This window comes from Amblyomma maculatum, chromosome 1, assembly GCF_055883805.1.
Source record: "Amblyomma maculatum isolate TAMU_Amacu chromosome 1, ASM5588380v1, whole genome shotgun sequence".
NCBI lineage: Eukaryota > Metazoa > Arthropoda > Arachnida > Ixodida > Ixodidae > Amblyomma > Amblyomma maculatum.
In genome coordinates, this window is record NC_139344.1 from 81,875,150 (window position 1) to 81,947,238 (window position 72,089).

At 46.3% G+C, this 72,089-nt stretch overlaps 1 protein-coding gene across 1 annotated transcript; it reads right to left on the reverse strand.

Moving 5' to 3' along the window:
* Window positions 1–11,057: 11,057 nt before the first annotated feature.
* On the reverse strand, window positions 11,058–40,787 carry LOC146202965 (high-affinity choline transporter 1-like). Its single transcript, XM_084602377.1, has 7 exons — window positions 40,562–40,787; window positions 32,936–33,043; window positions 28,307–28,479; window positions 22,345–22,494; window positions 20,639–20,768; window positions 16,905–17,122; window positions 11,058–12,011 (listed from the first exon to the last, which is right to left on the reverse strand). The coding sequence occupies exons 1-7, from the start codon at window positions 40,785–40,787 to the stop codon at window positions 11,058–11,060; spliced, it is 1,959 nt and encodes a 652-aa protein (XP_084458503.1).
* Between the last annotated feature and the right edge of the window lie 31,302 nt (window positions 40,788–72,089).

A 72,089-nucleotide genomic window follows, 5' to 3' on the forward strand; every position in this document is an offset into this window, starting at 1 on the left:
TATGAAGTTATCTGAGTGGGGAGCGTATCATACTTCGTTATCTGTATTTGCTTTTTGTACGGTGGCCTAATCTATTGAACCAGGGTACCTGCTCAGATCTCAGTTAAAAACCTACTATCTGATAATACCATCATATATTAGCTCCAGTGGTGCAATTAGGCCACTATGCTCAAAAATGACCTTGCGAGGTTTTCCTCCATAGCATTCACTAATGTAGACATTGATTCTACTTGACGTCACTGTCATAGTATATATGGTAGTAATCGCTTTTTTTTGTAATAGGCGCATGATTGAACTGCACATTTCAGACAACTCTCTTCACCGACTGTTATTTACGCGCAGTCTGTTACTACTCTGACACTGCCAAACTGCTTGAGTGCTTTAGCATGTTCTCCCTAATTTACTTTGCGGAAGGAAGCTTTATAATCTGTGCTAGTATAGTCCAGAGCACTACAGCTGTTTCAGTAATGTCTCTACAGGTTGTTGCCGAGCGACCGTAAAGGGGCTCGGAAATTCAGCGGAAATATTGTTCTCGTTCATAAAAGTGAAACCAACTCTGTCTCTGATCCGCAGCACCAGTCTGCTAGACAGTGGCTGAACCTTCTCAAGACGTGCCGCTAATTCGTTTAGAATTCTGACTGATGACAACCCTGTAAATATATTTACGCTCCTGGTAGTAACTGTGTCTGAAAATATTTGCGAAAAGCTCCCAGACTGCCCCAGCATAGACTTGTTTACTGTTTGCCGCTCACATGAGGCCATTACCCAAGTGTCACATACATGTAAGAGGCCAAATACAGAGGCTTTTTGCGAAAGCAAAGAAGACGACCCCGGCGAAAAGGATTACGTGGACCAACGAAGGATTAAGAAGTGTCGGTGACATGGCAAGCGCTGATTGGTGAACGGAAAACGATGAACACGACGATAAAGCTGACGTGTATGAACGCGGAGGTTATAAAAAGGCGCGATGCGAAGAGGCAAGGGGGTGGAAGCCAGAGAAGCGGAGGCTCCGGGAGGTGAGGGACGCTTTGGCTGGGAGTGAGCAACGCCGGCTGCTGTACCGGTGTCCGCATGTTCTACGGCACTGCTCCGTAGACTCCCTGCTGTTCTCAAACCGGTTCCGAGGATTGCGCGACTACTCAGCCACCTGCTACGTCCAGGAGGCACCTCCAAATCTCGTACCACCGTCCACCTGCATCGCCCAGGAGGTTCACCTCAACGCCGCCACGAACGCCAACGTTGATTTAGCCCACGCTTCAACGGGAGGTCGTCCGTTGCGGCCAACAAGACCATGCTAATTGCAAGCCGAATGCCACCTCGACGCCGACGCCATTGCCTGGACCCATGAAACGCGTCGCCTGCTTCAAACTGTGAGCTCGAATGCTGTCTCTTAGTGTGAAAGTGGAATGCTGTTTCTTAGTGTGAAGCATCGTGTTTATCAGTAGTCTTCGTAGGTTGTGTTAGTTTTTGTTAATTTTTTTTGTTTGAGTGTTAGCGTCTGTGTATGTGTGTATTAATTGTGCGTCCGTATGGGTACGGCTGGCGTCTAGTTCATGCTTTCGGCCTGAGCGTTCTTCGGAGATCCGTGACACAAAGGAATGCTGGAAATTGCCCTTTCTTTTGTGAAAACTTCGTTTATTTTATCTTATCAGCCTATTGAAGCAGGCAGCTGCGCTCCTGTAAAAGCAAAAAGCGCGATACGCCTATTCGAGCTCGTTGACAGTGTATTTTCCTACGCCAGCGCAAAATTCATGGTTGATAGACAGGCATGTAAGGCTTGTGTATGTAGCGAAGAACCTCTGTCAGCATGCATGGTGTAGCATATCCTTTACAAAGACCTGAAAATGCAGAAAGCTTGCCACATTGTATTGCGTCTCTCATAGCCTGAGTCGCTTTGGGACGTTAAACCCCAAAGACCAAACCTGCCACATTGTATTAGGCAATGACGCTATACAGTTATCCGACGGGTACTTCCACTTAAAGCATGCTGTACTTTTATTACAATGGAAGGGAGCACCAAGCCATGGAGGAAAGAATCGCATATTTTCAATTTCTCCATCACAGTATATGCTCAGAAACGTCCGACCTGCTAAACTCAGACACAATAATTTTAACACTGAAAACGTTGATCAGTTTACCAGTGAGGGATCGAGTGATGGTGCATGATGAGGGGTGAGCTTATCTATTTATTTATTTACCCTCAGGGCCGGAGGCATTAGAGAGGGGAGTGGTCAAAATTATATAAGTATTAACAAGAAATGCATTTATAAGTAATAAACAAAACAAATATCTCCTAATCATACAATGTTAGCTAAATATTATTTAATCATACAGTGCATCACGACTTTAAAAATATAAGGTTCTAGTCATACAATGTTATCGGAAGAGTTTCTAAAAAGTGCATTATCCTTAATAGATACGATTTCAGCAGGAAGGTGGTTCCATTCACAAGTTGTACGCGGAATATGACTGAAAAAAACGTTTTAGAGTTACAACGACCAAGGCCGACTTTGTGAATGTGATCAATGCGATCGGCGCGATAGAGTGGTTCAAGAATCAATTGAGTTTGCAATATGGTATGGTAGAATAGTTTATGAAATATTGCTAAGCGAGAAAGTTTACGGCGAGGCACTAAAGAGGATAATTCAAGGCTACTTTTCATTGCTGATATGCTAGCTGTTCGGTTATAATTGGAAAGGATGGAGCGAGTGGAATTGTTTTAAACAAGTTCAAGAGAATGGCCTATAGGGTGACATAAGCAGGATCCCGTACTGATGAAACGTAATCAAGTTTTGGGCGTATAAGAGACTTAAAAGGCAGCAATTTGAGAAAAGATGGAGCTCTGGAATTAAAAGTTACGAAGGAGGTAGTCAAGCATGCGATTAGCGTTATTGATGATATAATTAATGTGGCTAGTCCAAGATAAATTATGTATAATATAAACCCCGAGGAACATGTAAGAAGAAACGAATTCCGAAGCAATGTTATTCAGGTAGTAAGTCGTGAGGCCGGAATCTGTACGGGAAACGTGCATGACTTTGCATTTGGTAGTATTAAGTTCAATGAGCCAAGTATTACACCGGTTTACTATAGCAGCTAAGTCATTCTGTAGGATTGCAACGTCGTTAGCGTTTCTTATTTCGCGGAAAATAACGCAGTTTTCAGCGAAAAGATGAATAATAGAAGTGTCAGTGGAGGGAAGGTCATTAATGTAGATGAGGAAAAAAAGGGGCCCAAGAACAGATCCTTGCACACCTAGCTGTGGGAGTAACCGGAAAAGCTGCTGTTTTCAAGCTGAAGTTTTATTTAGTGAAGCTTATGTTAATCTCATTCTTATAGACCGATGCTATGTTTAAAAACAAAAGGGGCGCTAGCGACACTGCAGCACACGGGGGGCGAAAAGTAGGCTTAGCGCCCATAGGAATACATGGAAGCGAAAGTTCTCAAAGCAGTCTTCTCATTTCAAGATGCACCTATGACGACGTCTTTTGGTACACAGCAACCATGAACCTCCTAAAAGTGATTGCGAAAGCATGAAATGCAGTTTCTAAGAATACGCATTTTTACACACTACAAAGCGCATGTGGGTGCGAGTTGGGAGGGCAAAACTTATCTAAAACAACTTATCCCAACATTTTTCGCGTTTCGCAGAGCACCAGCAGAGGTGGCCGGTGATAACGTTGGCGAGAGCTTTGAAGAAATGTGTGACAAAGTACGGCACGTCGTTCCGGAGGCAATATAAACGCGCTAAAGTCGTATACCCACCGCTGACAGGCTCGCTATCCGCTGGGTGTTCCTCCGAATTCCCTTGATGTGCTGCCATATGCTCTGAATTTGCTCACTAATAACGGACGTTCATGGTGTGCAGCCTAGGCAAAACTAGATTCAAAAAGCACTTTTCAAAGTTCATGACAAGGGAACGAAAGAGAACGGCCCACTGCACGGCGGCGCAGGCGACCCTTTCGAGCGCGGACGACGCGGGCGCCCGCGAACGCTACTTGTGTGAGAAGACGGCGAAGTTCGGTCGTTTGCTGCTGAGAGAGGTTAGTTTATTGTGCTTGTGAGGATTTCCTTCAGCTTAAAAAGTTTTTATTCTTGCAGCGGCAGTATTCGCGAGGGAATGTAGCCTGCCCGGCAGCCCATCGGACAACACAAGAAGCTGTTGCGGTCGCGAGAAGCACCTAACAGATAGCTATAGTTGTTCATGGGTACGTCGATCTTTCCAATGCACACTTATGGAGGCACTTTAATACCTGATTCGTTTTAAAATGATGTTGCATAGGTTGTCACAATTGTTCTTGAAGTCATTCGCTGACTTTTTTACCATCTGCCGTATCTATTGGTGCTATCTGAAAGTGGAAAATTATTGTGTGTGTATGTTGCCTCTCTTGTCCTTGTCTTTGTTTACGCTTAAAAAACTCTACATCAAGATTGTTTTGTAAGTTTGTTGCTAGCCTTTTTGATTTCAATGTGGGGACGTTTTTTGACAACACATCATGCTTTTAGTCGTCTTCTTTGACATGGAGTAACTGGAAAGCAACAACAACATGAATTCTGTTTCGTACCGTCCACATACTTTTGAATAAAACGTTGCGCACAAACCTTACTAGGAACACAAAAACCTTGCTAGGAACATTGTGGCAATAGAGTGGCGCTGGCAGTTCACAGCATAAAATAAAAGAATACAGAAGAAGAGAAGAACAAGAGACGCCGGTCCCGGCAACTGCGCAACTTTAAGCAGGCGACTGAAATATTTAAAAGGATCTGGGGAGAAATAGTAGGACGAAGCATACATATAGAGGTAACAGGCCGGTTTGGTTTGTAGGGTTTAACATCCCAAAGCGACTCAGGCTATGATAGAGGCCGAGAGAAGCAATAGCTAGAAAAGATAGGGATGAGCAAGGTACTTTATACGCATAGCACACGGACGCACATATTGGGAAAGTCACTGAAGCCGCAGCGGATGCCAAAAACATACTCAATCGCAGAAACCTTACGCCCGTGTGCAGTTCGATGTCGAGGCAGGTTAAGATCTTCGGGTGGTGCAACTAATCCAGCGCCCTCTACTCGTCATTCGTCGCAGCCCACGTGTAGCATCGGGCAGTTAAGCCTGAATTACACCCATGTCACAACAATTTGAGACCGCATAGTAGGAGTCAGGATTCATTTCTAGTGTCTGGGGATCTTTAAAGCGCGCTGATATTACAATTCGCGAGCAAACGTGAGCACGTATCTCGTAGCGCTCAAACGGCATTGGGTAAAATCATAGCGCAGCAGTACCCGCAAGGTTCGCATGGCTATGCGGCTGCGCTAGAGTGCGAGCAATATCCGTGGAACTTTATCCTTGCTTTCAAAATCGCACTGCCTAGCATTTACACAGGACCGCTGGAACGTTCTACAAAAGTATCCAGCTGTAAAAGTTTCCGCATTTTGTTTGCATTAAATGTGGCCTGGATGTTCAGAAGCCGCATGCCGATATGGCTCGTGATGTTGTATGAGACCTAACTTAGAATATCAAGCAATACAAACAATACAATTTTCAGTGAACTGAATTTCACACGCTTTCTCTATAGGACGAATTTCGGGCATCGGCGATCGCGTATTAGCCGCGGGGCGTTGCTGGCACTGAACGGTAGCACTTTTTTTTTTTTCAGTGACGAAAGTGCTCTTCATGCTTGGAAACTTGTTTACTTTCCCGAAAAAAAAAAAAAAAGGTGCTCAACAAAATGCTTTGAACACTCAGCAACTGTAGGCATCACTTCTTTGCCAGCGCGGAGATTCGAAATCCGTGCGTATTTGCGGCGCCAGTTTTTGTGGCCCGGACATTTTATGAAAGCAAATTGAATTACTGTTCTATTTTTTGACACACATTTTGGGACCCAGCCAACTTTTCTACATTTCACAGCTTTTTTGAAGACGGCTCCGTAGCTGACCCATTATCATTGAATCAAATGCACAAAGAGCAGGTGCGGCTACGCTGCGTCTGCTGCGCGGACCTTCCTAGGCTGTTTCCTGCTTTCGTCGCCAGATGCCGCGTAAGAGGCTGGATTAGAATAGCGCTTTCAGTTACACGTGTTGAAAAGAAATGCCTACGGGCGACTCGTTTGCGCCGTGAAGCCGTGTCGAGTAGTGCCGCTGCTGCGCCAGGACACCCCGCCAACGGCGTGCATCGGCTCCGTTAACCCCTTATTCGATACATGATGAGCAGCGCGGAAAATTCGTGGTGACTTGTCGGGCTTGATTTTTTAGTGTATAAACTTCACCGTGAAAGTTGGCGAGCTAGATGCCGAGCATCAGGACGACGACGTATGGCGCCCCTGCACTTTCCAGAATTTAGAGCTGGCTTCAGTGTAAACAAAAGAGCGAGCTATAAAGGCTTCTACAGGAAATGAAAGTTTATATCTGGACCCAGTTACCCACGCCCTGGAGCCTTTTGAGAGTTTGGCACTCTCAAAATGTTAAGGGCACGAAGGAAAAGGGAAAGCAAACGCGTACAGTGGGGCTAAGTTTAGAGACAACTGCACTTTGCTTTCAAAGTGCGACTACTGCCAAAGCCACTTTGCCCGCTCACAGAGACGTTAACCGCATTTAGTTCTCCCCGACGGCTGCCGGCAACGTAGTTACCTCTTGTCACGTACGGCACTATTTCGCAAAGTGTTTCGTTGGTGCGAGCCGTCGCAACCGGTAGGCTAAGAAACTCTCTCGCCGGCAGCAGTCTCTGCCATTTAAGGGTGCGTGGTGCGATTTCTGACGCTGAAATATAGCCAGTGGGCATGCCTTACCGAGAAGAGAAAAATCATTGGGAAGTCCGCAGCGGTCATGTGTTAAATCGTGGCGACTCCGGGAAATCAATGCTTGAACAGTTGCAGGCGGGTGGTCAAAGGACGACGGTTTCCTCACAGTGTTTTGTGAGGAATCAAATTTTCGTTGCCGTTCTTTTTTTTTTTTTATCGCGCGAAGGTAAGTTCTTACCTGAAGGGCTATTTCTTAAAGCGTTATTTTTGCTCCTAATTGAGATCAAAATAACATTTGCTATCTTTTTTTATTATGGTCCAAACATTGAGCTTCGAGTATAAGGTGCAATCCCATTCGCTGCATCTCCCTTGTTTAGGTAAGGCACAAAAAGCAAATACAAATTTACGCAAAGCCAGATGATATATCACCTGAACAGACTATTCGAGTAAGAAATAAGTAGATGGACTACATGAAAGATGTCCCAACTTGAGGTGCGGGGGCAAGAAAATTAGTGAAGACAATGCAGTGCGATCCGGTTTTCGAGCGAAAACTCTGCTCTCCGGACTGCAACTCCCGAGTTCGCCGGGGGTCGGCGAATGACCTAGAACTCTTCACGAGGCCCCGCTATAGCCCTACCTTGTGTTCTTCTTCTAAAGCCTCGGAGTGGGGATAATATTTTCTTCGCGAGGCTTCACCTCTTGCTCTCGTTAAGCCTCTGAGTGGGGATAGGGATATTTAAGAGAGGAAGCTGCACTCTCCGGGCTGCGAACTAGACTTAGTCGATATGACGGTGATTTAACAAGACCACGTGTAGTGCTTTCACATTAAAGAAGAAAAATAAACATCTGAGTGAACCAGATTCCAATAGGTCGAGTTCGAAACCAGATACTCGGGTTCAGTAGGCGAGCGCTTTAGCTACTGTGCCACCGCGGCAGGTGTTTCCACTTCTTATAACTAGGTCTAAGTATTGTTTAAACTCTGCCATTTGTTCACTATTTATCTGTTCTCGGGATGAAATGAGTAATAGCTTTCACGATTGAAGACGAAAATGAGTGCCTCCCCCCCCCCCCCCCCCCCCCCCCCCACCCTGCCTTTATTCTCCTAAGGTCACGGCAAAATAACTATTTGTTACAATTAGTGCACGTTAAAAAAACTGTCCGACTGTGCTGCTGACATTCGTTTATAGTGGGCACGAGTTGATGAAGCAAGCATGAAAATTCTCAAGAATGCCAACATTGCGTTTGGAGAAAGAACACTTCTTTATAGCTGTGCAGCCCACGATTCATTCATAAATACGGGCTTATCTTTAAGCCTTTTAGTAGCCTTTTTAACTGAAACGCCCCACCAAGAAATCCAAGAACCAATGCGCTTATTTTCTTTCATGCGCGTGGAGCAAAGGGCTCACTGAAGACGTTGCGAGTCCTTAATCGGTTCCGTGGGGCGTGATTGTTATCGGTTTTGCACGAGAAAGTAGTTGGCATAGTATGGTGTGATATGGTAACGTCTTATTGCGGTATATGATACGGTACGGTACGTATGGTACGTATATGGGACTAACCAGTCACTCCTCAATGTGACGTGGGCTATGAGGGGCGCCTGAGGTGGGAGCTCAGAAATTATTTCCACTATACGAAGGTGTGATGGGCGGCAGTGGGCAAACCGCGAAACAATGGCAGTGTGGCGGCGACGGGACGCACGATACGCGTGGTGCGTCTGCAGCACGCACGAGGAGTGACCGCAAGGGTGAAGGAGCAGCGGCGTGATATATAGCACAAATGGTCGAAAACTGATGTGCCTGAAATCCGAGGTATTGAAGAAATGCAGCGAGTCGGGTGCTTGGCATTCCAGCGCAGCGGGGACAGCCAGCGGCTAGTGCGTAGGAGCGGCCAATATGGGCCAATATTTCGAATAACTTGGGCTATATGATCAGAGCTTCTCCTGGAATATGTTCCGATGATGCCGGCCAGCGTCCGCCCCGGCCGTAACATCGGCATCTCGTCAGGGACGTTGACTGGTGAAAACTTCTGTCTGTTTAGCGTGTGTGTGCCACCTGTATTTTGCCTTGCTCTTTTGTGTTGCAATGTTTTGTCCCCTTCTCAGATTTGAACGCGGCTTCGTCGTTTTTTTTTTTTTTTTTTATAACCACCTAAGTGGAAAAAGCTATGAGCTCCAATAACCTCCTACATATTTTCTCATACCAAAATCGTAAACACGTATACAATCTTATGTATTTCTTATACGTTGCAGAACTGGTGAAAGCTTCTGTCTGTTTAGCGTGTGTGTGCCACCTGTATTTTGCCTTGCTCTTTTGTGTTGCAATGTTTTGTCCCCGTCTCAGATTTGAACTCGGCTTCGTCGTTTTTTTTTTATAACCACCCAAGTGGAAAAAGCTATGAGCTCCAATAACCTCATACATATTTTCTCATACCAAAATCGTAAACACGTATACAATCTTGTGTATTTCGTATACGTTGCAGATATGTGTATGGGATGACATGAGATTTGCACGAGTTGCATATGAGAAAACATGTGTTAGTTTATTAACATCTCACAGCTTTCTCGTAGCTTCTAAGCTTTTATGGTAGGGCGGTATTGTTCTTCCGGAACCTGCAAGTGATAACTGTTGCCCGCCGGTTCAACATCCTGACAGCAGTGTTCTTTAACGTCCTTTTGTACATGTTACGGCTATTAAGTAAACTAATTAGAATCAGAGTTACTTTATCTAAATTGTAACTTATTACAGCGGTCTAAACAGCCCCAGAAAAGTAATTGAACCAGTGCAGAAAAGCAGTCGATGACCACTGCCTTACTTTCCTGATAATTTTTACTGCCGTAATCCAAATTTACTTGGGCTACAATAAAATAGTGTGACTTGCTTGATGTCTTTTAGACGTTGTTTGTTCCCAATAGTTGTTTTTCAAAGTTTCCATCCAACGTTTTCTCACGTTTTTAAGTGAAGCTGCACTTAACATCCACTTGTTGCAAGTGCTGGAGGGAGAAGAGCAGCATTATATCGTATGAGCACCTTGCGTACCAGCTCGTAGCTGCTTTGATGCTAGTATCTAAGCCCGCTATGAAGTGTCACGCTCCGTTGTTAGCGTTCCGATAAGGCGCATCGGGTATAGAGCTAAGGATAAAATAATGCGTTGTAATTTCTTCGGAGCATTTCATGTGGCCTGTGGTGTGGAACGGCTCAATTCTTCGCCCAATAGCTGCTGGAGCTTTAGGCTTTGTCCTTCACTGGTCACCCGCTTAACCTTCAAATCGAGCAGGTGTGGCGGATACCAGCAGAAGTTGTGTTACTAAGGAGGGCCAAGCCTGTAACATCGATAAAAAAGAAAAAAAAAAAACGCCGTTTCCCAGTGCTTGAAACAAGCAGACAACTGCATATGAGGAATCACCTGAGCACTGAGAGGCAAACTGCCGCGTCTTCAAACGGGAAGACGGTTCTTCACAGAGAGGACGAGCGAAATTTATCTGGACCGGCACACGGCATGTGTACAGAAGACGGTGGTGACATGGTCGTGGACCGAACATGATTGCGAGCGATATCGCTCCTCAGCGAGTCCGTTGTCGCTCTGTCACGAAGGAAACGTTCTCTCTGAAACGAGTATTTGCCGCCAAGCTGAAGTTCTAAATGTTTACCGTTGGCCACAACAAGTTATTTAAAAAAAAAAAAAAGCTGATGACCAGTTTTGAATTCTCGCAAAAGTAATTGAATTCCATGGCACGTCAAAGTGCGAAAACGTATTCGATAAACACCAAAGTTAGTAGAAAATGTAATCAAATACAATTGTAATCAATTACTCGCAACCCAAAGCGTTACATAGGTAACGCGTTGCAAGTAATTGATTACTTGTAATTGCAACTATAACGTGAATTGACATCGTAGGTGGTTGCTTTGTGTTCGGCCTCCATCGTAGCTCTGCCACCGTAACCGCAATGGAACTCGCGTCATGCGGCTGAATAGTCAAGTGGCCTAAACACTGCACCACCACGGAGGCGACAAGCAACGTAAAAATAAATGTTCGATAACGCTACGCCGATCCCCTTGAGTTCCCACACTTAAAGAACCCAAGGTGGTCAAAATTTCCGGAGTCCTCCACTATGGTGTCTCTCATAGCCTGAATCGCTTTGGGAAGTTAAACCCCAAAACCAAACCAGAAAAGAAAACGTATGATAATATATTTATAGTCGGCAACTAATCCCTTAACACGTGAGATGACAGTACAATACAGCCTCCAAACCCAGAGCCGTTGTAATTACGAAAACGTTTAAGAGCCTGATAAGTAGAAAAAAAAAAAAAGACGTTCCTGCAACGATTAGGGATGACTATCAGATTGCACGCAAGCGGTTGCCCACTTGGCGTTGCTAGAAGATTTCGCTTTCCTCCTGCGCTTTTTCTTCTTGCTGTGGACTTTCGGTTCCTCCGGCTCCTCCTTCGCCTCTTTAGAAGCAACTAGAGGCACGCATGTCGGGATGAGTGATCCGATCGAGGCTACTGGCACGGATCGCGGGCTCCAGTCTGCTTGCGGCACAACCGAAACGGCCGACGGTACTTCAGAGTTCGCCGTTAGCACAACATGGGACTTGCCGGAGTCTCCAGCCTTCAACGTCGCCTGGCCGACCGCCTGACGGGGGCTAGTGGCGATCCAGTCGGTGCACAGCGAGGTCAAGAGATGCTCGGATGGACCACCGCCAGCGCGATCTTCGGAGCTAAACACCGCGGAGGTGCCGGTAACAGAAGCTTCTGAGGCTGCATGCAGCGGTTGGGAGGACGTCTGTTTGAATGACAGTGCTTTCTTGTCGTCGAGAGACGCACTGGGTAGCTCATCGTCTAGCTGAAAACAGCCGAAAACGTCGTAACACAGCGGCACGCGGCGGGCCGTAAAGAGCCACGTGGAGAGGTGTGACACGGCCAGCAGGATGAGTAGGCTAGCGAGCATGACGAACGTCCGTACCGGAAACAGCTGCCGCCCGGTCTGCTCTTCGTAATAGGGATATTGGATGAGCGGCGGCAAGCTAAGCGCTTTCTCACCAGCGCCTATGCGCAACGTGATAGCCAACAAATAGGCGGCCGCGGAACCGTACGTGTTCGAGAAGTCGCGGAAGTATGCCACGCACACGAGCTGCGGGAAGAGTACCACGTAGACCATGTCAGAGGAGAGGTACCAGAGCCCTTGGACGGCCCCGACGGCCTGCGAAATGTATGTGGCCATAATGCCCACAACCACTACGGCCAGCCGGACCACAAGGTTCATCTCCTCGAGCGATGCCTGCGAGTGATACCACAGGCGAAGTCAAGGCAGAGTTTTCGAACCTCTACTGTGCATTCGTGCGGCACTACGAGTGCCTAAGACGTGCCAATACAGATTGAAACATTGCTTCGTTAAGACTGAAAACAGGGCCTGTTTCTAATATTAGAATAATTAGTTATTAGAGTCATTGCCATCCACACGATCGCAGCCAGCCATACGGCTACAAAGAAGAGTTGTACAGCTTTCACAGAAACTTCAGTGTTGACCTCATCAATTTTTCGCGAAAATTAAACAAAAAGATGAAAGCAAAGCTTTCTCTAGTTTGTCTTGTTAATAATTTTCAAAAACGCAATCAATTGGCTTCTTATGCCAATGTCCCTTGTTTTTTGTGAGCGCAGCACAAAGTTGAAGAGAAAAAGTTTTTATATGGACCAGGAGATTGGGCCGCTACTGCCAATATGTTCATAAAGTAGCTTGTAATATTATCCAATTGCTTGAAAACTATTTAGAAACACATATCCCTCTTGCATTCTATGGCAGATTGAACTGTTGACTCCGAACACAGGAAAAACTCAAAATCAAATTTTTGCCACGCATCGTAAGCTTAGAACGTTCTCATCAACATGTGCGTAACAGTATCATATACCATCGTACAGTTGCCTTAGAATTAAAAGGCGTCCCAGAATCCTGGACAGGCGGTTGCATGCCTAAATTCCATGCAGTCCTTACATTCGAGCGCGGGGAAGCGGGAGATCTCAGATACCTTGCTAGTACTGGTGGGTCTGCGAAATTCCTGAGATCCTCAGAATTAAGTATTGTGTGGGGGCAAACATCCCTGCTGCCGCTGCCCCGCTAGCAATCTAACGCTGTCAGGTCAGCTATGCGTTTCTGCTAAGGCATCCGAGGATGAGGACGATTCATGATAAATGAGAGCGCAAAAGATGGACACGCAAAGGAGACAACACGACACAATTAGGACGTTACCCGTAAATTACAAAACGAGCGCATATGGGTGCCGGTACCTCAAAACAAATTTAATTTTATTGAAGTAGGCTTGTTTCTACCCGATCGTGACTAATATGCAAGGCGTCCAAGCTATATTTAGTCAAGGGTTAAAAAATACATTTGAGGTAGGCCAGATAAAGCACTTGTATACAGCTGCCAGCCATCTGGCGCACAACAGGCAATTTTTTTTTATTTATCAATTACCTTTAGTGATTAAGACAAATTTTGTAATTTACTAACCATTGCTTTTAGATGATAAATGTGATTTGCAAAGTTGGAGAGCACTTCTGAAACCCACATTACATTTTTTTCCGATAAAGAAAGTCTCAGGTGTATCTATTTTACAAGCTCGAAAGAAAGCCCGCGCAATAAAAATATCACGTGACTAACGCAATCGCGCGCCACTATTTTGGTGCGCACAACCCGGCTTGAACGAACGAAATCAGTTGTGGCCGTGGCCTGCGGTGGCAGGCTGATTAGACTACGATGGTTTGTTTCTTCGTCCGTTTCAGGCAGTCGGCGCACGATACGTAACGGTGCAAGTTGCAGCGAGCTCACCGCGCTCGCTACAACAACAGTGTATTCTAGAACAGTATACTGTAACTATCGCCAAGATATCAGCCTACCGCTGGAACTGGGCTGTCGAGTCTCGGCCCCAGCTAATTACATACACTGAAACCACGATAAAGAGCACCACAATCGTGGCGCGCGAATGCGTTAGTAACGTGATATTTTTATTCCGCGGGCTTTCTTTCGAGCATGAAAAATTTATCGGAAATAAATGGAATCGGGGTTTCAGAAGGTGCTCTCCAACTTTGAAATCACATTTATTGTCTAAAGGCAATATTTAGCAAATTAGAAAAATAATCTTAATTGGAAATTATTTAATTTTTAAAAAATTATTTGCGGTGCACCAGATGGATGGAAGTTGTATACAAGTGGTTTTTCTGGCTTACATCAAATGTGCTATTTCTAAACCCACCGTTGGTTAAAATTAGCTTCGACATCATGTATTCTCAGACATATTCCCTGCAGCCTATGGATATAAGCGGTTGAGAAGCCGCTTGTATCCATACGCCGCTTACGCCTCCTTATCAACGGAATCATTAAGGATGTTTTAAAATTATATGGATTCCTTCCTTGAGATGAGGAAGAGTTGAGGGCTCTTTTCTTGAGGTTGGGAAACCGTACAAGCTAAGATGCACTTTAAAATTTGGCCCTACGTCGCCTGCGTCCTTGAAGAGCGTTAGCTTCGCTTCTTCCTGCAGGCAATTTCACTTGTTGCTGAGTATTAATGCGATAGCGTTAAATGCCCCGTTCTGCAGAAACTCTGGCGTTGTCGGCGTTGTGAGCTAAAAATCACGGACATGGTTCTAGCAAGTAACAGTTTCAGGTGACATGGCTGCGTATTGATTGGTCGGCGGGTTGTGTGACGTCACGAGACTGCGTGAAGTGACAGGAACCTCCACCTCCTTGCTTTTACTTTCAGATAAATGGGTGCGATGAAAACAGAACCCTCAAGGAACAGCGAGCAATGAGTAAGACACGCTACCCGTTGGCCATGCGCAGGCTGGTGAGTATATTTCACAAAACTGGACAGCTTACGACTGAATGTTAATGAATATATATGCGAAATTATAAAGGACTAAATTACATTATTATTATATATGAGGCGATTTGCAAAGTGGATATATGTGCGAATGAGCATCTGGAAGATAAGCCGCAGACAGTCGCGTAATTAAATATATCGCGTCATATATCTGTGAACGCGGAGCTTAAGTGCCCCCCCCCCCCTCCGTTTTCATTGGATCCAGAACAATGGTAACTGTATGGTAATCATCTGGACCACATTACGCCATGAAGTTCCAGTCTGCCTAACTAAATCCAATATTTGTAGAGTTGGAAAAAAGCGGTAAGATATCTCCCAACTCTGGATTCATGTGCCCTTTATGCGGCAAACGCTGACAGGGAATTTCACGGCGTTCTGCAGTAGTAAGAGTCCGACTTCTTACTGCTAATTTATTTTATTTATTTATTAAATATACCCCTAAAGGCCCTCATTCGAGGGTATTACATAGGGGGGGGGGGGGGGTCCGTGTAGAAAAAAAAACATGTAACAGAAACATTATTAAAAAGCAAATGAACAATAAACAGTCAAAATGTAACATGGGAAAATAATTAAGTACCAGAGGATAAAGAAACCGGCTATAGAAAGCAATAGAATACAAAGTATAGGTTTAAGAAAACAATAAGGCATAACACAAATAAACGTAATGTACATATTGTACATATGTACATATGTACATTGAATTTACATATTGCCAAAAAAAGTACATTTCAAATGTCAACGTCGCTGCGGATGAGATCGTGAAATGTGGAGGCGTTGGATTCAATGGCTATGTGTGCGCATAGATCGTTCCACTCTATGATAGTGCGTGGTATGAAGGACTTCGCAAATGCAGATGAACGACACGCGATGCGCTTAACTTTGTGCGCATGGTCGAGCCGTGGAAAGAAGGCTGATGGTGATAGGAAAACATCGTGGTGGAGCGATGTATGGTGATACAGTTTATGGGAAAGTGCTAGCCGTGAAAGTTCGCGGCGGAAAGACAAGTCTTCTAATTCGGCGCGATTTTTTAGGGCAGTGACACTGGTAGTATGTGAGTAGTTAGAATAAATAAAACGCGCAGCACGGTTCTGCAAGGACTCAATGTTAGCTATGAGATAGGCTTGTTCAGGATCCCAGATGGCTGATGCATATTCAATCTTCGGACGAATGAGTGCGAGGAAGGCTAGTTTCTTCAGGTGGGGGGGGGGGGGGGGGGGGGCGGGAGCCTGTCTGAGGTTGTGTTTTAGAAGGTCGAGTGAGCGGTTGGCGGATGCTGAAGTTATAATAATGTGGTTGTGCCATGTTAAGTCAGATTGCAGATGGACTCCAAGGTACTTGTAGGTAGTAGCAAGTTCGACAGAGTTGTTATTTAGAAAATAAGTTGTGGGAAAGCGAGCGCTGCGAGTGGAAGACAAAAGCTTAGTTTTGGAAGTATTAAGTGGCATAAGCCAAGCTGTGCACCATGCGGTTACTGCATCATGGTCAGTTTGCAAACATTGTTGGTCAGTGATAGAAGAAATATTTCGTATATTACGCAGGTCATCGGCAAAGAGCCTAATTTGAGAAGAGACAGAGTTGCGTAGATCATTATTATATATTAAAGGAGTGGAAGTGGTAAATGGAAGTGATTTTCATCACATTCCATTCCACCACATTTATTTTCGTTGTTAGATACATGGTTATCAGTATCACAGAAGGAGGTCCCGAAGTAAAAACTCTCCGGGGGACCTCCTATGACAAAATGAATAAAATTCGCGGGTAACATACTGGGCAGTTATAAGAAAAGAATATACAGGCGTGCAGAGAACAACTTATAATACTAACAATAACATATCGTACAATGCAAACTACAAACACTATAGAAATTTCTAAATAATGAAGAACTGGCAACCAAAGTGCACTAATTGCTGAAATCTGAGAATGCAATTTACTGAAAAAATAATGAAATAATGTAAACACAGAAACTTATGATCCTGAGAAACATTTTTAGTCGGAGGAACAAAACAAGGTAGAAAATAGGTAAGTCCTTAAAGAATGATGGAATGAATGAAGAGTATGCTGTGATTTGATTTCGGATTTTGATCAGAATGGACCAATTGGACTGACTGGTATGCTTTGACTGATTGGACAGACTGGTTTGCATGCTCAGATGACGTGTAGCTGCAGCGCCACATGGTATCAAGCTTCCTGGTATTCTCTTGACATTATCTTCTTAGAGGTGATACTATTACAGACGTACCGAAGCGTGCCTGTAGTCAAAAGCCGTGTTGAAGCGAACGACTCGATGCAACACTGACCTGGTTGCGCAGCAGCACCTTGTATACATTCTGCGAGAACATGGAGGCCGCGCTGAGAATGGAAGAGTCGGCGGACGCCATTACTGCGGCTGACACTCCTGTAAGGCCCACGGACGACACGATTGCCGGGCTCAGGTAGAGCAGCGACAGCGGGAGCACGCGCGCCGCGTCCTCTCCTCGCAATGGAGTGGGGCCCTGGAAGCCCGCCTGCGTGAAGTCTGCGCCGGATGCGATCGAATAGGATAGGTTGAGGCGCTACAGCGCTACTATTCGCTTGTTCACATTTTTTTATATCCTCCTTCAGTCATATAAGTGACGAGAATAATTCACCCATACTAGTGAATGATTCACCGAGGTTCTACTGTATACATTGAACGCACCTTCACGTTCGAGTTCCGTGTGTTATGCCAGCGCAAATCAGTATTTGTGTAATCTCCACAGAGCCCATATACGCGCCTTCTGCACATGCACGTCTGGAAGTAAGTTAGCCCACCGGTGCGACTGCTCATACGATGACGCGATACAATACGCCCAGAGAATTCTAGCTTGCTGCGAACTCCGGCAGCTTTGGAACTTTGGTCTCTTGACAAAGTTCCGTGCACTTGTGAAGTGATTTGTGCATACCGTGATTACATCTTTGACATTTCGATTTCAAAACACCCACCTTTATAGAGACACATACCCGCTTCTGTGGCTCAGTGGTTTGGCGTTCGAATACTGGTCTTATAAGGTCGCGGCTGCTACAGTGAGAGCCTCATTTCAATGCAGGTGAAATACAAAGCACACGCTTGTGCTGTGTGATGTCAACGCAATTTAAAAAACCTCAGGTGGTCTAAATCAAGCCACAGCCCTCCACTACAGTGCCCCTCACAGTCCCCGTATCTCGATTTGGGGTGTTAAAACTCCGCTATCCTATCCTTTATTGCGGTATCCTATAGAACTTCCTGTGCTTGCAAACAAGAGTAGTTTCTAAAATCGTAGGCTCACTAAGTTCAGGATCCAGCAAGTGGCCTGTGACATCAGTGGTAGGTGTTCAGGCTGAATGGGACAATTCGATTTTTGGGCATTTCATAATCAATTGAATAGGATTTGATTGAATATTTGTTCTTAACAACTGCCTCTTTACGACTTCCTTCAGCACCCTCATGCCCTCCTATAGTAACAAGATAAAAGACAAGCCACCTTGTGGAAGCGTTGCCTCGGCTGGTGAACTCAGGCTCCCCACACCCAGTGCTTTTTCATACTGCGTGGCCGTCTTCTTTCTTTCGTTCTACCCAAGACAGAAGAAAGCTAAACAGTTTAAATATCTACGCCTGCTATTTTAAAGCGATGTCCCTTGCAATGTAAGCCTTCGCAATATGTTCTTTCAGTCAAGTTTCACGAAAAATTCACAACTTAAGTTCTCTTTCGAACTTCGCCTATGCTCTTCAGTGAATAGGTAACACAAGCTTAGATATAATCTTCAGCTCCTGCTTTTGAAATAAAACCTCGATGTCCATTCATGACAGTAACCGATGTCCATTATTGACAGTAAAAGATCCGGCTGATATGAGCTCGGGTAGCGCATTAGAGTGTATGCACGCACACAGTGAACTTGATGTCATTTGAATCGAGCATTTCGAAATACCACGTCATTTTTAGCATGGAGCGGATTCTCACGCTGCAGCGGTTCTCCAAAAATTATTTTCGCGATAAGGTTCCCGGCGACTTCAGAAACAGGTTCGCCGGTTTTAGCATCGCGAGCACGGCACTTAGTTCACAGCATGTGGAGCGCGTGTGCAAGCTACAAACGTAGCGAGGCCACAAAAGTCTGTATTGCTCGAAGTGGCTGCTATTTTTCAGAGAGGAAGAGAACGGACGAAGCATATATCGTGTATCGCTAAAATGTGACGCTCTCATAAGCGGATCATCAAGATGCTTCAGAGAATAGAGACCTTCGCGCAGAGAGATTATATTCAGGGCTTCGATACATCGGAACTAACTTAGAATGAAGCCAGTGTTGTTCTTTGTAACGTGACCTGCTGTTAACATTGAAGGCTGTTTACTCAGCTAAGATTCGCGATACGTGTGAGCTTCGAACTAAGTGCAAGTGCCGATATTTATAGTGCGTAACCTAGGCCGAGTCCATCGGGTTATGAGACTCGCCAGCTAAGAGAATTAAAGCGAAATCCGACCGCGAAACCTGGTCGCGAAATCCGAGTGCTTTGTGGCTGTTCTGTCCCCTAAAACTATATATACTTCGAACGCAGATGATTGTAAGTGATGTCCTCGAAATATGTATAGCCATGTACAGTTTATTATTATTTTTTTAATTAGAAGCAAGCGAACAAAGGACGCAAGCACGGCTTCGCCCGGAGCGGTTGGAGATAACAAAAGCACAGAAACTGGCAGTACCACTTTGTTAGAGGCAAAAATGTAGCTCAGACTGGGCATCCTTCAACCTGAATGGAAACGGTCCCGCAAAGGATGAGGTTTCCCCTCTGCCATTTCCAATATTTATAACCGCTCATACTCGAAAAAATATTGCAATGCAAAAGTGGCAGCTTACTTAACGATATAAAGGCTGGCTCAGTGCTCAGGAGGGCATCGGAAAGGCAATTTCCCTTCGCAGAGCAGCCGCTCATATGTCTTCTGAAGGAATCAAGCTAGACGTCGGGGAAAGTACTTCATTTTTTTTTTTTTTTGCCGTTTGCATAAGTAGAAAGAAAAAAATATATAATCGAACGCGGGGTTTCGGTATAAAGCTGAATTATCCAGAGATTACATTGTTCGTTTTGCAAAGCATGCAAGAAATTTCATGATGGGATACAATACTGAATGTTTTGTGCACTCTGTGGGGCATAAGGTGCGTTACTGTTGAGTCGCTAAGGGCTACATTTCATTTCAGTCAAGCGAACTTCGCGCAAAGCTAGGAAAGCTTTCCCTTTGTTCTTGAACATTACTTTGATCATTGGAGCCGATGCGCAGGACGTACTTATTAACATATTTTAACGCATCCGAGGCACACAACGACAAGCGTCCTTGACGTTGAGAATGTGCAGCTTACATCGCGAAAGACACATTACCCATTGGTAAAGCATATTCACATTAGAAAAAAAAAAAGTATTTTAACGTAAAGTATGTGCTGTAGCAAGCAAAACATGGATTCGTTTGTCCGTGCACACCATCCAGTAAGGCCAAGCTTCTGCCAGTCATGCATGACGGCCGTGCATGAATGAAATACTGAACAAATGAATGAAAATTGAAATAAATAAAGAAGGAAATAAATAAATAAATAAATAAATAAATAAATAAAGAAGGAAAGAAAGAAATAAATAAATAAATAAATAAATAAAGAAAGAAAGAAAGAAAGAAAGAAAGAAAGAAAGAAAGAAAGAAAGAAAGAAAGAAAGAAAGAAAGAAAGAAAGAAAGAAAGAAAGAAAGAAAGAAAGAAAGAAAGAAAGAAAGAAAGAAAGAAAGAAAGAAAGAAAGAAAGAAAGAAAAGAAAGAAAGAAAAGAAAGAGGAAGGGCTTCTAATGCCACCTCCTACCGATCAGACACACGCTTTTGCTTTGACCAAGTGGGAGCTACTAATAACGCGATACTATACATGTGGATAGTTTGAAATTATTGTCATTGCATTTAAACTCAGTTCAGGACGAATTACTGCAGCAGCGGAAAATAAAATGTGCAGTATCGCAAACGCTCAAGCCAAGTTGAGATTGGGCCCGACGGAGGGCCGGCTGACACCTACTGGCCGCTTTAGCGGCGACTCCGATAATGACGGCCGGTGCGGCAACAAAGAGGCAGCCAAAGGAGCTGGCCAGTGACACGACCAGGGACACCTCTGACGTACGGGAGGCCAGTATCCGCTGAAAGTAGACCTGCGAACGGTTTTCGGACGAGCCCGGAAGTAGGAATGGAAATTAGTGGGAGAGAAACCTAATTTTCTCATTTGAGCTCTCCGAGAGTATATATTAAGACAGGTATTCTCACCATGGCTACTATATACACAGTCAAAGCAAAAATAGCATAAGGGGAGAGTCGTGAAGAAGGGGGCGTTGTAACAAAAACTAGTCTCAGCTCGTGACTCGTTCGTGCACTTAAAACTGCGATCAGAAATGTCTATGCAGTTTCAGCATGACACATATACTGCGATCAGACTTCAACGTTTCACGAACACCGAAAGACAGAAGCGATACACGAGGCTACCATTTTCAGCAGATATCAACTATACCAGGAAACCGCGTCCACGACATTAAGAATGTGATCTTAGATCGCGAAAGACACATGACTTCTCAGTCTTTGATTTCTCCGGCGGTAATTCACCGCTTCTTGAGTCGGCAAGCCTCCTACACTTTCAGTCTGCACTGTATCACGCTGCTCCATTGATGTAGTGGGTACTGAGGCAGCGACATTTTGCCACGATAGTGTTGAAGGCCTCGTTCCCGCTTGTGAGTGAAAGATCACGGGCATGCCTCTGGCAGGTGGTAGTTGGTAGGTGACATGACCGAGCACTGACTGGCTTCCTTCCGTCCTGATGTGCCAGTGGTGGCTAGTAAACTCAATCAGTAAGTGACAAAAATTGGCGATACTCTTAAGGTTCACCTTCAAGTGCAAGATGCGAAAGCGTTAATGACTTCCATTTGCCGGATTTTCTTGCACATCTTTGCTCGCGCGCAAGCACTTAGATGCTGGCTTAATCAGCAATCTCCCTATATGTACAGGGGTAGTCAAAAGTTCTGAGATCACAAGTGCTGCTTCTCGGCGGTATATTCTGGCACTTGATTTCCTATTAAACCTAAAAATTATCTCAGAGGTTAGAATAATGCCTCTTGTACCCTTCCTAGATATTTTGACATTTTGGGGTGTCGTAGGTGCCGGACTACGCTGCTCAGAAGTAGACCCTATGGCCTGGGAACTTTTCACTACCCCTATACCTACATTATCTCACAGATACTAATTAGCATAGAGTCGTCAGCTGCCACATTATATGAAGAGCACCGGATACAGATATTTAACTAAGCCGCACGATCGCGCCTGCATAGCCAAGGAGTAGCCAGTCGGGATCCAAGAGTCCCATGATCGATTCCCACCTCGCCATCCCATCCCGAGTCGGCAGCTGCAAATAACTGGATGTAATGTAATCTTACGACGTTACGAAACGCGCCGGCCAATCAGCGCCCGGTCATCTGCCAACTATCACTTTTCATATAGGCATGCTGGGAATTAATCGCTGGCAACGCGAACGAGGACAACGACGATAACAACGGATTTCCTGCAATAGGGGGCCCTTAACGACGTCGAGTTCAAAAACAATTAATTTTAGCAATTTTAGCAGACAGCAGGCATGTTCAAAGCGATTCCTTGAATCACTTGCGGTCCGAAGCCCCGTGCGCGTGCCGAATACGAAAGCTTAAGAAAGGCTGCCTTAGCACGTGAAAGCCACTCGACACCCACCTGCCAGCAGATGCCGCCAAGAGCGATCATGAGCACCCTGTCCATGTAAAAGGCGTAGTACTCTGCTTCGACGCCACCGAGCCAGTTATTGGCCGGATACGAGACCTTGCCCACGTTGCGGTCGAGAACGACGAATGGCACGGCGGCCCACTGGAAATGGAATCGAGAGAGCGAGAGATGTGCCGAGGTTGCCCTCGAGAGGAACGCGCCTCTATAGCTGCTAGAAGCTTTCTTTCGACTCTATTCGAAGTATATTTAATGAAGACTAATGACAGCGGTAAAGACGGGCAAATTTTGCCTAAATTCAGCACGCTCATAGGAAGAGCCTGCGGTGCTCAGGAACTCCCGTTAACCGATTCATGCAAGAGCATCATCTTCGATGTACCGTCGGGGATAAAGGTCTGTGGACCACGCAAACTACAACCAAGGCGCATAACTTTTGTATTGGCTAGTATAGTCTAGGACCATACTTGGCAATTTTAAAGTAACTTATGCTTTAATTTTTTCATACATGCTAGGGAACTAAGGTGATAATTCGCTTACATTGTGGTTCCAGTCCAAAATCGCCAAACGTGTGGTGCAACGCAACTATATGGTGTAATTTGTAATGGACCAATTAATGTCTCTGCTCCCTGCAAATATGCTCACACTAGGTTACCTTAGTGCAACGAAAACATATAACAGCCACTGATTCTTCGCCCAAAGAGTAGAAAATTTGCAAACTAAGATACGGGCCCCCGGATCTTTGCAACAGGAAGTCCTGCTAGATCGCAGCGCAGAGCGTCGCCTCGCCTGCTGAAGGAGTACTGTTTTGTTGTTTCTGCACAGTCACTCAACGATGAATACCCACCACAATTCGGGGGGCGTATGGCGGCTACTCAGCATGAAATGATTTTTCAATGATAGACACTTTCCCTGAAAGACTAAGCTATACACATCCCTTTTTCTTGTTTCTGCTAGTCGAGTAATAGTTAGGGTTCGTAGGCTCGCATAATGTGACTAATGTGCCGTGTTCCTGTTAATGGCGAAACCTTTTATACCAAAGTGCGTGGGCTGTGTTAACACGCTTTATCAGACGCCTAAGAGTGAGTTGTGGTTGAGCGCTGAAGAACTTACCAGACCAATAACCGTCGCCAATAGTTGCAAAACATCGGTGTAGGCGACTCCACAGAGTCCACCAGTGAACGTATAAAACATTATCAGAAACGCTGGAGCCAAGATTGCTTTGTTGTGCGATATGCCCAGGCTGACATGTAGCGTTGCACCTGCGCACCAATACGCGGTTATCTCATAACTCCGTGACTATGCTCTATATATCAATGAGGCATTCTGTGCACAGTTTGTTGATGGCTTTTAGGGTTATCCGACATCTCCAATTTTCCGGATTCTATTACAGATAATAGTGCAGCAGCAGCTGATCGATCGAGGGATCATTCGGTAAATAAATAAGCCAAGCAGTCAGGCTTACCGTGTGCCATGTGAATGAATGACGCCGGTGAGAACTTATTTAGGCGTGGTGTCGCCTGTGCGAATTACGAAACTAAATCAGTAGGACACTTTAACTTTTCCTTAAGAGTAGACACGCAAGCGCATTTAATAAAGCACCGTATTTTCATTCCAAAACTCGTTTTAAAAATTTTGTGTAAACTGTATAAAGTTTTTAAGTTATTATTGCTGCAACATTAGTATGTACACATCCCAGCTATAGGTTAGTAAGTCATATACGACACAACGCGTTCACAAGGTGCACTTCTAACGCACTTGTTAGCAACAATACTTCTTGGCCTATATGCATTGCTTAGCCGTCTGCCTTGCAGAGGGTCTGGGTTCGAACCCCAAAGGCGGCAAGTTTACTCAATTAGGTTGGGTCTTTCTTCAAAAACTTTCCCGAGTTTCTAAGTTCTGGTTTACGGCAACGACTTTTCGGCTGAACGAGACCTATCGCTATCGCGCAAATAGCTGGACGGAATTCAGAATACGTATGCTACGAAGGTAACTGCTACCGCGTAGTGTCTACACGTGAATTCGCTAGCCGCTGAGAGGCCCTAAGGGGCTGCGTTTCCTATAATTTACTTTGGCTGAATAAATGCTCCCCATTCCGATAGAGGGAAACACTATAACCCCAGATATAGCACAGTTGTCACACGCGTTAAAGCAAGAAGTCCTAGCCTAGGAACAAGACATTGGAGAGATTTAGCTTACCCTCTACCGCGCGTGGGCGGGGAGCACAAGCTGATTGGTCTCGACGCGGCAGGTCTATGTACGGATATCCAGTATGTGGCGCCATCTATCGGCATCGAGGGAATATGCGTATGTGCAGTGGAACGCGTGGTGGCGGATCACGGCAGCGGATCGCGGATCACGGTAAGCTAAATCTCTATATTGAGTGCAAGACCAGCTTGCACGAGTAGCTGAGGCTTTATATAAAGTTACGAGTGCGGAAAAGTAGGTATCCCTGCAACACGAGAGCTGCTGCAAGCTGTCTTCGACAACCGTTAATTATTTCAGTCTGAGCAGGCAAGACAAAGACAAAACAGTAAGCCCAATTCTGACCTAAATGACCATAATCCACTCGTCAGTTCCACTTTCAAAAGCCTTAATGTACACGCCAGGATTTTCTTACACGCGAACTGCATGCATCGAACAGATGAATAGGGCCGGAAAATAATAGCTGGCACAACGAGGATCAAGGAAAAGCGCATGGCGTGTGCTACTTGCTGCGTCTCATGCTTGTTTTCAAATGGTTCTTGAAGTATCTTTTTTGAAGCATGACATGATTTTAGGTATTGAAGATAAGGGGAACATGGAAGCGAACCGAAAAGAGAACACGAAGACGAACCTAAACAAAGTCGGGTGCCTCGAAGCAGCGCCCTCCCTCCTTCTCACGCCCTCGAGGCAGTCTATTACCCCTGTTACACGGACACTTTTGATCCTCATTGGACTCGACAAATTTGAAACCCATGCGTCGCCACCATCGACGCCACCTAACGCAAACGAAGGAAACTTCTCAATGGTCATCAAAAACGCCCGTGTAGCACCGGATGCTTCAATCCTTCTTGAAAACCTCAATGCAGATTGGGTTCAATGAGGATGGAAATTGTTCGTGTGACAGAGGTATAAAACTTATTTTCTGGTCGCTCCCTGGTGTCTACGTGCCTAAGGTCGTAATGAACCGCACTCACAGTAATGACTTATAGTCATATGCAACGCAGCTGGACTGAGTACTTTACTAAGTAACACACTGTAAGCTGTACAGTGCAGTCTGTGTAAACACCACGCCTAGTAATGCCTCATGATCATTATACAACATAGCACGACACAGCACTTTACGAAATAACGTAATGTAAAATGTAGGGTCTGTACAAACGTTGCGTACATTCATAACCTACACTCATAGCCACGACCCAATCATTATGCAGCGTAGCATGACTCGGTAGTTGCAAAGTTGCCTAATTTAAAGTAACGTAATGATTTCGCATGCATAAGTAGTTTAAGTGTGTTTTTTTTTTTAGGTTTGAAAAGGGCCATTCACAGCACACTAATAAAATTTGTTTGAACTACTTCTTACTATCTACGTACAGCCTTTATCAAAAGTTTACGGCCCACGCGGTTTGGTGGTTTGTGGAGTTTAACTTCCCAAAGCAACTCAGGCTATGAGAGACGCCGTAGTGGAGGACTCCGGGAATTTCGACCACCTGGGGTTCTTGAACGTGCACTGACATCGCACAGCACACGGGAGCCTTGCTTTTCGCCTCCATCGAAAAGCGGCCGCCGAGGCTAGGATTCGATCCCGCGTCCTTGGGAACAGTAGTCGAGTGCCGTAACCACTGCGCCACACCGGCGGGGTAGCCCACGCGGTTTACTTCCGAGTGAAACTGTGTGGCTCGTAATGCATTCACAGGTTTTCATACTTGCTGAAGGCAATAATATTTCTCGTCCTACCTTCTTCAATGGCTAGGACTTCCCGATTATTATAGAATTCATATTATGCAGCTTAAAAGAAACCCTCTTGGCTGTAAACTTTTGTTAAAGGCTGTACAAATACAAGCTTTAGGATGATAAATCTACCGAAGCCACTGACTAGGACCTAAAAACTTATTCTCGGTGTTTGTGACGATAAACAAACCTCTATTGCACAACTCACAGTTTTTTAGAAGACATTTAACCGCCTTAATCACCACTGTTTATTAAGAAATTTAAAATTTGTAAAAATTCATAGAACTCAACGGCCTCTCGGGAGGTCATAATTACAGCATCACCTTCATTGCGCAGCGACTAGATACGAGGCCTCGTTTTTCTTATTTGCTGTTACGACCGTAGTGGCGGCAGCATATCAATAGCATTGCTTCTTTTGTACACAATAACATCATGAACATCGATAAAATGCCGGAGTACACTATATATGCAGATGATACTAGCATGCTTTTCAAAGGTGACAGTCTTCAATAATTCGTGTAGTTATACCAGGTTACAGTACTGAAGGCTTGAAATGAGGCACATTTGCTCATAAGAAATAAGAAAAGACGAAAGCAGTCATATTAACCCCAGGCAAAAGGTACTGAAATACTTGCACCCCCATGAAGGATTCCTCTCTTTTTTTTTTTCTGTTTCTCTTATGGCGGGAGTATGGTATATGGGATCTAACCTTTTAAAGCAACAGTAGCTATGAGGGGCGCCATAGTGGAGGGCTCCGGATTAATTCCAACTAACTGGGGTGATTCAATGAGCGCTAAGGTCACACAGTACACCTGTGTTTTGCAAGGCACCTGCGTGTGTGCAATGTGCGCTGTTTTTCGTCTGTGCTTGTGTAGTATTGATTGCGGCGGTTGATAATGCTTATTTGGTTTGGTTTGAGGGATTTAATGTTTCAAGACGACTAAGGCTAGGTGAGACGCCCTAGTGGAGGGCTGCAGATAATTTCGACCACCTGGGGATCTTTAAAGTTCACACACTTCGCATATCACACGGGCGCCTTGCTTTTCGCCTCCGTCGAAAAACGCCCGCCGCTGCCTAGGTCGAAACCGCGTGTTTTGGTTTACAGTTACCTTGGCTGGACGGTAAGCATGTTGGTTGGAACTGTTTCGTAAAGAGTAATCAGCAGTGCCTATGGAGTAAGTGCTAAACGTTCTTGTGGTTTTCTGCTTCCTACACGGATCTTAGGCGGGTTGCGAATTTTTACACGTGTCAAACATTTCGTTGCAAGCCTTGTATGCGGGCGGCAGAGGCTGTTTAAAGTGGAGATCATTTCCACTTTTTGCGTGGGCCTACACATATCGTTTCGGACAAAAGTAAAACAGGCGAAAATATTAATCATTTAGTTAATGATGGCTGTTTAACTTTCGTCGTCAGACACTCCGTACGCGAGGCGCATCACGGAGGCTTGAAAAAAAAAAATATTGTGCGATGTTTTTTATAAATCTCTTTGTAGATAATCAAGACCCTTATCAAGAAAAAGCAGCGGCGAAGAACTGCAGCTTTAACGATTAGACAACAAACGAAAGGTGTATCTTATAATCATTTTTCATTGGGTGTTAGAAACTGTTAAGTAGAATAAATGTTACCTAATTCACAAGCTCAGCCATGATCTAGTCACTGGCATGGGCTCCAGAATGAAGGTGAACGAAGCGTGCTGACACCCAACGGTAAACAGCCATGCCGATTTATCACTAGGCTTATATATGGCGGGCATAATGAACACTGAACATATACTTTCACTTCATGGTAGGGAAGAGAATGTAGATTAGGTGTGGATGGATACCACTAAAGCCTTGAGAAACACTTCTTTTTTCAATCTTTCAGAGAGAATAGTCCTCTTACGACACGTGGCACAGCAGGCCCCATGCTCCCTCAAACGGCGCTCCTTTGATTCTTCACTCTAAGTTTGGCAATTTATTTTTTAATAGAATTACCCGAGAGTAAAAAAAAAAGGAAATAAAACTTGATAGAAAGGAACGTCTCCCACTACTCCCGCGCACTCACCGAGTGCTGAGAATATGGCCGACATCCAGAAGAGCTCCCCCATGAAGGCCGGTATGAAAAGCAAGGCCCCCATGCCAGGCCCGAAGTGCTCCTGGAAGGGGTCCAGCATCGTTTGGTACTCCGCCTCCCTCATCTTGACGGCAAAGAAGGAGCCGGCTGCGACGCAGCGGCGCCCGGGTAAGTGCGACGAGCGACCGCAGCGGTATACGACCGTCTGAACTGCAACGCGAATCTGCAGAACCTTCCCGCGGAGCTAGCTAGCACTTCGCGGCAGTAGTCTCCTGCTATTTGGGACACGTAGCTTAAATCAAAGCCGGGATATGGGGAGTATTCCCGAGTGGAAACGGTGCGTTGCTTTATCGGTGTCGCGCCATATTGGTGTCCAAGCTCATGGCTCTCGGCGGCAGGCTACGTACGCGGCGCGGTTCGCTGTGCTTTGACTGTGTGGTGTACTGCGCAGTCTTTCTGGTGTCTTTTAAAATTCACGGCCTTCCTTTGGCTTCGGCTGTTACAGCTGACGACAACATTATAACAGCCGAGAGCCTGCTGGGGTATCAATATGGCTCAGCATCGACAAAGCAACCCACCCCTTCCGCTTCTCAATTCCTCCATAATACGGCGATTCTATTCCTCCACTTTGCAATCTTGTTTCTTCACATATATGCCGTCAATAGCAAAAGGTACGCGACGTCTACATTAACCAGTGCGCTTTCTCATTCAGTGTAGCTAACAAGAGTAGATCTAAAGAAAAACGAATGATTATATTGAATGACAGCAGAGTTTTCAAAGGCTTCCGCACAATGCATAGATTTTCTTCGCAGCGTCAGCGCTTTATAAACGAAAAAGAAAAGTTCAAAAAGAAAACATGCTGATCTCGTGGCTAAGCTGTCTGAGAAGGCAACCTTCTAGGCAGTGCAGAAAGGGGCTGCTCCGAAACGGAGGCATACGCGCGGTACTACATCGAACAACAAGTGCAGACAAAGGTGGTAGCATAGTGATTCTTCCTGCTGAAAATTACAAAAAAGAGGCATATAGACAGCTTAACAACTCTTGCCACCATGAGAAGTTAAATACCGATCCGACAGAACAGTTCAGTGAAGTCATCCTGAATAAAATAAGAGATATATTTGCCGGAGAACTAATTACAGATATGGACTATAAATTTCTTCAGCCGTCAAACAAACAAGCAGGTCGATTTTAACTACTGTTCAAGATCCACAAGGTTTCCGCAGAAGCCTTGTTTACCACAGACATACCAGGAAGACCAATTATTTCTAGCAATAATAGGCCCACAGAAAACCTCTCAATGTTCCTAAATCACCACCTAGCAGACCTCCCGACCCAGCTTCGTTCGTTTGTGCAGTACACACCTTACTTTCTCCAAATTATTGAGCGTAATAATAACACCACCAATCTTGCAGATGATTGTATACTTGTCACACTTGACGTCGCGGCACTCTACACTAATATTCCTATCAATGAAGGTATCGACGCCGTCTCCCAAGTATTAATCAACAACCACCATCCGCATGCCTCTGAAGTTTATCTCTCGCTCCTTAAACTAGTCCTGACTAAATTATTTCGAGTTCGATTCATCCTATTATTTGCAGATATTTGGAACCAGCATGGGTACTCAATTCGTGGCGACTATTGCGAATATATTCATGGGAGTTCTAGAATCCAATATACTAAATTCATTTCCGGAAAAGCCACTTATATACCTTCACTATATTGACGATATTTTCATGATATGGCAGCACGGATCAGAATCCCTTCAGTCGTTCATCTCGCATCTTAATAATCATCACACTAGCATTAAATTCACTTGTCAGTCGTCGCAATTAAAAGTCGACTTTCTCGACACCACGGTGTCAGGGGAAAATGGAAAACTTAAAACTTCATTGTACAGAAAGCCAACGGATAAGCAACAATACCTAGATTTTACGAGTCATCATCCGAGACATTGAAAGCAAGGAATATTTGTAGGACAGGCGACGCGGCTTAGAAGAATATGTAGCGATGATAGTGACAACCTAAACGAACTACATTCATTGAAAGCAACACTAATCCAGAGGAACTATCCCGGTAACTCCCTTAATATGGCCCTCGAAAAAGCACGCACTTTAAACCACAACGATGTGCTCACGAAACGACCAAAGGCCAACACCGAACGCCAGCCTTCTTTTGTAACTAAATATTCCAATGCCCTTCCAAACAATATTCTGCGGAAATACCATTCCATGCTAACGTGTAATGAACGCCCGAAGAAAATAATTCCGGAGGCACCAAGGGTAACATACAAACGTAAAGCGAACCTCAGAGATATTCTAGTACATTCCAAAATCAACAACAAGCATCCAACACAACCACACCCTTGTGCTCGACCTAGATGTGAGACATGCAGTCATATACAAAAAGACACCACGGTTAAAAATAATACAAGCGATTTCACTTTTCACATAAAATCAGGCTTTATAACTGCACATCTTCAAACGTTATCTGCCTTCTAGAATGCTCCTTCTGTCATAAACAGTACATATCGGAGAGACAAGGCAACCAATGAACATACGGCTTAATGGACATCGAGCAGACGCAGGCAAAAACCTCCCGAAAGCAGTTTCCCAGCATTTCAATCAGAAAGACCATAAGTTCGAAAAAATTAAGTTATATATTCTCCAGTCAGGCTTTAAATCTGCAAGGGACAGAAAATATAGAGAGGCAAATCTAATCCATAAATTTAGAACATTGGAACCAGCAGGAATAAATATATCTAAGGGAACGTTAGAATCCCTTAGGTATATTCCTTCTGCATCATAACTATTCAGGAAAACAATCTCATATAACGTTAATTGTGCAGTTTATTCACAAAGCATGTACATTCTATTCCCTTCCGCAATAGCATAACCTTACATGTTCTTCTAAACACATTTCCTCCTTATCACTTGTTGCTTGAATTTGTCCTCAAACATTTTTTTTTTCATGTCAGTTGCAGTTCCCTGTGTGGTTATTATCCTGTGACTTTTTACCCCCCCCCCCCCCCCCTTTGCAGAAAGTTTTAATATGCCTTATCAGGGCCCTTTGCAAGGAGTGCCCTTTTGTAAGGTGTTTCTGCACCAAAACCGCCTAAGTGGTGACTAGTCATCTACCCGGTACTGTGGTTTTTTCCTCGTACTGCCGCTTTTACTTTTTATGCAGGCCACAGGATCTCTGGTTCCAGGTTGAGGTACATACTTAAGATTATTATATTTTTTTTGTCAGTTGTGGTTCACTGTGCGGTTATTATCCTGTGACTTTGTACTCCCCCCCCCCCCCCCCCCCCCCCCACCTTTTAGGAATTGTCCCCCTTAGATATATACCTTATCAGGGCCCTTTGCAAAGCCTGTCCCTTTGTAAGGTGTATCTGCACCAAACTCCCTTAAGTGGTGACTAATCATCTATCCTGTATTGTAGTTTTTCATGGTACTGCAGCTTTTACTTCTTTTGCAGGCCACAGGATCCCTGGTGCGAGGCCGAGAAATACATACTGAATTTTTGTTGTTGTTCATTCAATAACCTACTTTCTTTTCACCCATCCTCCCCTCCCCATCCCTTCACACCTACTTTCTTCTCATCCACTTTCCCTTCCCCAGCTTTTCTTCTTCGGAAGCAAAAGCGTATTTAAACCCCTGCCGGTGATGATCGCTATGCCCAGACGAAGACAAGTTCACTTGTCGAAACGTTGGCTCATCTGTGAACTGAGGCGTACCCCATTTATCCTTGTTCAGTGCTCCAATTCCTAACAAGAATAAGTGTTAAACAAAATAAAAATAACAGGAGGGATTTTTTACAGTGAAAACCTCACTATTTGCCTCAGCTCAAATGAAAGTGCTTATTAATTTGCACTCCCAATTATTTGTTGACCAGCGCTTTGGAACAGTCTGCGCACTTTCAATTGCTTAAATACGAATAATTATGTATATCACTTTTTTATAACCATAATTCTTAAGTCATATGTGCAACACAGAAGGAATTGAAGCAACTCTGAACAGCATTTCTGTAACTACAGCGTACTCGCCTCAGCTCGTAAGACTAGCCAACGTTTCGACAAGTGAACTTGTCTTCGTCTGGGTACGAAGTTGTTTGAAGAAACGGCTTGAGCCCAATTACTTTCTTCGGGTTACACAACCAGAGGCTTATGAACATTGCCTCCTCCAGGAGCCGTTAAATAGAACAAACAAACTCACAGATAGACAAAGCTATTTAAAAGGCCGTCGCGAATTTCGAAGAGCTCGTTGGTGACGTAAAGTGGGCGAAGGATACTCTTCCTCAATGATACCGCACTTGAGTCGCTAGAGCAGTCTCACAGAATCCGCAAAGATAGATCGAAAGTGAGCGGCGCCATCTCAGACGAATGTTTCGAAAGCTGCCAGGAGTTTCACGGCTGCGTCAGCCCCTGTGGCGGCTGATCGTTTCTTTGTGTTATTTCTTTAAACGAAATTCTCATCCATCACACGCAGTCCAGAATCAATGCGCTGATAAAGAAGGGGCAAGTATATTGCCTCCCAACTGGCTCGCTGGAGCAATATTGACTGAAAGGTAAAGGTAAAAAAACAAGAAAACAATATTTACGTACCGACGAAAAGGCTGCAGGCGTATCCGAAAGGGGCGTGGCACCACACGAGGCCGTATCTGTATATTGATTCGGCCGTGGCGTGAACGTAACCACCCCCTATCCAAGTGGCTGCGGAGGGAAAAAGTGAAGTTAAAGTTTTTGACGACGCAAGAGTAAGAACTTTGCCCAGCAGTTGCCTGACGACAGACTCAGCTTTGCGGGCACCCTTCTCTTTTTTATATCGACCAAGGAGCTGGTGCTGTCACAATCACTGTTCGGGTAGCCCGGTGCGCTAAAAACCACTCTTTTATCGATAACAGACAAAATGGGAAGGAAAAGAGGAGGAGAAATGAGTAAAAGTCAGCGCCGTTAGTACTGTTCTTTAAATAGCGGAAATCCCGGCTCACTGCAAACTGCCGCCAAGGCCGCCGCGAAGCCACAATCTCTAGTGTGTGACTTCGGCGAATTAGGCTCGGCGAGAGCTCTATAGGTCATAGTGCTCTTCCCTCACTCATCGAGTCATCGCACAACAGAGGGGGTAGTGCACCATCGGTATTAGAAGGCACTTAGAGTGGCCGCAAGAGGGTGAAAAGAAGATTGAGTTTTCTATAGTAGTACGAAACAAATATAAGGAAGATACACAAGATCAAAAAAGAAAAAGAAGAAACTAAACAAAGAAAACAAGAAAATGAACCGCTAAAAAAAGACGGAACCTGTATCAACAATGCAGTAAAAATTATTTGGCTATTAAAACTCAAGTAATACTCTTGTTTGGGCAAGTTGGTTCATCTTTGAAAGGTTACGTATACTTGCGCGAAGAAGACGGGACACAAAAAAGGCACATATACGGCATGTACGACATGTAAAACACGAATATATAACCCAGTGTACTCCACTTTCTGAACGAACAAGTCATCAATCAATCAATCTTTATTTCAGTTTCTACATGCAAACTGGGGATGGTGAGAAAAAAGCAGTGAATTATGCACCGCTTGACGGGCCTCACCACCCCTACAAGTCAGCAGTAGGCACAAGGCAAAAACAACCACTGGTAAAAAAAAAATGAATACAAGTGCATCTACAGAACAAGGTTGACAGAACATATCTGACAACTGCAGCAATAATAGACGCAGAAGACCGTGAGGCCAGAACACAGAGTGGCACAGTACGTTCAAACACAATTGACATCACTGTAGCATAGATTGCTGAATAAAGCTTTTACGAATGGAAGAAAAAGACATAATATTCACTTGGTCACTCAAAGGGGTATTTAGGAACTTTGGCACAATAAATCTCAACATACAAAACCCACAATTAGTTCTGCACTTTGGTAATGCAAACCTACTCTGCAGTCTGATGTCGTATGATGAGTGGCGACATGTAATAGGAACAATTTCAGAAAAAAATGAATCACCCTTTTTTATCGTTGATTTATAGAGACATGCAAATCTGTAGTCAAATAATTTGTTGAAAGGTACAATATTATAATGTAGGTAAATGTGTCTAGTAGGCGAATCATACGTCCCGTTGACAATTGCGCGAAGCATTTTCCTTTGTAATGTTTGCAGTTTAATGACATTAGATACCGTTGTATGGCCCCAGACACGGAGGCAATAGCTAAGGTGCGAATAAAAAAATGCATAATATAAAGTAATTTTAGTTTTGATAGGTAGAATATGCCTGTTACGTGAAGTACTTCCGACAATTCTAGAAAGCGTTAACACAATATTATTAACATGGGCATCCCATGTCATCGTACTGCTAAACGTTACACCTAATCATTTGAATGTGTCCACGTACTCGATTTCACTGCCATTGAGGTATAACGAGGGGCGGTAAAGTACTTGTTTTCCTTTAGGAAGGAAGAGTACTGCTTTAGTTATTTCTTCGTTTATTTTTAATGAGTTGGCTGATGACCATGTGGCAAGCGATAAGAGCGTGCGGTTCGCGGTGTCTGCTAAGCTTTGTACGTCATTGGAAGAAAAAAATAGGCTGGCGTTATCTGCATATATAATGTATTTTGCATGGTTACTGATATTAGGGATGTCATTTATATATATATTGAACAGGAGTGGCCCTAAAATGCTGCTTTGAGGGACGCCATTCGAAATTCCTAGAATGCATACAATGCTAAAGTGAAAGTGATGTGGATATATAACTAGTGTAATTCGTAAGCCTTACAATCTAATATATCTAAAGCAGCATAGATTTGCAACAGCTGTTTGAACCACTTTTGCTTATATTGTGTTTCAGCGAAGAGTGGCAAAATATTCGCATTGCACATTAGGAATTGAAATTTCACCTAAGTTACATGAAAAATGTGAGCAGCAAAGATGAAGGCCAAGAAGACGCGTGTAAAAGCTAGCTTAATATTAACTACAACCTACAAATGAGTTCACAAAGCAATGGTTTCAAGATACACGTTGCGGTCGAGAATTCAGAGATCGCACTGTTTACGGCACATCTATGTATTGCGTATTCTCAAAGAATGTCGCGTCTGCGTCGAGGCACACGTCTTTGAAGTTGACGAGAAGGTGCTTTGGCATAACCACTTCACTCGTTGAATTGCTTCGTACAAAGCCACGGTTGACTGGAGGAAGAGTGCAGGTACGAATACATCTGAGGACCAACATCGGCCACACAACCTTGTTCACGACACATTTGAGCAGTTTCAACTTCCTAGCCTTACTGGCTAGGATACGTATGAACGTCACGTTTTTCGGCTTTTCAGCATGCGGGGCTGCCTGCGCCGTCGACCTTCTAGCTGCTCCGCTTTCTCACAAGTTTCTCGCAAGGACTGGCTTTGATCGAAGGGTTTTGTTGCACGCTTCCGACGCATTCTTGTGCAATACCAAACTGCACCTCATCCGCCCAACGAATCTGCGCATTTGCTTGTGCCACTGGTGAGCCAACTATTTATTGGTTATAGACGGCAGCTTGACACTGTATGAACCTACGGATATTATATTGACTTATCGGCGAGAGTGTTCTTAGCTTTTCAGACTCAAGCTCTTGATTATTTACTGTGCGTTTTAGTTTTGCGGGATGACTATATTCTCGCCGGAGTTGAGTGCTTGGCACGTAGGCCGGCACCTTTTAATGTGAGCAGTATGGCAGTACAAGCCTCTCGAAATGCATATTTGAAGACATTGGTCCAGAAATAGGACATCCTATCTATTTTCGTGGTGAAGTTGTTGCTCTGCCCCTGGCGCAAAGTTTACAAAATGGTTACAGTGGCGAAATATGGTGTTGCAGTTGCTTAGCCACACAGGAGTTGTTGGGAGTAGCATGGATTACAACAGATTTTGGCGGAAGAAACTTGTTACATCCCGTATTATTATTTCGTGGTCTTGTTACAGCGCAGAGGTCCGCACCACACCATCGCATTGTTACAATGTGGCGGAAAGGAGGCCAGCGAAATATTCAATTGGTTGCCCCTTCGCCGAGTACCAAGTCGCGGCTACAAGAGTGCGACAAAGCGCATCTGAGCGCTGAAAGAACGCTGCGATAAGCCTGTTTACATGGCGGCGCAACGAACCATTCCCAATTCTGGTGGTAACCTGCTTCGCAGCTGGATGTTAAAGCGAAGATTTGCCCCTTCGCCAGAGGTAGGAAGCTATGGCCATTGAATTTTGGCTTTAACTATATAACAGCGCCCCACGTGACTGGAGCGGAAGCGATGTTTGAAAATTAAAACACCGCTGGCTGCGGCGGTGGGCGCATTGACGTACCAGGAAACGAACCTTCTCTCTTTTCACCGGAAATGGTTGGAGTCTTACTCGAGGATAGTTTTTTTTTTTTTTCTTCTGGCCTGATACCTTAGTCATTTTGGTTTCCGATGCTCTGGCTGGTTTCCTTCTCGAAACCAGCTAGAGTATCGAGGACTTGCGCTGACGTCTGGATGATTATAGTGTATTATGCAGGACTTTTCCTACCCCTTCCTTTTGGGCTACAGAGACTTCTGGCCTCTCAGAAGCTTCGCTAGCTCACGGTTTAGAAAATCGCCAAAAAAGACGCTCGGTCCACCGGAAATGTTTTTTAAGCGCAGCCTCGGGGCTCCGAACTCTCCGCTCACTTCGCTCCGATGTCTTGCAGGTTTACAAATATTTTTGGAAGGCGCAGTAGCGCCTCGATCTACCCCCTGCTGGCACAGCGACTGCGCTACGACACCCTAGCGAAGCGAGCCGTATGGACGACGTCGACGCGAGGATAAACAGGTCTTCGCTGAGACTCTGAAGCAGCTATGTAAGCCTCGATCACTTTATACAGACGAGCTGATAGAGGCATGGCGCTGTACATGCCGAGCACAGTTTGAACAAGCCAGGCCTCGAAAACAGATTATTCCCTCTACCTTGTAAATATGAGAAATGAACTTACTCCTGTTACCAAGGGCCAAGTTTTGTAGCTCTTTATTGTGTTTAAGACTCATTTGGTACACTGCCTTGGGCGCTAGCTGTTCCGGGTGACGTAGTACTGGGGGATGTAGTCACAACACTTGTGGCGAAAATCACTTCCACAATGTCAAAACACTTCAACGATGCCACTTACTAGCATAAACGCGCCACACAGCAATGTCGCACTCTCTAAGCGGCGCTGACTCTACGAAATATTGAACACGACAACGCGTTTGAGAAGCCTGGCGAGCGAGTGTCTATGGCGTAGCTTGCATTGTGACCTTGAAGCTTCCCTCAAGGGAAAAAATAACTATGAGGTTGTTGCTGAATGAAGTGAAGAAGCATGGTTGCTGTCACACGGCCGCATTGGTTGTTGCCGCAGAAGGGTAGCTCCATGCCCAAGCCAGCCATGCCTCATTTTTGGTCATTTGGTTCATTCTCCCGCTTCCAGTTGCTTTCAGCACAATATACGGCACGATGAAGCGAAATGCGAAAACAATTAACAAAATTTGGCTCTACAGCTTTTCAGCGGCGCTGAATGGCTCATAACGACTACAAATATCAGATAATCAAATAAGGGCAACTTGCCCGATTAGTTCCGTCGCGCAACCTCCTACAGCTTTTCCTGGGTACTCTACGGGACCTTGTAGACACCCTACTTAATTAGTGTCGTCAAAACACGGGTTCTTACTGGCGATGAGGGAGGTAATCCGAGAAATATATATATAACGAGACCGGTTGGCCAGAAATTCAACCGCCATCCTCTCGACTCGAGCGTTGACAGATTACCTCCAAGAACAGCAAGGCAGGTTCATACGTCACAACGCGGATATTTATTTATTTTTATTTATTTGTTGATACCTCAAAGGCCCCATTTCAGGGGTATTACATGAGGGAGTGGTTGACGGGTTGACGAGTACATGAAGCATTCCATGGTTGATCTGAAGGTTAATGGGTCGGAATGAAGTACAACGGTGTTTGGCAAGTCATTCCAGTCCCGTGGGGTGCGAACAAAAAGGATGACAGATGCGCAGATGTCCGGGCAGGCGGAGAGTAAACGGTCTTTTCTTGGTGCGTGCGGCTAGATGTATTGTGGGCGGTGCTGATGATAGACTTGAGCAGGGGGTGACAGTAAAACTTGTGAAAATGGCCAAGTCTAGTAAGTTTCCTATATGTGGGAACACTCCGCTTTCTATCTATGGTGCAGACGGGTTCCTTGAGAATGTTTCTTCTGTGGTTGTGTGAAGTCATGTGTCCCGCGTGGCCGCCTGAAGGTCCAGATCATTCGATATTCGTCATTGAGTGGTCGCTCTTATGAGAAATGAAGATCTTACAGTTTTCGTTTCACCGCTAAAGCTATCACAGGTTTCTAAAGAGGACGAAGAGTCTCGGGAGATGTTCTTATACCCCAACTCTAGCGGCCTCTCGTTATATTTACCAACCTCTCCTCCATAAATAGCAGCCCACCGGTTTTTTAAGCGTCCTGCAGCATGCATGGTTTGTTTCACATCATGATAGCAAAGCACAGAGGGCGTTTAAACATCCCAAGTTATGGACTGTGAGGGATGCCGTGGCGGAGGGTCTGGGTTACTTTCAACCACCACGCGTTCTTTAACATACACTAATACTGCACAGTACATGGGCACCTTGAGTTTCACCTACATCAAAATGCGTGCTCTGCCGCCGGTATATAGCACTCACGTCCTTGATCTTAACAGTTGAACACCTTGGCCCTACCACCGCGGCGATGAGGATAGGGCGGGGAGGGAGGGGGGGGGGGATTCTGTATCGCATTGTCCGCGTCCAAAATCTTCCGGAGGTAAGAAAGGTCACCTCCTCACCTGTTCGGAGCTTCGCCCCTTCAGAGGTGCTGAGAGCCGTACTATGGGGCTTTGAAGCAAATATCTGTGGCTGTATATTTTTGCAAAGGCAGTATGCAGATGCAGAAGAAAGGTAGTTGCTCGATGAACTATATGCCAGGTGTCCAAGCTAAATTTAGCTTAGGGTTTAAAACAGACGGTGTGTACTAGCCGAGTGAAATCAACTGAGGCCTGTTGAGAGTCGCACAGAGACGTCTGAAGTAATTTTTGTTCTCCAAACTTATTTAATAATAAATACGTATTAGCTAACTTCTTAGATATTGGATCACGGACTAGACATAGCACAGAAGTTCTAGTTAATTTTGAAAAATGCTACTATGTTACCCTCTACGTTAAATGGAACTTTTACCGGCTATAATCCACGTGAAAGCGGTGTCACTTCGGCGGTCCGAAATATGTCTCAGTGCGCTCTCTCTCCCTCTTTCTCTACGATAAAGCTTTCTGTATGCACTGGGAAAGAGAAGTGAGCCAGGAGCTGTTCACGTGATAGCACACTTTGAGCGCAAATAAATAGGGCTACGTAAATCATATCTGATAGAAGCACCGGTTCTTTAGACGTCTTGTAACTTCTAAATTGACACTTTGTTCCTCGAGCCAATAAACAACTATTTAAATAATTATTGCCTAGTAATTAACCTACTTTGACGCACAGAAAACTGCTGCAAACTAGGCAAGGTGACCCTCCACAGCCTTCAGATGGTTTGATTGGGGCTTAGTTCGCTTAACAAAGTTTGGTTACATTAAGCTCGCATGCCTTTTCATGGTCCGGATCTGCGGTTACTACCTGTCCTAAGTAGACATATTCTCCTACTACTTCCAGTATTTCGCTACCTAATGTAAACTGCTGTTCCTTCCCGAGGCTGTTGAACATTAGCTTAGTCTTCTGCGTATTGATTTTCAAGCCTACCTTTCTACTTTTCCTGTCTAGGTCTTCAATCATTATTTGCAATTCATCCCTCGAGATGCTTAGCAAGGCAATGTCATCAGCAAATCGCAGATTACTGAGGTATTCTCCATCTACCCTTATCCCTAACTGCTCCCATTCCAAGTCTCTGAATACTTCCTCTAAGTAAGCTGTGAATAGTACTGGGGAGATTGTGTTTCTGGTTTCTTTCGTCTTATCGGTTAGAAAGTTTAGGCTCAAATAGGAAGCGGTTGAGCCTCAAAGTTCGGATAATACTGGATTAAAAGGTTATGTAAAGTTGGCCCAGCATATAGCGCATAAAGTTTAGCATCAAACCTAAGGGAACTGATGCAGGTCGTTTGAGCACAGATGTAGAGTTGAAATGACTGTTGCAGCGGATGCGTGCAGCAAATGAATTGCAGCGTCGCACAAGGCCATGATGACGTGCATGATGCGAGCCTTCACTCACCGGTCATGGTGGCGGTCCCGAGTAGCGGCCCGAGGCGGCGTTTCAAAAGCAGGAACTGGTACAGGTTGCCAGAGCCGTCGTCGTCCGGCTCCTGGATGCGGGTCTTAGCCCATATGGCCACGGCCAAAGTAGCAGCGTAGAAGGCCACGAGAACCACAATTGCCGGTGTGTTCCGTGGCCCGTCCGTTGTGGCGGTCGCTGCTGGACCCGCGTCAGGTACATCCATCGCCACACTTCTTCTCCTTTGGTGCATATGGCCCATACCGACAGTGGTGGATTGGCCAGAGTTCATTGCAGGTGTAAGAATAGAATTCATGATGCCGATTTAGACTGTAGGATATATAACTTATTAATTATTATTTGTGTTCCCAAAATAGCTTGGCAAATTTTGAGGCGATAGAATAGAATCTTCCTCATCTTTCAGGTCGCTAGCTCATGACGACTGGCGCTCAATAGATAGATGTGTTTATTGAAAGGAAAAGGCAGAGAGGTTGGCCTGATAATCTTCACTGGGGAAGGGGAAGGAAAGAAGAAAGAAGGTCATGATGGATGACGATGTGGGAGAATCCATATGAAATACATATACAGACACAGTAGCTTGGTTTACAAGCGCGAATCAAGTCCGCTGGCGCACAAAAAACGGCAAAGAGCACGCACTGCCTGGACACCCTTCCACTTGTCCTGCCAAGCGCCCAGCAGCAGTTCTTCCGACAGAGGCATCTTGTCTAAACGCTCCAAGGAAGCGGCTAGCACACTCCTTTCGCGCGCATACGCTGGGCACATCAATACTATATGGTCCACAGTCTCTGGGATGCCACAAGTTGAACATTCCGGCGAGTCAATCTGTCCAATTAAATGTAAGTACTTGTGCTTGAAAGCCACGTTTAAACGAAGTCTATGTAGTAAGCATGCCTGATGACGCGGAATATCACGCGAAACATAAAATTTTAATGTTTGATCACGCCTTCTTAGAATGTGTCGGGCGTCTGGCTGGGCCCAGTAAGCTGCTGTAGCATTATTCATACGACTCGTAAGAAGGCACGTCGTCTCACCTCTTGAAAAAGATACAGCTGTTTGGAGGCTATTGATGAGTGCGCTTTTCGCTTCAACATCGGCCTGTTCATTCCCATGGAGCCCGAAGTGGGCAGGGATCCATTGAAACATTATCCTGTGGCCTTGCAGCTGGGCAGATGTGAGGAGCTCCATAATGTTTAGTGCCAGGGACTGATAGGCAGTGTGGCGTAAGAAGTTTTCCAAAATTTGTAATTGCCGTTTTTGAGTCCGTGAATATACAGCATTTTTGAGGTGGTTCCCCACATATGTAGCGAATAGCTTCCCGAATGGCTACAAGTTCAGCAGCGGTTGATGTAGAGGTATGTCCCAAAAGGAAATGCAGAGTCGTTTTCTGAGTTGGTATGACCACAGCTGCAGCGGATGCCTGTGCTGACACAGATCCATCGGTGTATACGTGAATATAATGAGGATATTCTGACCAGATGTGCGCCAGAGTAAGTTGTTTGAGTCCACTAATTGGTACCACTGATTTCTTTAGTATTCCGGGAACACGAAGGTGCACCAAAGGTTTATCCATCGTCCAAGGTGGTTGGGCGGGGCGATATGGGAGGGCATATCCTGTCGGTACCTGCGACTGATGGCAGCGGAGTGCACTTGTAAAACTGCAGTCCAGCCTTTCATCCAGAATCTTGCTGAGTGGGTGAAAACTGTGTCTTGTAAGTGCTTGTAAATATACACGAAGTGGTTCGTGTGACAAGTATATGGATATTGGGCGAGCATGTGCCTCTTCAATTGTACCTTTGTTAGAGGTGCATCTAGGCAGTCCAAGGCATATTTTCAGTGCCTGTGATTGCACGCTCTCTAAAGTCCGCAAGCATGAAATGCTCATACTAGAAAATACAGGAAGACTGTACCGGATGTAGCCAACAAACAGGGTCTCGTAAAGCCGTATTAAGGAGCGCTCAGTTGGACCCCATTTGATGCCAGCTATGTAACGAAGTACATGGCAAAAATTAATTAGCCTTTTCTTCACCATAGTAACATTAGTAATTATTGACCATGAGTAATTATTGACCACCAAGATAGTCGGTGGTCAATAATTACTCCCAAGAATCTGTGCCTGGAGACGTATGGTATTACAACTCCATGAAGGGTAATCGGGTAGCAGCTGACACATCTCCCCGTAAACGCAATCACTGCACACTTTTCTGCCGCTAAGTATAAACCTTGACGCCGTAAGTACATCGATGTCGATGACACAGCTCGTTGCAATCTCGCACGTAGTTGTGGGCGCGTCGAACCAGAGGCCCAGATGCAGATGTCGTCAGCATATGCACTTATGTGGATGTTAGCTGGCAGTTCACTCACCAGGCCAATTAGCATAACGTTAAATAAAGTTGAGCTGAGGACTCCTCCCTGTGGAACTCTATGACCGACCTGAAAGCGGGTAGTATCTACTTCAGGCGTAGTCATGTAAGCAGAGCGGCCACTGAGATAGCTTACAATCCACAAGTACAGCCGGCCACCAACTCCCACGTCATCAAGTGCATCAAGAATAGCATCATGTAGGATGTTGTCGTAAGCTCCCTTTATATCTAAAAAGACAGCAGCTACTAGTCGACGGTGATGCTTTTCGTGTTCTACTGTCGCCACAAGGTCGATGACGCTATCAATGGAAGAGCGTCCGCGGCGAAATCCAGTCATCATATTCGGATAAAGATCATTACTCTCTAGATACCACTCCAGTCTTGTCAGCACCATTAGCTCCATAACTTTTCCAACACAGCTTGCTAGGGCACCTGGCCGGTATGAGGTAAGTTCGAGAGGAGGCTTTTCAGGCTTCAAAAGAGCAACCAGGCGGCTAATCTTCCAGTGTTCAGGAACAGTACTAGAAGCCCATATATCATTGAAGTAATTAAGTAGTGCAGTTCTGCCATCCTTACCTAGGTTTGATAAGGTTGTATAAGTAATCCCGTCAGGACCAGGTGCAGATGAATGCCGACAAGAAGCAAGAGCGGCGTCTAATTCAGCTATTGTAAAGGGCACGTCGTATTGATCATTTGGCGAAGGTGGCGCGCTAACTTCTGAAATTGGTAACTGTGCCTGGTTTGTGCCCACAACCATTTTACAAGAATCTTCAGCTACGTCAACTTCATTGCGGCTTTGATAAAGGGCCAGGGCACGAAAAGGGTGCCTTTCTCGCGGAGGTGTGCGCAAGCTTCTTGCAACATGCCAGATACGCGACAGGGGCTTACGGGGATCCAGTGATGAGCAGAACTGCCTCCAACGTTGTCGTTCTAACCTCTCCAGGTGGCGTAGAGCATGTCGTTTAGCTTTGCAAGAAAGTGCGAGATCTTGCGCGGATTTCGTTATTCTGTACTTCCTTTCAGCTCGCCGACGGATCGCGCGAAGTCGCTCGAATTTCACGTCGATGCTGGACACTGACATCGGCACACAAACGTAGCGAGTGTTCTCACTTAGAGATGAAGTAATGAGGCCCTCTATTTGAGATGGTGACCGGAGGTCCACGCTGGAAATCTCCACCGATGCCCTAAAGGCGGGCCAGTCGGTGTATTGCACACGAGGCGAAGGGGCAGGTGCAAACCACTTGATGCATACGTACGTTGGTATGTGATCACTCCCATGTGTTTTCACATCACTACACCAAGAAACAGAGGGATGGAGGCTTCTGGAAACAAACGCCACATCCAAGCAGCTGCTGTAGGTTGTTCCGCGTAGAAACATCGGTGAGCCGTTGTTTATATTAACGAGATCTTGCGTATGCATAAAGTCTGCCAGGTCTCTTCCTCGATTGCTCATTATGGCACTACCCCACTGAGGGTGGTGAGCATTAAAGTCCCCCACAATAATACGAGGAGCTGTACAGCACTGGATTGTTGAAAATAGATATGACTTGTCCAAGACATCTGTCGGTGGAATATAGGCGCTAATTACAGAACATACTCGTCCTCCCAGGGTTAATGTCAAACAAATGTGGTTCGTGCTGTGGGGCTGCAGAGCATGGCGGACGTGCACAATGTCTTGGCGTACACACACCAGCACTTTGCTTGCTTCGTCTGCTTCTCGAGACCACAGCAGAACATATCCAGAAAGGCGGAAAGCAGACGGCATGTTGGGCTCACAGATCACAATCACGGGAAAGCGGTACTTCTGTACCCGCTGTCGAAAGTCACTCAGCCGACCACGCAGGCCTCGGGCATTCCATTGCATCACTACACTGCGGCGCAAGTGCATCGTCACAGAGGTGGCATTAGTTTGTTGCGCCATTGTGAATTATTGCAATGCCGCCAAGAGCGGCTCCAATGCAAAAACTGAACAGCAAACGTTTCTGTTTGCGTGTTGGTGCTGGAGAGCAGCACCCGCATTGAACGAACCAGCTGTTTCAGCATTTCTTTCACCTGCTGGCTGTCGAGGTTGTCGCAATTTTCAGCACGTGTGACAACCAAACTGGGATGAGGCCTGGAGATAGCCTTTGATGGTAGAGCAGTACACTCAACATCAGAGGCGGCAGGTAATACAACAGCTTCTGTCTGATCCTTGGCCTGTGACATTGCCTGTGACATTACAGCAAGAGTATTCTTAACGGGATTAGACTCAATCTGTTGTGGCACCTGAGCTGACGTAAACTCTGAAGTTGACTTATTCAGGCTAGGCTTGCCTTCCGATTCCTTGTGTCGGCGTCGGGAACGGTGTTTGCTACGACGAATAGATGCAGCCGCTTCTTGATGAGTCGAGTTGTCTCGCACCATCTTCTTTAGTATACGTCTTTCGTTCCTAATTTTAGGACAGTCCTTAGCCGTTGCTTCATGGGCACCCGAGCAGTTCGCACACTTGATAGTCTCCGTCTGGCACGTGTCATGAGGATGCGTACCGCCGCATCGACGGCAGGATACCTCGTTTCGACAAACGGCACTCCCATGTCCGATCTTGTGGCATTTGTGGCACTGAACAGGTCTTGGAACGTACATCCGAACTGGGTGTCTCACATAGCCCACTTTAACGTGGGACGGGAGGGATTCAGTTTCAAAGATTAAGTTAACGCACCTTGAGCGGTCGAAACTATGAACATCCACAATGCGCGCCGTAGATTTGATCAGCGTGCAGAGATCGCTTTCACTTATCTCGGGGTCAACGTCGGTGATTACACCCGCAGTAGTCTTTTTCCCATGTGCAAGAAAGGAACGGACCGGCATGTTGCCAAAAGCTCCAATTCCTTTCAGCTTGTCCACTGTAGCCTGGGATTTGACATCCACGCTAATTCTGACTTCGTCAATTTCACCGGGAACCAGCTGGTCGAAAAACTGGTCAGGTGCTGTCTGTTTATAACATTCAGATTCGCCATTGCCGTTGTTGGTACGAAGGCCACGGAAAAGATCACTTGCTTTTCAGCATTCTTCTTTGGTGTCTCACTCATTATTGATGTTCGGCGCAGCTTCCTTCTCAGGCGGTGCGACTATACAGTCGCGTAGCTGCTGTCACAATCCATCTCAGTGACTGTGGAGTCATCTGCCGAGTCTGGAAGCTCCACGACCGCGATGCTGAGGTGACCCGTTGAGTACGCCGCAGCATGTTCGATGGTGGCGGGTGGGCGCAGGGGTCGTGCGCCCGCCATCCCGAAGGATGACGAGATCACAAATAGCTCACAGCGATAGAAATTCAGAAAAATGGAAGAGCGCTAGCTTCAGGCGTTCGGAAATCTCGGAGGCAGCGCTGCCATACACGGTGAATCACAACTAACAGTAGAGGTTAAAACGCTTTTTTTCTGTAGTCGGGTAATATACTAGAATATACTCGTGGACAGCTCGTGGTGAAGGCTTCCACAAGTGTGCTGTTCTCACGCGGTCATGAGCTGGTCACAAAGGTCTAGTAGCTCAACTGCTCCCGATCATTCTGCACCATGAAATAATAAAATTGCCCTCGAGTATACCTGTACTACTCAGCCTTCGAACCTAATCATAAGTCCATGGAAGAACCAACTGCTACCGCTTTTTCTGGGCAGTCCTTCAGTCAGTCTTATAAGGGGTAATGGCAGCCCTTCCAGATATCAATCAATCAATTAGTGTATTGGTACATTAAAGATTGCTACAAAAGTGTCAATATAGCAGGATGTCTCTTAGCTGCTGGCTGCACCTGGACCTTCAGTTAGTGCGAACATGAGGAAAATAGAAAAATGCATCGAAAGGCAGGATAAAAGTCTTAGCGGGATGATATGAGTAGCTAATTAGTTCTGGCAATGATATTCTGAAAGAACATAGCGTGCCATTGTGGTCTCGTGGTCAACAGACCGAAAAGCGGGTTCAGCGTTGCAGAGTTGGGTTTTCTCGGTCACCGCGTCAACGCTTTTAGCATTCGCTCGTTACTTGCTCGTGTCACGTAACCTCCATCAGTCAGCTTCCCCGGCCCACAACCACCTGGCAACTGTGTGAATTTCATCGCTTCGCCAACTATTATCGGCGCTTCATTCCTCGCAACGCTGCAATACTGCAGGCTCACCACGACCTTCTTTCGGGCCATAGCAAGCCGACCGCTCTTGTCGCTTGGACCGGTAACGCTGACCGCGTATTTAGTAGCATCAAATCAGGTTCATCAACGTCGAAGTTCGCCGCTGGTCGAGCAAGTGCCGCAGCTTTCAGTAAAATGCATCGACACACTGCAACTCCTCTTGGCACCTTCCTGTTGTCGGAGACCCGCTTCAGCCACCTTCACGACGATATTGTCTGCCCTCTTCCGTCGTGCGGGAATCATCGCTACATTTTAACCTGCATTGACAGGTGCAAGAGATGGCATGAAGCGATGCCCTTTCTGGATATAACGACGGAGTCGATCGCAGGAGCACTCATCGTGCACACTCTGAATAAGCCGCTACGGTGTCCTTTCCCCTATTACGACTTATCGTGGACGTTAGTCTAACTCCAAATTATTTTCCAACCTATTTTGGCTCCTCGGCGTCAATTCCATCAAGACGACCTCTTACCGCACGATTTCCAATGATGTCACTGGACGTTTCCACCGGCAGTAGAAAGCTTCATTATGGCTTCCGCTTTCCCTTCGCCATGAGCGGTCTCCACACCGCACTTCGCAGTGAATCTTCTACCTGTGCAGCAGAGCTAAGGTTTAACCCTGATCTCCGTTGCCCTGGCGAATTCTTCGAGCCTTCGCCACCCACGCCTGCTGACGTCTCAGATTACGCCTGCCGTTTGCGTAGCGCTATGAGCACTGTCGTTCCACTACGTTAGTGCCAGTATTCTCGTCGTATCCACGTTCCCCGCGACCTTCAGTGGTGCACTCACGTCTTTGTTCACCACGACGCCGTACGCCCACCCTTACGGCCACCATACGATGGTCAGTTCCTGGTGCCCCGGCGTGCTTCTAAAGCACTTTCCTCGTTCATCAACGGCCGGAAGGACACACCTCTGTTGACCGTCTCTCCGATGTCTCGCCAACTGTGCAGCTGCATCCCCTCCCGACAGTGTCAGTCGTCGCCGCGTACACTTCGCGCCAACAGTATTCGCTTTTCGCTATTCACTCTTCGCTCATGTCTTCATCGCTAGAAAAGGGGGGGGGCATGGCATGACACTGTGCTCCGGCCTCAGAAGACGACCACTGCCCCAGCACGCCTGTCAAGCACGTGCAGATTGGTTTACTTCTCAACTGAATGCCGCCGGTGTGCTGTCCCTTTCAGCTTGGCTGAGCGGGTCCTGCGAAATATACTTGTGGAGGCCGACGACTTGTGTCTGTATTCATGTCTACAAATTCATACAAAGCTAGTAATTATACAAAGAGAAGTTGCTGTTTTAAAGAAGTTATGCAATATAACCGGCTCCTGAAATGCTACTTGGTTAAAATTCTAATGCAACTAATTCATATATAGAGGTGGTAGGCTTTGTGGGTGTTCCGAGTAAGATTTGAGAGCTTTACGGAGACCGATACTTTGCAAATAATTTTTAGAAAATGTCCCTGGCGACCTCTCGCAGCCGAATTGTGCGACACATTGCCGTAGGCAAGCCTCTCCCCTGGCGTCAGTGGGGCTGCTGGGTATGCCCGCTTATTGGACGCTCCCAAGTTAGGCGAGTGGAACGGGGAGTGGTGGGGCGCCGTCGAAACTACTTCTTTCTTCTTCTGTCGCAGGCTGAGTTGATGGGAGAGAAGAGGACCATCATTTTTTATCGGCCACATGTTCGGTGCTAATGGAGCTAGGTTAAAAAATTTTTCTTTGGAGAGAGGACTGATTGGGGATACCTATTGGCGGTGCGCGTTTTGTAATTGTAGTATAGAGCTTTTCATGGGCCCTTGTGGGCGATTCCTCTGCACACAGCGGGCCATGGAAGAAACATCTTTATCTCACTGTCCGTTCATGCAGATGCGGGAGGTCAGAGGTCGTCATCGGGAGACCAGCCAGGCAGCGGCCAGAGGGAAAACCAAGACTGAAGCGAAGAGACGATGGCGTGCGCCTCCCTTTATAGCCCCCGCGCGGGACCGGTTATCCCGGAACAAGCGGGGCGAGGGAAGGCGTAAAGGGGCGGCGCATCAGTAGCCGCGGGAAACGCGCTCCCTTCAAATATGGCTGGCGCGGTCCCCACATCCTCCCCTCTCTAGAACTCCGACCCGAGTTCCGGCAACAGCCGGGGCATATCCGAGCCCTGGTCGGCGTCCAACGAGCCAGCCTGTCGCCTGGCTCTGGCGGGATGCCCGCTCAGCTGATCAGTAGAAGAGCGCGCGTCTCAAGCGCAGCCACCAGCTCCGCTCAGCTGGTCCGTCAGGCGGCAGGGAAGCAGCAGGCGTGGCGGGACTATTCAGTGTGGTCCCTCTCCGGCAGCGGCCACTTCCTCGGGGCCACAGCCCAGCTGTGGACTCGGCAGCTCATACGCCTGACAGCGGCCCTGAGTTGCTCCTCCATATCGCTATCGACCCTTTGCCCACGTGATGCCGTGCTAGATTCTCCGGGACCCCTTTTCAGCAGGCGTTTCCGCCCCGGGCACACCCGGCTCCCTGAGGCTTGTACTCCAAGCCCGGGAAGCGGGCTCCAAAGCCGGCTCTTTTAAGACGGCTAGCATGGTCATGCTAGTTATGACCATGGGCCACAAACCAGGACAAAATAGGGGGGTGCCCTCATTTAAATGGACCCTCCTTGAACAATATTGTGCCTGACGGTGACTATGTTGCTTGCCCTATCACCGAGGTCTTTCTTGACCACAACGTCGTTCTTCCTCATCTCATCGTACACGTTGCACAGAACAGCACCTACCTTCCTATCCTGAACTTCAGTCTGTCACCCCAAGTCCTCCCCGAAGGAATATCCCTTGCTACCTTGTCCCCTCTCACAGACTGCACCATTTGTGCACTCGCTCCTGGCCCACATTCAAGCGCCCTTCCAACACCCGTACTCCCCACCACAATTACCGACCCTATTTCCGCAATGATTACCTTTGACCTCAGCCCCGAACATGCTCAGGACATGCACAACCTTTTGTTATCCTTCGACATTTTTTACTTTGCTGCCGGTTCTCTGGGCCAAACATCAGTTGTGACTCACCGCATTGACACCGGCGATGCAAAACCTGTACATAGGAGGCCTTATCGTGTGTCCCTTTCTGACCGCCAAGTCATCCCGCAGGAGGTCGACAAGATGTTGGGCAACGATATCATCGAACCTTCGAACAGCCCCTGGGCATCTCCTGTCGTGCTCGTTAGAAAGAAAGACAACAGTTGGGGTTTTTACGTCGACGATCGACATCTGAACAAGATTACAAGGAAAGATGTTTACCCGCTGCCGCGAATAGACGATGCCTTGGACTGTTTACATGGAGCCCGCTGCTTTTCCTCCATCGACCTTCGTAGTGGCTACTGGCAGATCTCTGTCGACGAACAGGACCGCGAGAAGACAGCTTTTGTCGCACCCGACGGACTTTAGCAATTTAAGGTTATGCCTTTTGGACTTTGCAACGCCCCTGCTACGTTTCAACGAATGATGGACTCCTTACTCCATGGCTTCAAATGGACGACTTGTCTATATTACTTGGATGACGTGATTGTCTTCTCGCCCTCATTCGAAAGCCATCTTCATCGCCTTTCTTCCATCTTGGCACTTTTCCTCCATGCCGGACTTCAGCTGAACTCAAAGAAGTGCAGTTTTGGTCGCCGCGAACTTAAAGTGCTTGGCCATTTGGTGAATGCCACCGGCGTGCAACCCCCTCCCGACAAAGTTCGCGCTGTCAGTGCTTTTCCATCTCCCCGTTCACCCCGTGATGTCCGCAGCTTTATAGGACTCTGCTTGTATTTTCGCCGGTTAGTCCCAAACTTTGCCGCTGTTGCTCGTCCTCTCACCAATCTGCTGACGAAAGGTGTTCCTTTCTCATGGAGACCAGAGCAGGCTAACGCATTCTCCACCCTCAACGCTGTTCTCACCAATCCTCCCGTGTTGGCCCATTTCAACCCGTCTGCCCCGACGGAAATTCGCACCGACGCCAGTGGCCACGGGATTGGTGCCATTCTTGCACAGCGACAACGCGGCCAACATTGCGTTATTGCCTACGACAGTCGTCTCCTGTCATCAGCGGAACAGAACTATTCTATTACGGAACGGGAGTGCCTGGCTCTCGTTTGGGCCGTTGGAAAATTCAGACCCTACTTCTTTGGCCGACCCTTCACTGTAATCACCGATCACCACGCCTTATGTTGGCTCTCTTCCCTCAAGGATCCTGCTGGCCGCCTAGGCCGCTGGTCACTGCGCTTGCAGGAGTATACCTTTTTCCGTTGTATACAAATCCGGTCGGCTTCACCAGGATGCAGACTGTCTGTCCCGTTATCCCGTCGATCCCCCTTCCTCTACTGACCATGAGTCGGACCCCTGTGTCTTCTCTATATCGGACTTTTCCCACATAGCCGACGAACAGCGGTTGGACCCAACCCTCAGTTCTCTTATCGACCGCCTCCGCACACACAGCCGTGACTCTTCCCTCGCCTATTCTTCCTTCATGGGAATACGCTATACCACTGCAACATGCGACCTGATGACGCTGAGCACTTGCTGGTCGTTCCCCAAAACCTACGCTCTGCCGTTCTCGAACAAATGCACGACGCCCCTACAGCTGGTCATCTTGGCCTCTCACGCACATGCGACCGCGTGCGCCGGCGTTTCTTCTGGCCTGGACTTTACCGCTCTGTCCAACGTTATGTAGCCGCTTGCGACCTCTGTCAACGCCGGAAGAAACCCCCTGTGCTACCACCTGGACACCTGCAGCCGATTGCTATCCCGACTGAGCCATTTTCTCGTGTTGGCCTTGACCTCCTAGGGCCCTTCCCCGAGTCCTTGTCAGGAAACAAATGTATCGCTGTGGCCACCGATTATGCCACGCGGTACGTGATCACTCGCGCCATTCCAACCAGCTGCGCCACAGACGTTGCTGTCTTCCTTTTGCACGACGTCATACTTCACCATGGTGCTCCCCGTCAACTATTTACCGACCGTGGCCGCTGTTTTCTTTCCCGAGTTGTTGAGGAAATACTTCGTTCTTGCTCCGTTCGGCACAAGTTCACCACTGCTTATGACCCTCAGACGAACGGCCTTACGGAGCGTATTAACCGTACACTCACCGACATGTTCGCAATGTACGTATCCGACAGTCATCGCGACTGGGTTATTAGTCTGCCATTTGTCACCTTTGCATATAACTCTTCGCGTCATGACACTGCTGGGTACTCTCCATTCTATCTTCTATTTGGAAGAGACCCCTTACTGCTCTTCGACACTTTGCTTCCCGCCGCTGGTCCCGTCACAACCTATGCTCGCGATACCATCGCCCGAGCCGACGCTGCTCGCCAGATTGCTCGTCAAAATCTCACCATCTCTCAAGAAGCTCAAAAACGCCGCTACGACGCTCACCACCGCGATGTGCACTATCCTCCCGGATCTCTGGTGTTGCTCTGGCTTCCGTGCTGTCGTGTGGGGTTGTGTCAAAAACTTCTGCTCCACTACACAGGTCCTTACCGTGTACTACGCCCAGTGACCGACGTGACCTATGAGATTGCACCGCTCCACCCAAAGTCACCGACTGCTACACCCACTTCCGAAATCGTACATGTCGCCCGCCTCAAGCCATACTACTCCCCCTCCAGACCGCACGCCTAATACGCACCGGGACGTTGCCTTTTGCCGAGGGGGGTAGTGTTACTGGGAAACGCGGGACCAAAGTGATATGCTCACTGAAAAAGACGACGACCGAGGAACGCGGGCACGACGAAGCGTTGAGAAAGAGGACGACGCTGACAGAGCGAATACTGCACGGCTACTGAAGTCTTAGCGTCGAGTTCAGCCCATCGCAGTGCCGTTACATTAAGTACATCCCCGTAACAATATGCTGGGTGTGGTTTCCCGCCCCAGAGTGGCGTTCCTCTGGCTGCTGCAAAATCTTAGAATGTATTCCAAAGAAGCATAGACGTTGGACGGAGTGCACTACCTTGGCCTTAGGTTATAGCGTCGGTTGCGAACCGGGCTGCTACCTGTACGCTTTACTTGGGGGGAGATCACTGCATCGCCTTGAGCTTCCACCGCTCCGCAGTTATCGTCCTTGCGAAGGTGGTAAGCCTTCAAGTCTGCGACGAGCACCGGACCAGCGGTTTCAGCGCTCGTCGACATCGCAGCTAGTAGGTGAGAGGCGTAGTCCATGCCGTAACTTCGAGTGGTCCAACCCACCTGTGCGCTAGCGACGTGGCGAAACCACGCTCTGCGACTAAGTTGGTGGGTTCGTTTCAGTACCAGGTCTCCCGTGTTGAAAAGAACGTGAAGACGACCTTTGTCGTACTGATCCTCCTGCTACATGCGCGCGACGTTGTGGTGTTCCGGTTATACGGCTCTTTTCGGGGTGGAGAGCAGGAATAATACACTAAATAGGGTCAGTAACAGATTCAATGAGAGCTGGATGGTCCCACTCCTCCGGCGGTGTTGAGGTTGCGTCTGGACGCCACTGCGATGATCCGGTGCTTGAGGTGGGAGATGATGGACATATCTGCAGTCAGCGCTGATGGTGACGGTGTACACGGCGAGCTCAATAGGCGCGCCGCCAGGACTAGCGAGCCGTCTTCGTATCTTCAGGCAGTCGTCCCTCGGGAGACGAGGCTGGGTTGACCGGCTCTAGAGCGTCTCTGGTTCCTCTCGGCCCCACCGTCCTTCTGTTGCTTTCCTTGTCACCTCGGGTCCTTCGTTCGCGTTCCCGGAACCCTGGCTATCCCCGCAACAGCGCACGTGTAGCCGTCATTCGAGAGTCTTCCTCACATTTCAGCGTGTCGTTCAGCGACCATTCTTGTATCCGGTTTTCGGAGAAAAGGCGACACGAGCAGGCAAAATTGTGGAGAGGTCGGTGGTTCCCGGAACATACGCGAATTCCGATCCCCAGTTCCGGCACCGGCAATTTAGCCACCACAATCGCTCACCATAGCTACTTTTTTTTTAATTTTTTTTCTCGAAGTCTGTGCACCGTCACATCAATTCTTGTGTCCATACGTTGTTGACTCTGGGTTGTATGCGCATTACCACGAAGGCACATCACAGATGAGTTCAATGGAATCACAGTCTATACAATATACAAGAAATCCTCATTTCACACACAATAGCGAGTTATACTGAAAGCACATCACAGATGACTTCAACCGCATCATCGTCCATTCGAGAAGTTCGCATTTCACACACAACAGCAAGGTCATCCAGCTTCCTAACATCTGTTGAGAATCAACTAGCTCGACTGGCGACTGTTTACAATAAAAAAAATGCGTATATGCTTTCTTCCCTTCAGCAAAGCATTGCAGCGGATAGACATACTAAAGGGGGTCTGAAAATGGTATCATATAGGATGGTATACACATCATTAAACTGAGTCCATAACAATCATACAAGTAAAACGAAACACAAGAGTACAAGAATAAAGCTCAGACAACTGAACAGTGTTTAGAGAAGGGTATCAAACTATGTTTTGTACATGAATTAAACTTACTGGATTAAAGCGAGGGAGGGGTTCGATGATACCGCACGCGACCACTTGCCACGGATAGTTGCTAACTACCGGCTCCATCATGCCAGCGGGCTTCACCGCCGCTCAAGGCTTGCCTACCTGGGAAACAGGACATGTACGGGCGTAACCCAGCACATCCTTTCTCATATCTGGCCAGTTTGCGACACGGCATACATAACTTGTCGTACGTCTTACTGCCGCTGCCGTGGCCTGCCAGCATTGAGTCATGAAAAAACCGGAGGAGTCGTTTTCGCAACATTCTCGGGATCACGACTCGGAAAGGGGGTGCAATCGCCTCTTCCTCGCCAAGTTGGGGGATGTAGCGGAGCAGTAAGCCGTTATCGCCCAGCAGATATACGTCGTACTTGCCCTCAGTGTTCCCGGTGCAAGCGGCACTACTCGCAAGCTCTGTCAGCACTCGCTGGCATAGACCGCCTGCTTTCTGGGCCTCATTCAGCTCTTCCCCTACTGACCACTACTCCCCAAGAGAGATTTCTATCTGCCTCATTTCTCGACAGGCGAGCAGTCGCCGCCACCAGCTGCTGCACCTTCTCTCTCTAGCAGCACAGTGCGAGACCTCTGTCCGCCTCCTTTCTCTCGTTAACTAAGCAGGGCGAGAAACTCGCGTCCGCCCTCTCCTCCTCTTCAATAGCGGCGACGCCGCATTCAGCAATGCTGGACTGCGCCTCTGATGCGCTCCTTCCAGCCTTCCACGGTGCGCGCGATAAAATATCGGCCACCTTATTCATGGTGCCCGGCGGTACCCAATGGCGTACGCGTAACTTTGCAACTTCAGCGCCTATCTCGCGAGTCTGCCTTGGGGGTTTTCAGCCTCTTTAACCACGAAAGTACGCTTGGTGTCCTGTCTGCACGGTGAAAACCGCTCCGTCTAGGTACATGTCGAACTTTGACAATGCGATCCTTTTCGGTCACGGAGTAATTCCGCTCCGCCGATGTGAGCGTACGGCTAGCGAACGCGACAGGGCGCAGCTTGCCCTCGTGTTCCTGCAACAAAATACCGCCTACACCGGCATCACTAGTATCTGTCTGCAAGAAAAACTGCTTGTTCAAGTCGGGGAGGCGCAAACTAGCGGTATTCGCTATCGCGTGAGCCAAGGCAGCAAATGCGTCGTTCTGTTCCTTGCCCAGACCCACTTGGAGCCTTTCCGCAACAGCTGGTTCAACGGCCTTGCTAGCTCTGAACAACGAGGAATGAATTGCCTGTAGAAACCAACCATTCCCAAAAATCTTTGCAAGCTTTTCACGTCCATCGGGCAGGGGTAGTTAAGAATTTCTTGCAGTTTGTCATCGTCATGAAGTCGCAAAGTGCCATCATGAACCACAAATCCCAAGAGGTTCACTCTCTTTGATGCCAACTGCTCTTTCTTTGGGTTGATCGTTAGACCCGCACGTCTCATTCTTTCAATAACAGAATTCGGATGAATGAGGTGCTCTTCGAACAACTGTGAGAATATGACGACGTCGTTGAGGTATGTAATCGCGTAGCTGAACCTTGCATCGCCCAGCACATTGTCCAGCAATCGCATGAACGTGCTCGTTGCATTAAATAAACCAATCAGGAGTCGAGTAAATTTGAAGAGCCCGCAGTGGCAGGTAAATGCGGTTTTCTAAATGTCACCTTCCACCACTTCGATCTGCAGGTACACTCTGCTTGCATCCAGGGCTGTGAAGAACCTTGCGTTCCCTAACGCATACATCACAGCCTCGATCGACTGAAAAGGGTACGCAACCGTAGGCGTCAGTAAGTTTAGCTTTCGATAATCAACACACAGCCTGACCGAACCATCTTTCTTTGGCGCTAGAACCACTGGGGAGGCCCAGGGACCTTGTGAGGGTCTCATCGCACCGGTATCAATCATCTCGTCAAGGGGGCGGGTTGCATCTGGAAGGGTGCGCATCACCCGTTTCAATCTCATGCTGAAGCACGTCGGTTCTGCTCGGTTTTTCTTGAAAGCAATCCGAAAATAGGAGTAAAGTTTCCACGAGCCTTCGGTGCTGACTACTGGGTCCTGAGAAGGACGCGATAATTGCTTCTAATGGGCTACCATTCAGCATCGCGGAGGAGCCGTCTTCCACACAAGCGTGGACGCTCGCCCGCTGGGCAACGCATTCCTGTTTGGGTGCGCTAACAAAGGGAATGAGGGGTAAAGGGGTCGTAGCGATAGGGATAGCAGCTCTCTCCCATGTCGAGCACAATGCCTTCGCTCGAAAGAAAATGTCTATCCAGAATAACTGGTATTGCTATAAGCCGGGCAGGCAGACGACGCAATGCCTCCGCTTTCTGCAGTCAAAGCGCACCACGAGAAGCACTGCTTCCTCCGCTTTTGTCGTCCCGGCTGCTAGGCTCAAAGGGGTTTCGGCTGGCCGGACACGGATGTTACATCTACGGCAGGCCTCGAACACGTCGTCACCGACCAGTGACAGCGTTGAACCTGTGTCAACGAGTGCAGAGTAGCTTTGAGCAGCTAACCGCACTATCATAAAAGGGCTTGAGCACAACAACACTCCATGCTCTCTGCAGGCGAGGGGGACAAAAGCCTCTGCGCCGCCGGTGCGTTCGTCCGGTGACGCGGCGTGGGGAACATTTCCCATTTTCCGCTGTGGCTACCGCGACATTCTCCCGCCGACGGCGACAGGCTGGTACTACCAATTATCGCCGCCAGCGGTCCGCGTTTCCCTGCATACGCCTTATTTGACACTCGCGTGCCACGTGGCCCGGCTGGTTGCAATTCCAGTAAAGCCGATCATTCACGTGCCGCGCCGTAGGGGGATTCCGCGTTCCACGAAGCGGTTGTGGACTTCTTTCCCCTCTCTCCGCGCCTACGCGGACGTCGCTGTTAAGCCCAGCTCGACGCCGCTGCTCGAACGCGTAGGGGTCAAGAGCGCGAGGAATCGAGGAGGCTTCCGCTGGCCTTTCCTTCCGTACCGTCATTACTTCTGCGCCTCTGGTGCGCAGCGCGGAGTCTCGGCCTCCGGCCCAGACGCATCTTGGCTCTAGCGATTCGGCTGCCCTGGGGGTTGGCTGGTAGCGCAATTCAGCGAGACTATAGGGAGTTTTAGAATAGGAGGACCCAAGGCTTGAGGCCCCCAAGGAAATAGCGTGCGGCGGGGCAAACGTGCTAGCCGAGCGGCGAGTTTTAGAATAGGGGTTTTCCCGACGCAGCGGAGCCGGGCTTGCGTTCGTCGATTGCAGCGCCACGACGGTAAACCAAGAAAAAGCATTTAAATATATAAGAGCCAACAACGCTATTTTGTTCATCAAAAAGTGCTACTATTGCACAAAACTATATTAAAACTACCAGTTATATAAACTGTTTTGTCATACAAGACGAAATAGGCCAATTGGCAATCCAGGCCGAGGCCGGGAAACTCATTTGAACCTTCCGCGCTTTCCGCCGTCTGGTCCCCATGGCAACCAAACGAGGCGAACTCGCTAGGCCTAGCAACTCGGTAAATCCGGAAGCAATCGAAAAATATAGGGCGTTTTATTGCTAAAATTTGGTGGTGCGGGCATTATGAGACATAGCATAAGCTTCGTTGGCCTTTCGTTTGCCATGAACGCGTGACACCATGGAGCGGTGACGACGAATGTGTGCCGAGGCCAGCGGCCGCCGCTTGTCCGGTCGCCGCCATGTTGCCGTAACCCAAGCGACCCAACGGTGGCTTGGGGCGAACGCTATTTCCGAAAAATAGGGGCCGCCCCTATCGTTAATCTAAGACCCCAAGCGCGCCTTACGTTCTGCGCATGCGCATTTCGACGCCCCAAGCTTCTTGGGGGCGCCAAAGCTTAGGGCCCCCTATTCTAAAACTCTCCTATATTCGCTTCCTGTGCTAGGGCCTCACGGTTTGCAAAATCACGTCCCCGCAAATACGGCTCGAAGCGAGGATGGCACTGCCTAAGCACGCGCGCGACCTATTCAAAATCGGCTGCCGTGGGATCTGCCCTCTTGCAGAGCTCCTGCATTGCGCGTACGTCTTTGAGGAGGCTCTCCTCTGGAGGCTCTGGAGGAGGCTGCTCAAGCTTCCGGCGCTCGTAATCAGGCGGCAAGAACTCGGCGCGGAATCGATCAGTGAAGTCTGCCATCGACTGGAAGGCCGGCTGGCAGCGTCTCCGTCGCGTCGCGGTCTCAACAGGTGCTACGGGAATCACTTGCGCTAGCACCACGTCGTCTGGTTAACCCGGTGCCGTCTGATAATCCTCGAGCTCTTGTAAGAACTCTTGGATTGACTTTACGTCCATGCAGCCGGAAAAGGAGGGGACCTCTACATTTATTCGCGGACGCGAGACTGTCGCTGCAGCTACGGCTTGGTTGGCGGTAGCCACAGAACCGAGCTGACGGGTGAACACTGACAAGCGTATGACACCACAGCGTTATTGGCTCCCGACTGCGGCTTCCCTTTATGGTCCTTGTTCGCCAACATGCACTCTGCTAATCGTTTAATCACTAATGCCTTATAACATGAGCTCGCTTTGGGACGTTAAACCCCATAAACCAAACCGACCTTAACATGGACCTCCATTATCTCACATACAATCATTAGCACGCAGTCGTAAGCTAGCTACCGCGTTATGTGAAATATATCACTCCAGATAAAGTCACACTTTGACCAGCATCCTTAAATTTCTCATCTAAAAATGTTGGCTTTGACCAGGCCGTACGAAGTACCGGCGTGGTCTAAGGACTACTGCCTCTATGACTGGACTGTCCTAGCGGTTTCAGTTCCCACCTAAGCCTCACATATCAACGCAGCTGCCAGAGTAGGCGCGCCTGCTATCTTATGCAGTCTCATGAAATGGCGCAGCCTGACGGCCAGTCATATCTTGTAGCCTCACGCCAACCACTTCCAGTCGCCTGCAGCCGTGACGGGTTTCCTTTCCCAACGCCGACAACAGGGACAGTGACGCTTTCGTCTTAAAAACGGAGATTTTTGTCCCTTTCTGACCTTGACAAGTGCTGCATCAGAGCGCTATAGAACAAGGTTAATGAACTCTTGCCCTTCCCATCCTTCAACCTCCATGCGCCCGTGTGAACTATAAAGGGGATTGCCGCCAGCGCGGTGTTGAATTAGCTTCGGTAGGCGCAGGAAATGGGGGCGCAAGCGCTGGCACCTTCACGACAGATTCGGTTTTGGCTCCACCGAACCTTGGACCCCCTGAGGGCTCGTCAAGCTGTTAGGGTGGTTTTGTTCCGGCAGCTGGAATAGACGACCGTCACCGCGGGATGAGGCGTACGGGGTTCGAGACTTTGTTTATGGAGGCTTTGTATGGTTACTGCAATTTTTCATTTTCGCTAAATGACTTAATCATTGAGCCTGAAGCGAGGCGTTTATTTCCGCCACCTGCCTTCGCTGTACGCAATTTTTTTCTTAACCTATCTTTGCAGTATACGTTAATCTAAATGAATTTGAAGCGAGATTAGCGGATGGGCGTGTTCTGTGACCTAAGGAAAGGACTAAGGTCGGCATGGTGAGTGCAAGATGATGGAGCAAGTTTTATTGTATATATTCGATTAGCTTTCCGACAACATTTACTGTACGAATGAAACACTTAGCGTTAAGACACTAGTGTCCTGTCACCCCGCCGTGGTGATGCAGTGGTTAAGCAGCTCGACTACTGTGACCAAGGATGCGGGATCGAATCCTGGCTACGGCGGCCAATTTTCGATGGAGGGAAAAATCAAGACGTCCGTGTGCTGTGCGATGTCAGTGCACGTTAAAAAGCCCCAGGTGGTCGAAACTTCTGAAGCCGTCCACTACGGCGCCTCTCCTAGCCCGAATCGCTTTGAGAACACTTAGCCCCACACTCCGAACCACCAAACTAATTATCTGCTAGCAATTGCAAGAACTTTTGTAGACTGCGTCCTTTTTTTTTGTCGGCATATAATTCTGCAGTTCACATAATCTCATCTTCATGTTATCTTAGCTACAACCACTTAAATATATCGATTCAAATTTATTGTATGAAAAAGAGAGAGTGATAAAATTCTTCCTACAAAGGTCACAGGCATACAAAGGGCGCATTTCCTATTGCTGGCAGTATCGTATATCTCTACCATCGTTAAGAAGGAGGAATCATATGGCGGTACATCTTTGTACAAACGTACAGACAGAGGATAACAAATTCTTCCAGGAATGCATAATTGTTCGTGGTAGTTTTGAAACATTTTACATACTGCATTCACAATATAGTATACGTTTAATGCAGCGAACTGCTTGATAATTACTGCTTGCATTTCTTACAGATTTCGAGTCGTTCCTTCAGTGCACTGAGACAGAATGACTGCAATGTCATGATAATCGGTAACCTGGCAATTGATATTTTATTAAATACTGCTCGTCCTCAGACCTGTTTGAACTGTCCTATCATATGGCTGCAAAACTGTTGAAATGATCTGGCACTATTAAAATTAGTCACTGCTAAAAGAACTGACTTGTAGTGAGATGACGTCTAGGCTAGTTACGACTAGTTAGAGCGAAGGTCTCCCCTTTTATGGAGGCTAATTACGACTAGTTAGAGCGAAGGTCTCCCCTTTTATGGCTTCATTTTATTTCAAAAAGGGTTGGATAAAATCAAACTATCCGACGTATAATAAACTAGAACAATGTTATCCAGTCCAGCTCATTAATGGCTGAAGAATCTTAGAACGATGTTTACATAGGGAAACGAACTCCATCTAAGGCATATAACATTTTCTTGGAGAACTCGCTTCAACACTATAACGGAACTTTTCCAGCTTGCTTGTAATAATGTAGAGAACGGTAGTAAAAAAGCGCATTGCATTTTGAACAAAAGATCGTTTTGTGCAGACGTTTAAACAGGAAGAACTTGGTGCTTGTTTATTTTTAACACCAGGCTCATTTCACAGAGCTAAAAATGTCCTACCATAAAGGTAATACAGATCTGAAGGAAACAAAACCAGCTAACCATTATAAAGATCGTTAAGGGTTATGCACTCTCCTTAATTCAGTCGGAAAATAGGTGACATCACCATACAGAAAGAAAAAAAATAGCCCTCATTTCGTCGGATTTTAAGATTTCTTTTCTTTTCGGCCGTATCACCTCAGTCTAATCTAACGCATATTTTATTAACACGGGCTTCAGTATTAGCCGGCGAATCGTGCAAGCTGCATCGTCTGTCAATTGTATATTTTGTCGACTTATAGCTATTCAATGTATTTAGTGCTTCAATGCAGCAAGAGAGTTAAAATAAAGCAATAAGAAAAACGCATTTGGCAGGAAATGACGACATTAGTAGTAGTCTCATCAGGGCTGCACTCCACTAGTCGTGTGCATGTTTGTAACCTCGCTCAGCAAGCCGCTATATTACCTGTTGAAATGAGAGCATATTTAGACGAGGAAGTAGAAATGCCTTCGATACTTGGAACGCTTAATTTATACAAGGCTGACCAATATTCTAAAGGCCCAAAATATACCATATAATTTAAGACGGAAGTTTCAAGGTGGAAAAACAATCGACGCTGTTCAGGAACACGTCAAGGAACGTAGTATGAATAGCTTTGAAGAGGTGCTTTGCACTAACGGTACACTTCTTGATTTTTATAAGGCCTTCGACTATACTGAGCACAGTATTCTGGCGGAACGAAATTAAGAAAATGTTGCATTAAAGATATAGCATTTCAAGGATACAGACGTCAAATTACAAGATTGTGCTAAGCTTTTTATGCGCTTCCTCTGTGTGTAAAGACCATTACATTCAAGCATTAAACTCAAGTGATGCATTGAAAATATTTTAATCCTATTTTAAAGTTTAAGGACATGCTCTCTCTTATATTCTCGACCCATCGCTAGAGCATTGAATGTGACGTAGATTCACTGGCAAAACATAATCAGGTATTTTTGACGTCATTGCGAAGCTTTCTTGCAATTCTTGACTTTTCTTGACTTTTCAGCTATGTTGTCATCAGCCGACGTAACCTTGCTTTTGCTGGTCGGCTCCTTTCGGCTCTGACCAGCGTGATAACTTTCAAACAGTTCTAACGCACGGACGACACGAGGGCTCGCTGTAGCCACTGTAACCAAACTATACTTGATGCCCATTTTCATTCACTAAAATTTGCAGAGACTGCCGCCGACGGGAATGCGACGGTCGGCGTTGTCGGTCGCCGTAGCCGAGACTGGAGTGGTCGGGCGGCGCAGCAGTGTAGCGCTCCTTGGCTCCGTACCAGAAAAGAAAAAATGTTATGAGGATTCCTTGGTAGTTATTCGAGCAAAAGTAGCTTGCCTGCAGAAGTGGACGGTACTTGGCAACGGACGGGTCAACGCTGTAGTAATTAAAGGTTTTTTTCGTCCCCGCTTTACTCTATAGGAAGCCCATCTGATAGGAAAATAAGGTTCTAAGACGTGTGTTCGACGAGCGTCTTCAACCGGCCTAATTCGCTGTCCAAAAGTAGCGCCTACTGCTGTCGCGGTGAGCTTGCAGCAATTCTCGGCGCACCGAGTCATAACGGCGTATCGTGGTGATCGTATACGCGCGTCCTGCTATGTAAGCAATGGTCTATTTCAGTGCCAAACTATACTCAATGGAAGTTTTCATTCGCTAAATCTGCGAATATTCTCTCCACATCTACCCCGCCGGAGTGGCGCAGTGGTTACGGCACTCGGCTACTGTTCCCAAGGATGCTGGATTGAATCCCGGCCTCGGCGGCCACTTTTCGATGGAGGCGAAAAGCAAGGTGCTCGTGTGCTGTGCGATGTCAGTGCACGTTAAAGAACCCCAGGCGATCAAAATTTCCGGTGTCCTCCACTACGGCGTCTCTCATAGCCTGAGTTGCTTTGGGACGTTAAATCCCACCACCCAACCCGACCTCTCTCTACATGTACTGGTTCGCACACATGAAAGCGGCGTTCAAAACGGCGGAAGAAAGTGGCGCCTCCATCAGCGGATGCAAACTACATAAACGCGCGAGCATTTACTTACCCTCCTTCATAGTCAAAGCCTCTTCGGCTATTAAATTGTTCCAAGGCCCTCCAATACTCTAGGAATTGGGGCGAAATTGTATAGAAACGAGCGGCTCCTGGCATCTGTGCTGCTACGAGTAACAAGTTTTCGCGGTGTGATACGGTGTTGCCCACCTGTCAGACCAAATTGGCGACAGATGTTGGCGGACCGCGACGACATGTTTCTGAATAGTTCGGTTGGTGCGGCAGGACAAGATTATCAACACGACACAAACTTCATGTTTGCGGACGCAGTTGACCAAAAGTTTCCGCAGTGTGACTCCGCCATGAGAGCATATGGCGGCGTCGCAATGCAAACAGAATAGACGACGTGCCTACTCGTTGACGTCACAAGTTTTTGGTGCACGAGACATCTGAATGCTGTTTCTTCTGTTTTTAGCCGTTAAGTAAAAATCTGGCAACTATGAGTAGAAACCGAAATTTCTGCGTACTAATAATCTGATAACGATAGGACGTAACGCGATTTCATAATCAGTACACACTATTTACAACACAAAAATTTTGTGTCCGTACCTCTTTAAGCTTGTAGAATGTTATCAAACAGAAGAAATGCAATTTAAAAAACGGACGCGGGTTTAATTGAATATCGGAGTAATGAAGTAAGACCGTTGTGAAGGATCTATTTTTGGTCATCTATTATTAATTTCACGCATAAATGATATGGTTAAAATGTCCCTGATTCATAAATAATATTTGCTTTACTACAGACTGCACTAGGCTCTCTTTCTTTACGCCTCATTTGTCAGCATGGTATGTGTGGCTGGGTGAGCCATTACCTGCCTGGATAAAAATAAAATTATTTTAAGAATACGGAAAACAGAACCTAGTATTTCAATTGAAATTCAAGCCTTTGAATCATAAGGTTAGACAACATCCTTCTAATGCCAATCTATTGCCAACATAGTCGCTCGCTGAACTTCTTTTAGATCTGATTTTCCTATGGCAGGTTACGTGTATCACATTTGCCTAACAGTACCTGCATGGATTTGTAGCTTTACTACGCCAGTTTCAATATATTTTACCGCTGCATGTAGCAAAATAGCTTTTCCGCAGTTCACTTACAGTTTGTACATTCTCAGCTAATGTAGGAAAATGCCAGATAAGGGCTGCAAAGGTGGTATTCCATATTTGTACGTATATATTTAATTTCCATACAGGCCGCAATTCCCATAACACAGTTTCATCATCTTTACAGTTTCTCTGCGGTAGTATTTTTTTGCTAAGGGTACGGACAGCTCAAGAGCCCTCCTCATAAAATATTTACACAAGAACGTTGGATGCAGCTTGCACACAATATCCTCAGTTTAGTCCAAGTGACGTACAAACTATTGCACTCAGAACACAGGCAACCGAATAGCAATTTTTGTGTATTTCATAGCCCTCTTGATCAACTACGAATAGAAAACCGAAACCAATTCTGAAAGCGATCTAGCGAAGCCTTTCTGCTACTCTTATTCAATCTTTTGTCTTTCTTTCATCTTGACTGAGTTAATTTTAGGCTACACTGTACCTTTAAACTGCTGATAAACTGCTTAAGCTCTGCATTCCGTAATGAATGCTACTGCAGAATCAAATACTCAATTATCATTCCCTCAAAGACACCATGCCGATCAGAGTAGTATGCAATTTATTAAATAGCCATCGATCGCTTTTCTTAATGCTGTAAGTTATTTTATGATGTCCTGTGTAATTCTAAGAATGGAATCTGCCGTTATGCCATATAATCTTGAAGTGAAAGCCCCGCCAGGAGCAATACAGTTTCCTTCAGTGCTTTAACACTATGACTCTCAGTCCGACGATACATCCGTGAAGTCGTGCTTGGCTGAAGCCAGCAAGACCCAAACTTCCCCGAGCCTGTGTTTCAAACCCACGGCTGGGGGGCTAACATATTCGCTGACCTCTTCACGAGCGCGCTATGCCATCTCCGACGTTCTTTTTCGTTACTGCAGTGGAAGCATGCGAAACAATAGTGGAAGATGCATCCTGTAAACCGCCGTGCGCAGAGGCACCAGCATTGTGCTCTCACTTTGCCCTGACATCGAAATTTCGGAAGAACGAGAGAATAAACTTTATTAATGTAAAGTAATTACGCGGGTGGTTCCCCCTGGTCCAGGAAACCATTGGCGAACACAACCCTCCAGGCCGACACTCATCAGCTGGCGCTGAAGAGGGAGCTCAGTGTGAGCTAGCTTCGCCTCCCGCTGCTAATGGCTGAGTTCCTGTAACCTGTACGCTTTACGCTACTCGGGGTACTTTCAAACGATGTCGGAAATCTTTCCGCAGGCCAGACATGCATTTGTGGAGTATTGCGCGGAGTAACTCTTATTGTGTCGAGCTGGATTGGGTAGTATATGCGGGCTTGCATGTTTTGCCATATTTTAGCTTCCTGACGAGTGAGGTCTTTGTGGAGGGCTGCGAGTTTTATACGACATCAGCATCGAGTAAAGGCAGTCAGAGAAGCAGTCGATTCCGTGCAGCATAAGCACGACGTATAATATAGTACACTGCTCTTTGGACAGACTCAAATGACGGTGAGTGCTCTTTCTCTATGGCGAAGCTGTAGCATACTGTTGAGGAAGGGAGGAAGGCTGTTAAATTGGATTTAAGGATACACTTCATTCCGCAGAAAAAACGTTCAGCCATCTGACGTGTGTTCAACTAGAATGATATGGAGTTTTCTGACGGCAGCTTTAAACGGCAGGCAGAATACTACAGTTATGCGGAACGCACACCGGCTCACTTCCACCTAAAGCCTACTGGAAAGAATTTCTGAGCGTAGAAGTCTTAACGGCCACCGTAAATTCATTTATAGTGTCGTCTGCGATCATACTGTGTAGTTAGTCAACAAACCCACTATAGGCAGCACAACGCGCCATTTGATGAGCAACAGGACTCTATTTTTTTGCTCAAACGCGGAGTTGAACGAAATACATTAGAGCGCGACTGCTGCAGACATGCTTTTCAGGATCGCTTAAAATTTACGCATTGATTTCACAGAGTACATAACTCACAAAAGGCGACGACGTCCGCAATCTGCAGTTTATTATGCAGTCTGCGGCTGGCCTAAATAATTTCGCGTAATTGTTTGATTTTTTCTTCGCCCAGCCTATTCTTACTGTACGCATGCGTTGCAACAAAGCACAGCCGCACGCGATGCAGCGAAGAACAGCTGAGTTAGCACGAGAAGTTGAGGCGGCCTACATGCCTTGCATTTTGTTGCCGTGACGGCTGGCTATGTCAGCGCGGGATAGCTCAAGTTTTAGTACTCTGACTGATTGGATAGTTTCATCTCCGAAACGTAGCTATACCCATTTGGCAAAGGTCAAAGGATTTTGTCAAGGATCAATTGGTTTTTGGACTGTCATTTCTGATTTTATCAGCCCCCTTATTTCGCAGAAAAAGCGTCGCAAGTGTTCCAGGGCAACAATTTGTATGGTTTGCTTAGTTTCATAGTTATCTCTAATATCTTAATCAAGTGTTTTCAGGCAGTTCAGTTGAATCCTTGACAAGTCTTACGCCGGTCTCCTGCTCGTCTTGCAGCAGACTCTTGCAGCGCACTCTTGCAGCGTCTTGCAATGAAGCGGATTCTTCCTCGTCCGTCTTGGAACGAAGCAGAAGAAAGGCGACCTCGTCCTTTTTATATGCTACGAATATCTATCAGGTAAGAAAATTTAAAGCAAAGCTCTAGCACAAGCTAATGCTTTAGCACCAGCAACAAGAAGGCAAATAGCGTAGAATGTGACGGTTCAAAAGAGCGAGGGTCGAGAGCGACAAGAAGAGCAGCGCAGTAAATTTGTTTCAATATTGTTTAAAGCAGTTCAAATTTTATTACAGTTCAACAACCACAATAAACGCGGTATTGGTTTGAAGAATTTCACATGTAAGTTTTGGTAAATTGAAAGGAGCGCTAAAGGAATTCATACTCAACTAAGAGCATTAGATTACCAATGCACTTTGTGTAAATTTATCATATCAGTATTAGCAAACTATATTAACATCAGTTTTAAATCAAAATATTGCGTTCAACCAGTTATAAATTTAAGTGCTTGTAACATAGAAGGCGTGCCCTGTTACAAAACGAAAACTCACTCGCAAGACGCCTTTTTTTTTTAATGTACGTACTTATCAGCTATGCGGCATTATTTTCTTGCCAACAACATCGCTTCATCGATAGGGCTTAAGTTTACTGATCATAATGGTTTTCGCTGAATATTACTGCTCGCAGCTAAAAGCTGAAAAAATATGCAGATGTCCCTAAGCTTGCAAATTAAAATGCTATTTAGCTGAATACTGAAATGAAATGTTTCGAGTTTTGAAATGTGTAGAATGCTGTGGGCAGATAACTGAGGCTAAATCAGTGTGGTATTTCTGCTTTGCTTTTGCTGACGCAGAACATGCGTTCCATTGTTCTTAGTCATCATGTCACTTTATACTCCCCGCTTTTCGTCACCGGGTCGGAGACAGCTACAAAAATTTCCTATGGTCAGCTATAGAAAATCTTTTGTATGGTCGGCTATAGAAATTTGGCCCAAATATATACAGCCGCTTCTAAGGCTGTCTTTAGGTTTTTCTATAGTCTGTTCTATAGAAGTCTTTAACCTGTTCTGTGGACTTATGGCTTCCTATTTACTGGAGTCTTTAGCATTTTCTATGGTCAGGTATAAACTTTTGTGGTCAGCCATGGAAATGCCTTTGTATTGTCGGCTATAAATATTTGGCCCAAAAAGCTATAGCCGTTCCTATGGTAGTCTTTAGGTTTTTTTATAGACTGTTCTATAGAAGTGTTTAACGTATTCTATAGAGTTATGGCTCCCTATGTACTGCACTCTTTAGCATTTTCTATGGTTGCGTAGAAACTTTTATGGCCAGCTATAGACATTTCCATGTATAGACGTTTGGCCCAAAAAGTTACAGCTTGCTATAGACCCTTTACAGCGCAAGCGCATGGGTGCTGCCATATTTGATCATGTGACCCTTCCGCCATCGCCGGCCTTTGGGCTTTCTGGTTTGACGGCTTCCGGCGCGTTGGTAATCGGCTGCACGGTGCGGCACACCCGCTATCGCTGGGGACAACGAGCTTATAGACAGCCAAAAAACTTCATGTGAATGCTCATAGTGTTTGTAGGTGCTAAAAAATATTTAATTTAACCACGTAGTTCATTTATTGCGCCCTCCTAACTCTCTGCATTGGCTAGAACGTGTCGGCAAACCAGCCAGCCATCGGCTTGTTTTTTTTTATCCCTCTCTAGCGTTCTTTGTGGGAAACATGGTTTTCTGTAAAATTGAATAGATTGCAAACTGATTATTCCCTCAAATGTATTTTCTTTAAATTTTTTTGCGCAAAAGGCGAACACAAGTTCAGAGCGTGCTGGCTGAGACGCATTATGAATAGACGCGCGTGTAATGCATTATGAATATTATTATGAGTCCATATTCATAATGCATTATGAGTGCATTATGAATATGAACGTGCGTGTAATCCCCGACAATTTATAAGATATAATGTCTGCCTCCTGTAAACATTCTGGTTTCAAAAGACTATTACGCTGCTCGAAGGCCGCATCAGGTGCTCAGCGGCGTTCACCTGCGCTTGGGCAAAAGTGACTGTAAAATGCACCGGAATTCAGAACCCACAGTAGGTAGTCCCAGCAAGCAGGGATATAAAAAATCTTATTATGGCAAATTTCATAATTGACCCGTGAATTATCTTCATAAACTCAGCAGTTATTACATGTACTGCAGTGCTTATCTAATTAAAGTTTGGTTTGGTTTTTAATATTTAACGTCCCAAAGTGACTCAGGCTATGAGTCGAGGACTCCGGAAATTGCCACCCCCTAGGGTTATTTAACGTGTGCTGACATTGCACAGCAAATGGGCGCCTGCCTTTTCGCTTCCATCTAAAAACAGCCGCCGAGGTCGGGATTCCATCCGGCATCCTTGGTAACAGTGCATAATTAAAGTAAGCAGATTCACTGACAGCTTCCCACCCTGTGGGGCTCTGTATCGTGCACTGACATTGCACAACACGCGGGCGTCTAGCTTTTCGCCTCCATCGAAAAGCAGCCGCCAAGCTAGGCCAGGATTCGATCGCGCATTCTTGGGAACAGTACTATAATTAAAGTAAGCAGATTCACTGACATGCCCACACTGACTTTGCCTCTATGCACAATCAATTCTTATAAATGCGTAGACATTAATAGCCACGTCAAGGTACTTCCTAAAGCCCTGCGAAAATAATGTTGCAGCAGTGCAAAGACGCATTATACAACTCCTCAGAAGACGCCAGGGTCGTTTTTGCATTCTCATGGCTACTGCCGGTGCTAAAATGAGCTGGTGTGTGAAGTATAGCCTTTCTCTAGAACTCACAAGCGCTTTCTTTTCCCAGAAAGAAACATGAACTTGTGATACACCTCCGAGAGGCCATTATGTGCACCTTGTGTAGAAAACAGCCTGTTCTTCCGCAATAACAACAGGGTCATTAGCTCTACTTCCTCGCATAATACTTATACAATAAAGATGACATCTGCATCAAAGAAGCAGTGCTTAAAAGTCTGCCGGCATACTTACACAAGACGCACAGAGCAGCAGTCCGCACTGCGCGTCGATGCGTTCCGAAGGCCAGCAATGACGGCCGTCCTAGTGGTGCCACCTGCTAGGGAGGAGCGGAACTGCTCTCTGTAAACGGTCTATAGAAGTCTATAACCTATGGACTAATTATGGTGTCCTAATGTAAGTACTGCAGTCTTTAGCATTTTCTATGGTCAGCTATAGAAACACGTGTGTGTGTGTGTGTGTGTGTGTGTGTGTCATGCTCTATATGTTCGGACGTTTATTTTCAATTCGATGCCTAAACAACTGAAAATTGGACAGCAGTCTCCACGACTAAAACCATCATTGGTCGGAGGTACTCACCGCAGGCGTACCTCCATGCAGCGATAGTGCTCCCACCAGTTATATCAATATTGTGACGCAATCCATTCATCGTGCAGCGTTGTAGTTGATGACATACGGTTTCTCGTTGCATACAGCACAGAACTCTTAATCAAGCTAGAGAGCAAGTCGCATGAGGGATTCGAACCGACGATAAATGTTCTTTCATATAAGGGGGTACGCCTACTGGTCTATAGCTTTTGGTATATATAATATTCTATAAGCAGTTAAAAAAGGTTATATGTCTTTCAGTCTGTAGCTTTAGATGCGTTGACATTTCTATAGACGGGTAAAGATAACTGTATGACTACGAGTCTATAGCTTCAGGAGCCTACACTTTTCTATAGCCAGCTAAAGCAGCTTATATGGCTATCAGTCTGTAGCTTTAGAGCCATTCAAATATCTATAGAGAGCTAAAGATAACTGCATGACCAAGAGTATACAGCTTTAGGAGCATACACTGCTCCATAGCCAGCTAAATCAGCTTATATTGCTTGTAGTCTGTAGTTTTAGAGACGTTCAAATTTCTATAGACAGCTAAATATGTTTGTATTACTGATATTCTATTGCTTCTGGGGCATCAACCTTTCTATAGCTTGTTAAAACTGATTCTATGGGTTGCAGTCTGTAGTTTTAGAGGCATTAAAATTTCTATAAACAGCAAAAGATAACTGTATGACTAATAATCTATAGCTCCAGGAGCATAAACGATTCTGTAGCTTGCTATAACTGATTCTATAGCCTTCAGTCTGTAGCTTTAGAGCTACTGAAATTTCTATAGACAGCTAAAGATTATTGTATGACTAATAGTCTATAGCTTCATGGGCACATGGTTTTCTATAGTTAGCTAAATAGATTTTGTATGGTCCAGAAGCTATAGGCAAAGTGGTATAAAATTTTTTTATAGCTGCCTATAGATATTTCAATGGCACTTTATAGCCGACTATAACATTCTATAGATAGGCATAGCTGACCATAAACTTTTCCATTGAAGTACATAGACCATTTTTGTATGGTAGAGGCGTTCTTTTGCCACTTTTATATGCAAGTGGGCGAAATTTGGTGGTTTTTGCTGCTCTAAGGAGACTTCTACATGACAGGCCTAGGGAAAGGGGCGAGAGATGAAGGGTGGGGGGGGGGGGGTTAATGGTAAGCCGCCTACGTAGTCGCGGTTGTGAGGTGCACTTACAGCAGAAATCTATAGATCCTCGATTTCAATGCTGCCCACGCAAAATTCTGGCGGGCAAAGAAGAGAAAGCAGAGCTTAGCAAAATAAACTGAGCAAGTTTGTTGGAAAGTGAAGCTGGATGACATTAACATTGGTTAAAGTGCGTGCTAAAGCAAAATAGAAGGCACACATCCCGAAACAGGAGGTAACTTTCAAAAGTCAACTCAGCTAGAAGAAATTTCGGTGTGGCATAAGAGCCGGCAAACATCACGCGTTCCTGAGAAAAATAAATAAATAAATATCACATGCGAACAAGTGAACCATATAAAAGAGGGTCAAGAAAAAAAAGGAAGAATGTCCGAGGGCCTTCGATGAACAGCTTTTGATGT

Coding starts and splice junctions, on each gene's coding strand:
- LOC146202965 (XM_084602377.1), bottom strand. CDS start 40,787: ATGGATGTACCTGACGCGGGTCCAGCAGCGACCGCCACAACGGACGGG. Junction 28,480..32,935: donor CGCCTGCAGCCTTTTCGTCG/GTACGTAAATAT, acceptor GCTGCGTCGCAG/CCGGCTCCTTCTTTGCCGTC. Junction 20,769..22,344: donor TTGGCGGCATCTGCTGGCAG/GTGGGTGTCGAG, acceptor AACCGTTCGCAG/GTCTACTTTCAGCGGATACT.